At 39.6% G+C, this 72,089-nt stretch overlaps 1 long non-coding RNA gene across 1 annotated transcript; it reads left to right on the top strand.

Moving 5' to 3' along the window:
* Positions 1 to 26,452: 26,452 nt before the first annotated feature.
* LOC138760165 (uncharacterized) lies at positions 26,453 to 53,735 on the top strand. Its single transcript, XR_011355478.1, has 3 exons — positions 26,453 to 27,331; positions 50,286 to 50,362; positions 53,496 to 53,735. It is a non-coding gene; the product is annotated as an uncharacterized lncRNA (long non-coding RNA).
* The last annotated feature ends 18,354 nt before the right edge of the window (positions 53,736 to 72,089 follow it).

The raw sequence follows: 72,089 nt of genomic DNA, 5'->3' as shown, positions 1-72,089 counted from the left end.
CTATCATCATGATTTTGGAAGATCCTGAAGGACCAGAAAAGTTCTCATCACCACAGGCATCTCCAAAATGGATTTGGATCACCATTTTTTTTTACAATTTGCATCCTATTTGTTGGAAATGAGCCATTATTGTATGTTTCTTTGTGAAAGAGACATGGTGTACACAATATGTTTATATGGTAAAGAATCCTGGATTAGACATTGGGCTGGGAAGAGTAACCAGACTTAAATGGGAACAATGCACCAGTAAGAGAAGCCCTGAATAATGTGTGAATGTCAGACATCCCTGATAGAAATTCACCCCCAAATTTTTTAAAATCCAAGCATTGTATGATTTGTTCATCATCAATATTTAAATCACCAAAAAAATGTCCTGGTTTGTGTCCACTACCTTTTGCGGGGCTTTTCATTCGGGGGTATTGGTGTCCACCACATATCTGTAGAAATTTGACACGGTCTGTGATGTCATATCAAACCCCTGCAAATTCCTGAGGAAGTAGAAATGTTGACATACTTTCTTCATGAAGCCATTAGTGTGCTGGCTCCAGGGAAGATTCTCTGAGGTAGTGGGTCCCAAGAATTTAAATTTTCTCACCCTCTCCAACTCTGATCCCCTAATGATCACAGTATTGTACACATCTGGCTTTCTCTTCTTGAAGTCAAGCTCCTTGATATTAAGTGGAAGGTTGTTGTTGGTCCACCATTTGGCCAAGTTTTCAATCTCCATCCTATATGCTACCAGCAGTGAATTTGTAGGTGGTGTTGTAGATGGTGACTGAGCCATACAGTCATAGGTGTAAAGTGAGTAGAGCAGGGGACTAAGAATGCAGTCCTATGGTGCTTCGTTACTGATGAAGATTGTAGAGGAGATGTTCTTACCAATCCTCACTGATTCTGGTCTGGAGGTGAGGAAATCCATGATCCAATTATATAGTAGTGTGTTAACTTCCAGGTCTTGGAGTTTGCTGATCAGTTTTAAGGGACGATGGTGTTAAATGCCAAACTGTAGTCGATAAAGAACATCCTGATGAATGTATCTTTGCTGTCCAGGTGTTCCAGGGCTTTGTATAGAGCCAGTGAGATGGCATCCATCGTAGACCTGTTGCTATGATAGGTAAATTAGAGCAGAATCATGTCACCGCTCAGACAGGAGCTGATATGCTTCAACAACAAATTTCAAAACACTTCACTACTTTTGATGTGAGTGCCCCTGGTTAATAGTCATTTGGGCACTCTTCCTGGGTAACCAAGATTGACGCCTCTTTGAAACAAGTGAGTACCACACTCTGCCAGAGTGAGATGTTAAAGATATATGTGAATACATTGGTAAGTTGGTCAGCACAAAACTCACCGGGTACTCCATCTCTACTGCATGGTTTCCTCAGATTCACTCTCCTAAAGGCAGGTCGCACATCATCCTCTGATATGGATACAATCATCAATGGAAAGAGGGTTGCACAGTAGTGGTTATTTGTTGTTCTTGTGGTCCAATTCTGGAAGACTGAGAAATCCTTTGCAGTTTCCAATGTATGATTTCATTGACAGGTTTAAGAAAATATCTGATGTGTTCATGAGAAACTCATGAGAAAAGATGCATGAATACAATGGGAAGATAACATGGAAGGTAGCATTTGTGTATGTGTGTGTGTGTGTGTGTGTGTGTGTGTGTGTGTGTGTGTGTGTGTGTGTGTGTGTGTGTGTGTGTGTGTGTGTGTGTGTGTGTGGTGCATTTATCTACACACACACACACACACACACACACACACACACACACACACACACACACACACACACACACACACACACACACACACACACGATATGCACACCAGCATATATCAAGTGAATTGAATAATAATTGGTCCTACATAGTACATTCAATGGATTCCAATGTGTGAAGTGCAGCGCAATAGATTATGATTGACCTTAACTCTGGTTGCTACATGTAGATCCATGGCCTACTACATTGGCCATAGTTTACTGCCTTGTAATTGATGGAGTCGGTCATCTCTGCCACCTGCAAAACTATGTCCTCTTTGGTCTGTGTAAAGACTCGTGCCAAGTGTTTGCTACACACCATCATGCTTCTTGTTCTTGTATGGGTGGCATCCCAGTGCATAGTTTGGTGCCTTGCCCTTTACTCCCAGGCTGATCAAAGTCCTCAATTCATGGTTGATCTTTCCAGCCATCAAACTTGCTCTTGCTCGATGTTTGATCTTGCCATGTTCCTCTTGTACTTGATATCCCACTCTGTAGGAGAAAGAATACTGAAGGAAATAACTAAAAAGGAGGGATGTAGATTTTGATTATGTGATAGTTTTGCTATTATCTGATTCCACCTGCATTGAATTCGCCCATCGTTATTGAATGAAGATCTACCGGGACCAATGCCTGAAGAGGGCGCACAAAATCAGTGAACCGGTGCGGACTCGAAAGGCCAACATGGCCTGTTTCCGCTCCGTAAATGGTTAGATGGTTATATGGTTAACAGGGAACCAAAGGCAGGACCAAAAGTTGAGTCATAGAATACAACACCAAGTTTCAGGAACATCATTAATAGCATGCAACCTACATTCTGTAAGAGGAATTGGAACTTATTGTTGAGTAGGTTAAAATCATTTCTGTTACAACAATGATCTACATTGTTGTAACAGAAACTTCGACTCATTGTTAACTAACTTAAACTTTTAGATAATTTGAGCATCCTATTCTAATTAATCTTTATCTTCCCAATAATTAGACTTTTGTAACTCCTATTCTGTAATCAAAACAGTAAAACTAAATTAAACATGTTTCAGTAATTATGCCCATTGAGAGAATAAAACTTGTTCCAAAATTATGCTCAAGAATTCACCTCTGTCTGGGATGGCACAGTTGGTATAGTGGTTAGTCCAATGCCTTTACAGTGCCAGAGATGGGACAGTAAAACTAAATTAAACATGTTTCAGTAATTATGCCCATTGAGAGAATAAAACTTGTTCCAAAATTATGCTCAAGAATTCACCTCTGTCTGGGATGGCACAGTTGGTATAGTGGTTAGTCCAATGCCTTTACAGTGCCAGAGATGGGACTGTCACCATGTGACTACATGGGTTTTCCCAAAGGGCTCCAGTTTCCTCCCACTCTTCAAATCTTACTAGGAGTGTTGATTAATAGCGTATAAATTGGGCAGTACGGATCCGTAAGCCAAAGTGGCCTGTTACCATGCTGGATGTCTAAATTTAAAATTTAAACAACTACTGACGACTGGCACACTCAGCAATGAAGTATTCTGAGATGCTGTTGTTGAAGCATATCAGCTCCTGTCTGAGTGATGACATGGATCCATTCAAATTTGCCTTCCACACCAACTGGTGCAGATACCATCTCACTTACTCTTACCTGAAACACCTGGACGGCAAAGATGCATACATCAAGATGCTCTTTATTGACTACAATTCAGCATTCAACATCATAATTTCCTCAAAACTAATCAGTGATTGGATCCTCATCTCCAGACTGCAATCAGTGCAAGTTGGCAAAAACATCTCCTCCACAATTCCTAAAAGTACCAGAGCACCACAGGGCTACATACTTAGCCCACTGCTCTCCTCACTTTACACCTATGATTGAGTGGCTAGGCAACAACAACATATTCATTTGCTGAAGATACCATCATATGGACTTTATAAAAGAGGACGAGGAGTCAGCACAGCGGAGGGAGATTGAAACTTTGCTGAATGGTGTATTAGTAATAACCTCTCACTCAATATCACCAAGACCAAGGAGGTGATTGTAGACTTTAGGAAATTAAAGTCCAGAGGTAAACATTCCCTTGATCATCAAGGAATCAGAGGTAGAGAGGGTCAGAAACTTTAAATTTTTGGGGTTCACCATCTTGAAGGACCTTTCCTAGTCCCAACACTTTAATGTCATCATGAAGAAAGCATGACAAAACCTCTACTTCAGGAGTTTGTGGAGGTTTGCTATGTCATCAGAAACCTTGGCAAAAGTCAACCAATGTGTAGTGGAAAGTTTGCTGACTGGCTGCAACACATCCTGGTTTGTGGGCTCCAATACTAAGTGAAAAATCCTGCAGAAGGTAACGGACTCAGCCCAGTATATCACAGGCAAAATTCTTCCCATTATTGAGAGTATCTACATTGAACACTGCCATCAGAGAGCAGTAGCAATCATCAAGGATCCACACCACCCTGGACATGCTCTGTTCTTGCTGCTGCCATTAGGAAGGAAGTACAGGTGCCACAGGACTTGAATCACCAGGTTCAGGAATAGTTGCTACCCCTCAACTATCTGACTCCTGAAGAACAGACTCATTCAGAAATCCAGAGAGTAATTTTGCTCATTATTTATGACTGTATATTGATACATCTTGCATTTGCCCAGTTTGTTTAGAGCTCTTTCTTTCTTTGAGTACAGTTTACAGTTATTGCTAATTAGAAATTTTACCTGACCTCCAGAAAAAGAATTTCAGGCTTGTATGTAATGTCACATAGGTACTCTGACAATAAATTTGACCATTGAATTTTGATGTGCATCAGTTTTAATAAATCGTCTGTTGTTTCAAACACCAACTCAGTGTGGCATTTCTATTTGCTTCTACAATTGACAAGGTCAGCAGGATGCAATTGCAGCCCATCGCAACCGACTAAGAGGCTTCTGGTTGGATTGGTGTGTTTGGTACCACCCTGTTAGCTGAGGGGATAACCCTATAGTTTACTGAGACCATAAGATGTCGTAAAAAGAGATCTTGGATATTGAGGAATTTGGTGTTGCAAAACAAGGAGTGGTGTGTTTGGGTTTGGATGGGGCTCAGGTGGTTATGGGTTGCAATTGATTTTGGAAATCAATTTTCTAACCAACTTTATTTTGAGACATGGACTTAGGAAGTGGAATTGAAGACATGGTCATGGTGGGAACAAGGAAGCCAGAGGAATTGGAAGGATTCCTCGCACAGATATTAGCACACCATAACTGTAAGTTGATATTAAAAAAAGGTTATAATCCAGATGAAACAACCCATCAGCAAATTGCTTGGTGTAAGGGGCATGAGAAGAAAAATTATGAAAACGCTGTAATGGTGGTAAGAGCATTATTGCGCAATCATCACAGAACAGCGATCACCAAACGAACTCAGGAACCCCCGACTTCAAGGAGAATGGTCGGTAAATGCAAATCCAAGTGCACGCCCAGAAAGTTATATGAATTGGTATGATTTGGCTCTTGCAGCTGATGAGATTGGGACTTGCAATAAAGATTTTCCATCTCCACTCTCTAACAAGGCGACAAAATTAGCACCCCTCCGGGTTGTCTGGAAGACCATACGGATTAACACCACAGAATCCAGGGTGGAACAACTTTTACAGCAATCATAGAAATAAATATTGCTATATGATTACACAGGATGAAACTTAATGATGAGTATCTGATTTCTTTTGGCAAAATTTGAAGAATTAATGGAGGCTCGTCATTTCACTCCTGATGAGGTACACATCTTTTTAAAGGCTAAAATACACAGGCAAGTCTAGTCTGCATCCAGAAAGGACTTTACTGAGGCAGTTCAGGATGCAATTCGAGGTGGACAGACAAATTGGACCAAGATTACTTTAATCAAACAAGAGCTAAAGAAGAATGTTGAGGTTTATACTGAGTGAAAGAATAAGACACATGAGCAACATAGTGGCCTAAAAGAGCCTAAATGGGATGATGAAGTCTTGTTACAATTTCTGAAAGATGGGATGGTCCACAACTAACCCAAATAATAAAAAAAGGGGTTACCTGATTTTTAAATTAAAAAATATATATTTATAGTTTTAAAGCCACAAAAATAAAGCACATAATGAAAAATAATTCAATTCAATACAAATACATGTGGCACATAAAAAGAAAAGATAGGAAAACCTCCCGATATACCAACCCTCTCCCTCCTTCTATCCCCCTACAAGGAAAGAAAAGAAGAAAAAAGAGAGTAAGAAAGGGACAAGAGACCCTGAACAGGGGTACCTGTCACTTAAAAGTTTCTTATATACTGAGACCTTAAGGAGAAAGGGAATGTCAGAGCCTCAATTAAATATTAACACCCATATTTTGTAAATAAGGTCTCCATATCTTCCAAAATATATAATATTTGTCTCTTAAATTATAAGTAATTTTCTCAAGTGGTATACAACTCTGAGTTTTAGCATGCCATCTTTCTCTACCCAGATCCATATTAGACTTTCAAGTTATGGCAATTCATTTTTTTGCTATTGCTAAACCAATTTGAACAAACTTCTTCTGATACATATTCAATTTCAGTTTAGGTTTAATACCCTTAAGACAGGTAGGAGACAGAAAAAATGAAACCAGAGACCTATTAGTCTGACATCAGTGGTTGGAAAGGTATTAGAGTCAATCCTCAAGGACATGGTTATGAGATACCTGGATAGGTCCAAGTCAGCATAGTTTTTTGAAGGGTCCATCCAGCCTAACCAACCTATTAGAATTTTTTGAAGAAATCTCAGGTAGGATGGACAAAGGAGGTTGTGAATGTTGTATATTTGGATTTTCAGAAGGCTTTCAATAAGGTGCCACATGTGAGACTGCCTAATAAGGTGAGAGCCCATGGAAAACAGGGACAATATTAGTTTGATAGAAAATTGGCTGATAGGCAGGAAACAAAGAGTCTGACATCTGTGATGGGTAAGTTGATGGAAAGTGTTCTGAGGGATGGCATTTACAAATATTTGGAAGAACAGGGATTGATAGGTAGTAGTCAGCATGGTTTTGTCAGGGGTAGATCATGCTTAATAAACCTTATAGAGTTTTTCGAGGGGGTTACAAAAAAGATTGATGAAGGGAAGGCTGTGGATGTTGTCTATTTAGACTTTAGTAAAGCTTTTGACAAAGTTCCCCACAGGAGGTTAGGAAAAAAGGTGGAGGCATTAGGTATAAATAAGGAGGTAGTGAAATGGATTCAGCAATGGTTGGATGGGAGGTGTCAGAGAGTACTGGTAGAAAATTGTTTGTCAAATTGGAGGCTGGTGACTAGTGGAGTTCCTCAGGGATCAGTCCTGGGTCCACTATTGTTTGTTATATATATTAACAATCTGGAAGAAGGGATGGTGAATTGGATAAGTAAGTTTGCAGATGATACAAAGATTGGTGGTATTGTGGACAGTGAGGAAGATTACCGTAGTTTAAAAAGAGATATAGGAAAGCTAGAGGAGTGGACTGAGAAATGGCTGATGGAATTTAATACGGATAAGTGTGAAGTGTTGCATTTTGGAAAGGCAAATCTAAATAGGTCATATACATTGAATGGTAAACAATTGAGGAGTGCAGAGCAACAAAAGGATTTAGGAGTTATGGTAAATATTACCCTCAAAGTTGATACTCAGGTAAATAGATTGGTGAAGAAGGCATTTGGAATGTTGGCCTTCATAAATCGGACTATTGAATTCAAGAGTTGGGATGTTATGATGAAATTGTACAAAGCATTGGTGAGGCCAAGTTTGGAATACTGTGTGCAGTTTTGGTCACCAAATTATAGGAAGGATATAAACAAAATAGAGAGAGTGCAGAGAAGGTTCACGAGAATGTTGACAGGATGTCAGGGTTTGAGTTACAGAGAAAGGTGGAGCAGCCTGAGGCTTTTTTCTCTGGAGCGTAGAAGATTGAGGGGGGATTTAATGGAGGTGTTCGAGATTTTAAAAGGGACAGAGAGAGTCAATGTGGATAGGCTTTTTCAATTAAGAGTGGGGGATATTCAAACCAGAGGCCATGGTTTGAGATTGCAGGGGGAAAATTATAAGAGGAACATTAGGGGAAATTTCTTCACGCAAAGGGTGGTTGGGATGTGGAATAAGCATCCGGCAGAGGTGGTTGAAGCAAAGACGTTATTTACATTTAAGGAAAGACTGGATAATTACATGGAGGGGAGAGGATTGGAGGGGTATGGACCAGGTGCTGGTCAGTGGGACTAGGAGGATGGGGATTTGTTCCGGCATGGACTAGTAGGGCCAAACTGGCCTGTTCTGTGCTGTATATGGTTATATGGTTATATGGTTATATGGAAATAAAGGGATCCAGTTCAAGTTGGCTGCCTGTAACAAGTAGTGTTCCACAGGAGTCGGTCTTGGGGCCTCTTTCTTTCTTTGGCTTGGCTTCGCGGACGAAGATTTATGGAGGGGGTAAATGTCCACGTCAGCTGCAGGCTCGTTTGTGGCTGACAAGTCCGATGTGGGACAGGCAGACAAGGTTGCAGCGGTTGCAGGGGAAAATTGGTTGGCACTGTTTACAGTTTATATTAATGATTTGGATTGTCAATTGAATGGTTTCGTGGCCGTATTTTCAAATGACACCAAGATAGATGGCGGAGCAGGAAGTGTTGAAGAAACCGAAAAGTTGCAGAAGGATATAGACAGCTTAGGGGATTGTGCAATGCTCTGGTTAACTCCTGTAATAGTAAGAGAATGTTACTGAGTGTCTGCAGAAGGTTACTTGGATTGCAACAGAGCTGTGGGTGAGGTGAACATTTAGCTATGATTCCCAATTGGTGGAACTACCTTTTGGTAAGAGATGGTAACATTGAATTGATCGGTATCTTCCATTTGTGGTATGATTGCGTTATGAAATTTGAAGACCTAAATCACCTTGCAATTCTGTCCCTTGATATTCAGGACTTGACTCCTGGCACTTATCTGCGGGATCACCTGCTCCCAGTGAATCTTCACCTGCAGGTTCTCCCAGATTCTTCCAGACACTGATCATCTCACATTTTCTTCTTCTTCTATTAAGACATTAAAAAATGTTGGTGTCATGCTTTACTGTTTCTCCATCCTGTTAATTCCTTCCATAAAGTTCTTCCCCTTTACTAGATGTTTGTCCAGCTATAAGGAAAAAAAACTTTAACATGTGCTACCCACTTACAATACTGCCCCCTGCTGACACATGGAGCTTGTTAACAGTTTGACCAGTTTTGGGTGACTAGTAAAATGAGCAGATAACATAAGGTTTGCAATCGCAATCGACAGACACAGTTTGATAATGCAACACAAACCCCATTTTGAAGGCCATATACTAAATTCAGTCCCAAACATTCCTATTGGTTGTAAGGCTTCAAAAAATTACAACAAACTTCCTTCATGGGAATCTATTAAAATTTAGTTGTCATGGGTTTGGAATGAAATTGAGCAAGTAATGCATGGAACGCAACCATTCATTGATAAACAGTCTGCTGTTTAATTAGCTGTTGTTTCCTATTTTAGCTGAGTGCAACTGTACAATATCATACATCACAAAATGACTGCCATATACTATTAGTAATTTGTAATTTAATATGTATAAAATAACAGGTCTGTGATGTGTCAATCTTCTGAAACAATTTCCATGCTTTCAGAATATAAATACCCACATCATTCATGTCACAGATGACATTGTACTACTTATTTTCCTGCAAAGCTCTTGAGCCTTTATTAAAACTATGCTGTTTTGAGTTATTATATGCTGTAATCTAGATTTTCATATTTATTACAAAATAGATTTTTCTGTTAATTAAAAGTAAACTCAGTATTATATGGTACATTATCCCAGTAACAGCCCCATGTGGAGATCATGGACTGGAAAACTGATGGTTCAGATCTAAGCATTTAGTTTTAACCAGTATAATTTACATATCTTTGAGAGAAGTAATGTACAAATAAGCTGAACTCTACCAAATCAGAACCCTTACATGATTTACTTGGGCTGACGAGGCATAGACTGTGTATTTATTCCATCAGTCAGCTAATTTAATGAGATTTCATTCAGCCTCAATTTATGCAGGAGAGAGTAAGCTTATTATTAAGGAGAAGCATGTGGCAGTAAGAAAAATCTGTTTGTTTTTTTTATTCCATCACCTCAAGTAACAAAGCTGACCCCCATACACTGTAACTGAAATTTTACCATTTCTAATTTATCAAGGTAAACCATATCAGCATTTTTGCTGAGATTTGAAAATTGGAAACTTATTAAAATTTGTTCCAGAAAAGTATGCAACTTTGGAGTTGTAAAACAAAACAAATGCTGACAGGATTTCTGTGTTATTACTGCCAAAATAGATTTTTTTAAAATAATTCATGAAAAGTAATACCCCAATTTAGTTTTGTTCTTTAATGAAAAGGAGTTTGAAAGTGATGTGATATTTGAATTAAAGTTCAATGGCATTTTTTTTGTCTCTTTAGGCACTAGACATCAAGAAACATACATTTTAGAGAAATATTAAGCCAATTTTTGAAAATGACCACAAAGGATAAGAGAAAAATTAAACCGGTGGTACACTTTTATAGTTTGAAAACCCATTACTCAGAGAACACTGTTTATTAATATTAAAAAAAAGAATAATTATGTTGTCCTTCATAAATAAATAATCCATATTTCTGGACATTGCTACGATTTTTCAGCGTAAAAAGGGTTGTATTGTAAAAGTTTCAGAAAATGGTTTATTTGAAAACAATATGAACATCATTGATAGTAAAACCAATCAGTTGATGAATTACAATAAAGAATATATGTTTGGATAAATTATCGATCTATCCCTAGCTGTGCTACTGAACTGTAAGGTTTAGATTGCCCACATACATGTGGGCATGGATGTGGTCGCTTCTTTCTTTCTTGCCACGTGCCTTGGCTGAGGAAAGCCTTCTGGTCAATTTTAACCTTTTCTTCAGAAGAGTGACTTTTTGAAAAGCAATGGGATGATCAACGATTATGGGTTGGAGATCTATTTTGCTGAAACACCAACTAGATATAAGAAAACAAATATTATTCAGGCTGAATCTAAAACTTTGTCTCCTCAATATTCATGGTAAACTATGGCAAAGTATTGGAGACAAATACTAGCCCCATGTAGGAATAGAATGTGAGATACCTTGATGAAGGGGTGAAGCCCACATGTTGCTAAAGAATCTTTATCTTTGCTCTATGAAGTACATTGTTTAACCTGCTGAGTTTCTCCAGCATACAGTACAACCCCAATTATTCAAAATGGTCAGGACCGGGCCTATTTCAGATAAATGATATTTCTGGATATCTGGTTATTTATTAAAAACAGCCCAGTGGCAACAGCAAATCACTTGTAACAGTGTTTAAACAACCACAAGCAACAAGGGAAGGCTTTTTAAGCATGAAATAATGTTTAATTCTCACAAAAAAAAAACAAAATAAGATAAATCCAACACCAGAAACTTGAAATTCTACTCCAAGGTTTTTCCAAAATTTCAAAGTTCTTTGCAACCTGTGACATCAGTTTGGCTTTGAAAACATTTTCAATAATTGAGGATTTCTGATTGTTTCGGATATCCTCATTTATCCAAAATTTGTTTTTGGAGAAGAAACGACATCATTTCAAGGATAAATGAGGATTTCTGATTTTTCGGAAATTCTTAATTATCCAAAATACTTCCAGGTCCAAAAGATTTTCGGATAACTGAGGATTTTGGATAATCGGTGTTGAACCAACCTGAAGTGGAACAAATTTCAAAACATCAATAAATGGAGGAAATAGTTCATGTTAATGTTTTAGATCAGTTAAAAAAAAATAAGGCAATCCTACCCGTTCATTCTAATTTTATTTAACTATATTAATTCAATGGAACAATTCCTGGTTAAAAATCACAATTTCTCAGTGGCATTTGTAACTCAGCATTGTTTACTATAGGGGTGAACCAACATTTTAAATTACTCTTTAAGAATTGAAAAAAAATTAAAAATTTGATAATGTGATTGTTTTTGTTAACACTGAGACTGTCATAAATCTGAATGGTGTTGCCTTGTAATTGTAGATATACATTTAGAATTAGCATAACACACCTCAAAAAAAATACTGAAATTAAGTTCCTGCCAAACATTGAGAAAATAGCTTACAAGGCTGTTGCCTTTCAATGTATGTCTTTTCAGACCTAAAATAAGTGGCTTATATACAAATGAGAACAGTAATTTTCTATATCTTTGTGCAATTTCTCCAGTCAGAATTTCTCAGAACAAAGCTCACAGAAAATCTACAAATTAAACATTTATCGTGCCGATAGCTAAAATTAATTGAATACCTTTAAATAAAGAGTGAATGACTCAGTCAGAAACACTTTTTGGAGAATGAGGGACTTTGTTACTCCAGAGCTTCCAGTGAATTATAAAACTCACATTCATGTCCATATTCTTCATGATATACGCCTTTCAGCCCATGGTTTATGCTGGTCCTCGGTGTATTTCAATCACTCACATTACCTGATTCATTTCACTAAAACCTACTCTCACACTTGGTCATTGTTTAACATGAAACACGTTATTGTGTTAAACTTTTAATTTTTGAAGTATAATTTAGTTGTAACATAAGTCCAATTTCAGAAAGAGATATATGGCATAGTGACCTGTCAAAATATTTCTACAATTATGGAAGCATTTGTACTACAGGTGATGATAGGGAAGTCAAGCAAAAACAAATAGTCCATGTTATACCAGGTGTCTTCTAGTTAAAGTAGATTCTTCTGAATTCAGATTCAGATTTATTATCAGAGTTCATACATGACATCATGTATAACCCTAAGATTCTTTCTCTGTGGGTGAGACAGAATTACCATATTTGATAATGCAAAAAAAACTGTATTTAACATCCACATGTAAGCAAATGAAGAAATGTAAACAAACTGACTGTGCGATATACAGAGAAAAATAATCGATAGAAGTGCAAAAGTAAGAGCCCTTACATGAGTCCCTGTTTGACTTTGTCATTGAGGAGTCTGATAGTGGAGGGGATAGCAGTTGTTCCTGGTGGTCCAAGCCTTTGGCATCTTTCCTGATGGTAGCAGCGAGAACAGAGCATGTGTTGGGTAATGTAGATCCTCAATGATTGCTGCTGCTTTCTGACTGCAGTGTTACCTGTAGATGTTCTCAGTGGCCGAGAAGGTTTTGCTTATGATGTCTTGGGCTGTATCCAGTATCTTTGGCAGAGCTTTACGCTCAGGCGTATTGGTGCCCCCATGCCAGACCGCAATGCAGCCAGTCAGTACACTTTCAACCACTCATCTGAAGAAATTTGCCAGGGTTTCCAATGTCAGACCAAACCTTTTCAAACTCTTGAGGAATTCGCCATTGGGTTTATTATCAACTACTTTCTATTTATGCTCTTATCAATCTTCAGAAAGGTAAGAATTCCAAAGATGTTACAGAGGAGTCAAAAAGTCACATGAAGTATTCCAATTCTGTCCATTCTGCACAGGAAATAGTCTGCCGTGGCTGAGTCCATTACATAACTAATGATTTATCATGGATGCTTAACATCTCATCACTTGTCAGGAAGGCACAACAGTGACTGCACTTCCTGAGAAGATTGAAATAGGCGAGGCCACTAGCCACCATTATGTCGACCCTCTATAGGAGTTCTATCAACGGTATGCTGGTCGGCTGCATCACAGTGTGGTACGGTTACTACAGAGAAATGGATCAGAGGTCAATCCACTGGACCATAAGAGTGGCAATCACTGAAGTATCCCACCCCCCCTCACCCTACCCCTCTCCCCCCAACATTGAAGTGATCTACTGGGATCGTTGTCTGAAGAGGGTGCGCAAAATCGTTGAGGACCCCTTCCACCCGGCACACAGCACCTTTCAGCTGCTCCTGTCAGGGAAGAGATACAGGTGTATCAGAGCCAGCGCCACCAGGGTGAGGAACAGCTTCTTCCCATGAGCAGTGAGAATGGTGAATGACCAAAGGAACTGCTCACTCTAACCATCCGTGACTCTCCTATTTGTACAAAACAATATTTATGTATTTGTATAGATAAATAATACTTGTCCTACATATGTATTCTTTGTCTGCATGTGTGATATATCTGGTTGTGAGGCTACATGTTTTGCACTGAGAACCGGAGAATGCTGTTGTGATTGTATTTGTAAAATCAGATGACATAGTAATTAATAGCTTTGTCCCATTGTCCTAGTTTACAGCCTTGCTTTGTTAACGTATTTATTATATGCAACTGTGTGAACTTCATTTGTAATGTATTGAATGCTGGAATTAACATTTGCATATAAAATACTTCTCCCTCCCATTCAGTATGAATTGTGCATCAGAGACTGCTTATCAAACTGAATCAGAAGGTTGAGGGTTCGTGCTCTGTTCGGCACATTTGAGCATAAAATCTTTACTTACAGTTGTGAAGGAGGACTGTGCTGCTGGGGAAAAAAATCACGTGAAACATCAGACTGAGATTGAAATATGGAAGAGCCTGCATTTCCACATTGTCCTCATCAGTTGGTTCAGAACCCTTTATAGCAAGGGGGAGGGAAGTCAATTTCGATCCTAAGGTAATGGCAAAGAAGATCCTTGTTCAAGTTTATATTGTACTTGGTACATTGAGGAGAGTTCTTCCACAATAGTCTACTGTAAACTCTAATATACGAACAAAGTAGAAAACAAGAGCACAGTTACGGAATATACAGTAAAAAAGATGAGTCAGTACAAAGCAAGAACAGCATGAAAGCACTGATGTGGGCTTCATTCAGGAATCTGAAGACTGTGGGGAAGAAACCACCTTTAAGCTTGTTAGACTGTGATTTCACATTCGTGAAGCATCTCCCTGATGGAGAGAAGAGAATATGACTGGATCATGATCGCTCTTTTGGGATGGATGTTGGCTACCTTTCCATGACAGAGGGAGATGTAGATGGAATTCATGGAGGGAAGGGAAGTTTGTGTAATGTTCAGAGCTGAACTCATCTTCTTCTGCAGCGTCTTATGGTCTTGGACCAGCTCCCAAATAATGTGTCCACCTGCAGAGGTTTCTGAGAGAAGGGGGGCACTGAAAATGTAGAGTTGTTGGTGTTAAATATTAAAGTCAAAATAGTAAAGGTGAGAAAAATAATCTTCTCACAGAGGTTTGTGAGCCTTTTGAATTCTCTGCACTAGAGAGCCATAGAGGATATGTTATTGAATACATTCAAGGCTGAGTCCGACAGATTTTTGGATTGTATGGGAGTCAAGGGTTATGGGGAATCGGAAAGAAATGGAGCTGAGGCCAAGGTCAGTTAAATCTTCATCTTATTGAATGGTGGAGCGCAAATCAAGGGGCTCCGTGCCCTGATTCCTCTCTTATTTCTCATATTCCTGTTGCATAATCACGGAACAGATTTTGCTCATAGTTTTCATAATTATTGTTTAACTTACAAAATTGTTTAATGTAGAATATTTAACAGCACAGTATCTTGTGACCACCTAAAGGCATCCTGTGCGACACCTTCCTTTATCTGCAGTACAGCATGACTTCAACATTTTTTGCTTAACACAAGCCTATCCAAACAAGATATCTTATCCTAAAGCAAGGCTTAATGTGCACAGCATGCTCTAAAACTCTGTTCACAGTTCAAATGAGCCGGATTACAGACCATGACCACTGAGATCCATATATGGTACAGCTATTGTATAATTAATATGCAGAATAAAATACTCCCTGGAATGCTGCTAAAACGATTTAAATCAGGCACATAAAAAATGTAATCGGAAATTTAGCATGGTGGACATTGTAGTCACATTGTGCATGATTGCATTCAAGATCCAAGTGTGTTTTAAATGTCCTTTAAAATCGAGATTAGAACTCATATTTGCAGCATACATATTAATCTAAAATTCAACACCTTTCAGTGTGGGATCACAGTGGGAGAATGTTCTGGACATTGGAGGCCTCATTTTAGTCCCAGCGGGTAATTATACTTTGAAATAATATTCTTTAATTAAAAATTGTTTGCAATTGATTGATTTAAACATAAAATTTAAAAAAAAGATATTAGGATTTTTATAATTTGAATAAAGCTTGTTGCATTAAAGTAATACTGAATTTGATTCATAACACAGCATAAACACTGCAAATATAATTTCCCTCTGTGTAATATTTTCTTGGAGAGAAAGCTTCAATAAATCTAAATATTTAAGAAAATTATTTTTATTTTCTCTTTTTCTCCTAACCCTAATCCTTTAACAACTGAACTTGACAAATGTTAATATGGGCGAGTAAACAAAACATGGTATGTTAAGGGTATGAAATGCTTGGAGACAGAATAAGCATATTTACCAGAAATTATTCTTTCCACTGTTGTCTTGAAGCTATTTGTTCCTTTAAAATGCCAGTAATTAAAATGATTTATTAAGCCATTGATATAGATTAATTTTGGTGGATTATTTTCAATGTACAGCATATAAAATTATTTAAAAAGCTACAATCATAATATCTAATAATATGCATTCACACATCTCAGAATAAGTAATAACACTGAAAAAGAAAAAAAACATGCTGTGCAGTTATATTAAGCAGATGTTAGGTCATGTTTCACTTGTACCCTTCTACTCTAGCTTTAATGATCAACAAGCAAATACCTTCTAATGCGATTAATGGGTACATGAATACTTCAAAAATCCATAGAAGATGGAATTATTGACAGTGTAGAATTTTGTTTGAAGTACTCCTCAAAACAAAAAGCCCATTTTCAAAGTTTTCACAGTCTGAAATGATCTCAAATCTGTGATTTAAAAGTCTTGAGTTGCAGGAAAGAAAACTTTCCACCTGTACAAATGTAACCAGAAACAAGGAGCTCGAAGTTCATAAACTCATTTTATATGGTAATTTATAATTGCATTCAGAAACATCACTGACAGATTAACAGGACTACATATTATTGTTTTGTTAATGCTGTTATGGTATGGCCTGAGTGAAAAATGATGAAATGACTGTTCCTTTTGCTAAACTTATATGAAGCCATGAGACTTAATCATTTTAAAGCAAAGATTAATCATGAGAGAGCAATTTCATTGCCTTGTATGCTTTTACCTTAACCTTGTATTTTGCTTCCTCAGGGTACTTTTGTTAGTAAAACAGATTTAGCACTCCATTATGCAGCAAAAAACCTTTAAAATGCATGAAACAATGCTGATTGTCAGAACATGTCACATCATGACAAACTGCTTTTGTTATGTTTAACAGCTACAAATATTTAAAGAAGATAGAAAACAGATTTTAAACATGAATGTGCACTAATCAATCTAATTTGAAACTGCTGAATAATCCTATCTTGGAAATGGGAAATAATCATTCTTCACAAGAATAAATTTTTGTTTTCACAAGGGAGAAGTGTGGTGCATTTGTGCGATGAGGGCCATTGTCTGCTGAATTCTTCACTAGTGTTTGGTGTTGCACAGTCTGTCTTCTTAGATGACTTCATAACAAATAGATTTAAAAAAAATATAGAGCACTAATGTAATTATTTTCCTGAAATTCATGTGCTTTGAAAGAAATATTACGTGTTTAAAAGAAAAGCAGTGTAGAGAAAGTTGGAAACTCAAGTTTACGTAGACTGGATTTGAGTTTACAAAAATTCATTATCTGTAAAACAAATATAAGTTACTAGTGAGACAAAAAATAAACAGCACTGAGGAATTTTCATTGTTTGGCAATAAGGAAAGTTTCAAAGCCATATTATGTGCACTGTGTACTAATAAATCTACGATAAATCTGCTAAGTGATCCTATCTTGAAAATGGGAAATAATTGTTCTCTGTAACATATAAAAATAAATAAAATTTTGATCACGAGGGAGAAGGGTGCAACATTAGAGCTATCAGAGACATTTCTCTCTGGTGTTTGGTGCCACGAAGCAGTGGCATTGATATTGGCAATCTATTCAATGGTAATTTGGAACGCATTTGGCATTTGTAAACCATACCTTGATGAAAATTCTTTTCACAAAGCATTATTTGGATAATATTCTGAATTTATTTTGCTTCCCTTCTCCAATATCACAGGAAGCATTCGATGAATTGGGTTCAAGCCATTAGTGTCAGGCTGTAGATTGCCAAATGAAAAACAGAAGATAAAATTTATCACTTACATTCAGTCTCCACTGTATTTACAATCCTCTAACATTCCCCCCCACCCCCCCCCCCCTTTCCATTTGCCTATTAAAATCATCCCCATTGCATGAGTAATAGCTGGCCTACAAATAATCATGTCCATGATGTTGACACTCTTACTCAGTAGTAGCTCAGGCGTGATGTCATACTCTGAGCAGTCAAGGGGATGATGCCCAATCAAGCAAACCAACATTCTGCAATGCAGAACCTATGCTAGCCATGCAGTATTGACTGTAAATGCTCTGTTGAAAGTAATGAACTAAAAGTTGTAGAGCATCTGGACAGAAGCATTAATAGTGCATCAAAAGAAACCTGTTTGCCAGCTTTATGGAGGACGTCTAAGAATAATATTTTATCCTGAACAGTACTCAAGATATGAACAGACAATAAACTGCTGGAGGAATTCAGTGGGTCATCCATGGGTCGAAGAACTCAGTCAATGTTTCAGCTCAGGACCTTTCACTGAGAAGCAAGAAAGGAGTGTCTCTCTAAGGCTCAAGATATCTTGCACAATAGAAAAGACACGAAATACCAAATCTCACTCTTGTCTTTGAGCAACTACTTCAGGGGAGTGTGGCACTCATGAGAGACTGTCAAATGGTCACTGGACTCTGGACAAAGAGGAGCATAGGAGTGCAGAGACAATCCCGGTGGAATTATAGGCAAGAGAAACAGCGAGGAGATGATCTGTCAGCATTTGCCAGTTAGGAAGATCGCTGGAGTTCAAGAATATGATTAAAGAACCTGTTGGCAGCAAGGAGAAGTGTGGTGGAAATAATCATGAAGCAAGCCATTTAAAAGAGCAATTGGGCCTAGAAAAAGAGGATTACCATGGGCACCCAATAGACTCCATGTCTGGTTAGACCACATTCAAGTACAGTAACAACAGAACTGTACTAACATTTCAGTTAATGTCTATTTCATTATATTCTGCCCCTAGAGATTATGAGCCTTATATGCAATACAGTTCTATACAAATGAGGTCAAAATCATTGTGCTTATATTTTTAGAGACGCAGCAGGATAACAGGCCCTTCTGGCCAAGGAGCCCACACATTGCACCCTGCACATCCTCTCCTCACCCACGGGAAGCTTCCGCACCCTGCACGTCCTCTCCTCACCCACGGAAAGCTTCCGCACCCTGCACGTCCTCTCCTCACCCACGGAAAGCTTCTGCACCCTGCACGTCCTCTCCTCACCCACGGAAAGCTTCCGCACCCTGCACGTCCTCTCCTCACCCACGGAAAGCTTCCGCACCCTGCACGTCCTCTCCTCACCCACGGAAAGCTTCCGCACCCTGCACGTCCTCTCCTCACCCATGGAAAGCTTCCGCACCCTGCATGTCCTCTCCTCACTTGTGTGACTATTTGACTTACTAACCTCATGGTAGGAAGCAGGAGCATCTGGAGGAAATCCTTGAGGACTCAGAGAGAGAATATGCAAACTTCTTACGGACAGGGGTGGTGTTGTGGTAGCATTGCAGTAACTGCTACACTAATGTGCTAGCCTACATTAACTAGGCCCTCAACACTAACTGAGATGCCCTATGATAACCATGCTTCCCAATGCTAACCATGCCCCCAAAGCTAGCCATTCCTCCCAACTCTAACCATGCCCCCCATTGCTAACTATGCCTCCAAATGCTAACCATGCCACCCTATACTAACCATGACCCCCATCACAAACCATGCCTCCAAGGCTAACCGTGTCCCTAAAGCTAACCATGCCACCCTACACTAACCATGCCCCCAATGTTAAACATGCCTCCCAAGGCTAACTGTGCCACCCTACAATAACCATGCCCCCAATACTAATCGTGCCTCCAAATGTTCTGTGCCACCCTACACTAACCATGCCCCTAATGCTAACAGTGACCCGACGCTAACAATGCTATCCATGCTGGCTGTGCTGCCCTACGCTTCCCATGCATCTCAACACTAACCATGTTCTATGACGTTCAAGCCCACATCCAGACACCCTCATTTTCAGGGAGGGGTGGAACAAATACCTTTTAATTTACTTGTATGTAGATTTTTCACTCCAGTTTCTTTTAATATGGTCTAGTTGCCTACTTTGACTGACCATTATGTAATCATATAACACTGAAGAAGGGCAGTTTAGTTCTTCCAAGCATTGCTGTTTGAATTTTAATTTTAATTTTAATTTGGAGATGCAGAACAGTAAAATGCCTTTCTGGACCATGAGCCCACTCTGCCCAAATACACTCATGTGGCCAATGAACCTCTAACCACAGTAAGTCTTCGGAGGGTTGGAGGAAACCGGAGTCCCTTGAAGAAACCCGCGCAAACACAGGAAGAACATAAAAACTCCTTTCAGACAGCGCCAGATGCAAACCGGGACTGCACTGTAATAACATTGTGATAACCATTATCTTGCTGTGTAATGGTTGGCCTCAGTGTGGGTGGCATTACCACAGCAAAAACAGAATGAAACTAACTCATTTGCTATGAAACAACCTAGAGATATTGAGGGCATCAAAGCTATGTATAAATTCTTATGACAACAAAAACAACTCCTTGTAATCAGGAATTCCTCACGTTTTCTGACGAGCACAAGAGCATTGCATAATTGCAATGGTTTATGTCCGGATTTTGGAGTTGACAGTTAATGAATCGTGCTCAGCTCTCTAGAGCACATTACACTTATGCACAGAGTTGGATGAGTTAGGGCAAAGGGCAGGCTTCCATGCTGTAAAACACAATGACTATAATCTTCTGTGTCATTATATAATGGTCATAAGAAATCAATCCAACTTAATTCAAGAGTTGCTTTGCAAAATATGGTGAAGATTGGTGAATACTGATGGCCTTCTAAATGTTATTGCTGCATTTTCTGGACAAAATGTCTTTTCCAATACTGTTCATTATCAAGGGAGAAAAAATATAAAAGCAAATGATGTTTGCGTCTAACATGAAAAATAAAGGGGTGATTGCTTTGCATCTGAGTTATAAAGTTTGTTGCCTGCTCTTGGCTGAGCTTATTTTCTTCCAGCACAATAACGTGGCCCAGGATTCTCTTCCAACATCAGTGATCATCTGAAGTCATGGAGAGTGGAGTTTTTGTCGTCAAGCTCACTGGCCACGAAAGTTACTGCTGAAGATGAATATTGATAAATGTGTAATCTTGAACACAGTCAGCCAAAGATCTTACGTGAGAGCTGAAATGTCAGTTGGTGGGGAGGGGGGGTGGGGGGGGTCCACCTACAAGGTAGTGTCCATAAGTCCAGTTCAGGTGCGATTGGAACACAGGCAGCACAGCAACAGACCAGGTCCATAGAACCTTAGTACACTGCAGCACAGAAACAGACCCTTCGGCCCATCTTAACTCCACTGAAGATTGATGAAATGATTCGCCACTGAATTTTCTTCATTATTTTTAGATTTGACATTCAAATAGCTGTGTATAAATTTTTAAAAGAGATTTGGCATTCAATTTATGTACTCCAGGCAGTAACTTAGAAGCAAAGAACCAACTGCTGGAGAAACCCAGAAGGTCAATCAGCATCTATGAAGGCAAAAGGAATTGTTGACATTTCTGCCAAGGTCTCCAGCTGAAACATGAACAGTTTTGTTCTTCTCCCCCACCCCCTACCCTCACCATAGATGCTGCTCATCCACTAAGCTCCTCCATCAATTTGTGTTCTAGCACCTGCATTAATTTAGAACCTGCCATCTAAGTTGATGGTAACAGGATGCAAAGATTTATGCTGTAATTCCCGATTTGGGGTTATAGAACACTGAAACATGAGAGGAATCTGACCTGACTGAACACAACTCATGCAGCATTTCTCAACTTCCAAAGCAGAGAGTAACCACAAGAGAGGAGGAGATAAAGCTCACGGGATCCTGTAGTCAATTTGTCACAAAAAAACAAAGCACATGGACACTTCTTGGCAGCTTGCCTTTGGCCAGAGAATCAGACAGACAGGGAATATAAAAATAAATAAAATATTAAAATTAAATTGGAATTTTATATTCTCCCTGATTTTACTTCAAAGGGCCAAGCAGTACATTTAAGAGTACATCTAAGGCTTCCCCTTAGAAACAAGGGCCTAAAAAGAAGGGTTTAGAGCAGCATTTGTCAACCTGTTGTCCCAGGACCATTGTGGGTGTGTGGCTTTGTTAGAGGTGGTCTACAGTGATGTGGCAAAGGAAAATCAAGTTCAGGTTTGGAGCTGGGGAGGCTGCTGCGACCATTTTTAAAAATATAATTAATGTAACAAGCAAGTGGTGTGTAAAAAAAAATGAAAATTTAATGGCAAAAAATATCTCAAAATGTTTTTCCACCCAAACAAAATGAAAAGGAACACTTAAGGTAATTTTGGGGTGAAAAAAAACCCTGGTTTAGAGCATTCTGGAACATGGCTTGCTGAAAGAAGAAGATACTTCTTATCTAGTACTTCAGACAAGAATTCTCTCAGTGTTGACAGTTGGCTGACATCTTACCCATTGTGTAGCCCAGGGGCCAGATTTTCCAAAGGTCGCTACCCATAACGTGGGTGTTCGTGATTGGCAATGAGTAAAGACAAATATAGCAAGATTTTCAACATATTGTCAAAGATTGAAGTAAAACCTGAATGTTCCCTTGCAAATGGAAATCTCCTAGCCTTAAACTGGCTCATCATAATCTTGTTGTATTATAGCTAATGCACTTCAAACCAAGTCTACCTTCACTGGCATAAAATTAGCTTGACAAATATTATTGTAATATTTTGGAAATGCAAGTGGCCATTTTCTTATCCCAGATTTTCTCAGCACAACAGCATAAAATGAGCAATATTAATTTCCTGCTCCTCACACACCCCAGCCCAGTCACGAGATTTTATCCCTCTCATGAATCAGCAAGCTATTTTTTCCTTTTGTACTGATACCAAATTGGGTCACCCACTAAACATCATGAAATTGGTCAAAAAGATATTTACAAGCAGATTGTACTAACAGCTGCTACTGGGTGCCCATGGAAGACTGAGTGAATGGTGTGGAATGTGATTGAAATATCCATCGAGCAGGCTGCTATATCCTATGTAGTATCAAGCATTGTCTTAGTAATCTGAAACAATAGAAATGAAAAAGGCTGGAAACACAGGTCAGGCAGTATCGATGAAGTTAATGCTTCAGGTCAAAGGCCATCCGTCAGATCAGTTTGTCTTTCCACAGATGCTGACTGACCTGCTGAGTGTTTGCAGCATTTTCTGTCTCTATTTCTAGTTTCCAGTATCTGCTTCATTGCTAAACAATGGATTATCTTTGTGAGGGAAGCAATGCAGTTCTGGCCTGGATGAGGCTAAAAAGTCACGTGTTCTTCAGTGGTTGTGGAATTTTGACCACTGGAGTCAGTGAAATTGAGCGTTAAAGATCATAAGTGAACCATGGTTGAGTGGCCTTTGTCTGAGGATTGAGGAATAAAGCTAATTTTTCAGAATAAAGGTTCGTGCCATCTTTATTATTATGTATATATGTGCATATGTGTGTGCACTATATTCCAGAGAAATGCTCTTTTTGCCTGGTTGAATATGTACAGTGAGATGATAATAAGCTTGAACTTCATGATCACATGGAAGCAAATTGCAGATTGAAGATAACATCATCTACGTCTAAGGGACCCAAAGACCAGTGTTGTGAGCTGTTTATCCATTATCTCCAGCAGGACTTAATAGATAAATGCTCACTCTGTTGTACAAATACTGCTAGTTAATGATCACTACATCTTTTCAAAAATTTGTTCCAGTCCTGCAGCGCCAATCCATCTCCCACCAGAGCCTCAAAGGCTGCACACTCACTCCTGGCCCACGTCAGGTATCCGAGACTGCTCCACCAAGTGCACATGGGCAGTGGCCCATGCCAGCCTATCTTGGGTGACAATGTCAGTGGTGTAGACTCCAAGCCAATGGAGCAGTTTTTTCATATGTCTGAGTCCAGCCATGCAGTAAACAATATACCATGGTCCAACAACATCAATGCACACAGATAAGGTGGTGAGAAAGGAAAAGCCCCTCTAGTTCTGAGCTGCACGAAGAGACCAACACAGGACCATGTGGGGAGAAGGAGGTCGTAGGGCTGGTTGAGTGGATAGAATGGGTTGTGGTGAGCCCCACTTTTTCACTGAGCCTTCTCACTCCTGATGAGGAGACCCAAACTTTACAGTCTATTTCTCCATGTTAATGAGTCACACTTCAGGGATTCCCACAAGTCATTTACATCTTTTCAGGGAGGCTTGAAGTTTACCATGAAGTGCTTCTTCTCAGCTTCTTGTGATTTCTTGCCAGTGTTCAGAGCAGAATGCCTGTTGTGAGATTTAGTGCTGGGCACGTGAATGATGTGACCTACCAATGGGAACTGTCTGAATGTGATTGGAGCATGTGTGGGGAGTGTTAGCGATAAGACCATAAGATATAGGAGCAGAAGTAGGTCATTCAGCCCATTGAGTCCACTCCATTATTCCATCATGTGCTAATCCATTCTCCCACTCAGCCTTCTCCTCATAACCTTTAATATCCTGACTTTTTAGATACCTATCAATCTCTGCCTCAGGGTTGGTGCCAAGGGGACACATCCACAGGCATTGCCTCCCTAAATGAGGGGCTGTATCCCTCAAACAATGTGATGTGCCCCCACCTCATAAAGTCACAGTCATTGCTGGTCGTCAGACCCACCCCATTCCCTCCTGCACCAGTAATGTCTAGGTTGACGCACGCTAGCAACATTCCATCCACCCCCAGTTTCATCACTAGTGCGCAATCATGTGTCAGTAGTGTTCAATGATGCTATAAAAAGAGCATCCTCGTGCCCCATGTTGGAGGGAGTGAATGGCGTTAGCAACAGGTAGTTCCTGGCCAGCACCCCTCCTCCCTCCCGTATATAGGTAGGTCTGTGCTAGCCTCCCCCCTCCCATCAACAAGTAGGTTCCTGCTAGCACCCCACTCCTGTCAACAGTCAGTTTCTGCTAGCCACACCCCTCCCCTCACTGAACCAGCCCTCCTCAAAATTGCTAATACCCTCTCTAACATAAGTTCGAGTACACTCAATGACCTGACCTCCACAGCCAGTTCCGAAGGTTCACTACTCTCTGGCTAAAGAAATTCCTCCACTTCCCTATTTTAAATATGTGCCCTCTTATCCTTGATTCTTCTACAATGGGAAACAACTTAGCTACATCAACTCTGTCCAGGCCTTTCAACATTCAAAATGATTCTCTGAAGTCCCCCTCATTCTTCTGAACACCTAGGAGTACAGAATCATGGCCGGAGACATGGGAGGGTATTCGTGGACCATACCCCTCAAATGAGTTATTGTGCCCACGCACCCACCCATAGGCCAAGCCTTTGGCACAAAACTTTGCGGCTTATTTATGAATTTATATTTATCATATTAAAAGGGAAAACTTTTTTGCTAAGTGAAATGAAATGAAATAAAAACAAAAATAAGAAAATAAAAAAACAAACGTGTGTGACGTCAGAAAGGAAGTTACGTTGGTAATGCCTGGAACACGCATGCGCACGTGATGTCATAATGAAAGTTGCGTCGGGACTGTGAGCAGTGTGCGTGCCATGTTTAAACCTGAATAAAGTGTGGTTACCATTCTTCATTGTGAATCGATTCTTAAAGACACATACAGAATAGAAATCGATAGAAGAAAACGGCTACACTTATCTGCTTCTTCAAGGCCTCCTCCAGCTCCACCAACTGAAGAGGGAGCAAATGTGTTTGCGCCCAGCATGGCCATCTCTGAAAAGCAAGAGCCTCCTTCTGCGAGCAGCCAAGGTGCACCTGCCAAAGTAAACGCTAGATGTGGAAGACAACCCATAGCCATAGATGACCTCAGGAATGACCAGCCCAGCAAATTATCCTACAACAGTACCCTGCCTGCATTTTCAGTGGTAGGAAGCGTTCATTTGTCTCTACTTGGTATCACAACTGAGAGTGGCTTGAATACGGTATCAAGACCGATGCAGCATTTTGTTTTTGCTGTTGGCTGTTTAGCACCACTAGGAGGTGTCGGACACTGGATGCTTTTGTGAGTGTGAGCTTTCGTAACTGTAAAAATATTGTGGAGAGATATCGGGGATTTCTTAAACATGAATCTTCAAAGGAGCATATCTCTTGCTATACATTCTGGAAGGAGCGGGAGAGGAATGTCAGTACTGGAAAGGAAGTTTCAACACTTGCCAGTGCAGACCAACTTCGAAAGAGCCGATACTGTTTTCACTCTTATCGATGTTCTAGGATTTTTGGGAAAAAAAAACAGTTGCCTTTACAAGGGAAGATAGAGGCTTTGATAACGTGTCGGAGTGGGGGAGTGGACTTTTCCTCTCCTTACTGGACTATACGCTTAAAAAGGACCCTGAGTTGACTGAGGTTGTGAAAACAATCCTTAGCAACACCACATACACCTGTCACATGCAAAGTGAACTCATGGTACACTCTGCAGGATTGTCATTCGATTGTCATTCAATTTATCAATGAGTCATATGAGGTCACAGAGCACCTGCTAATCATGGCAACAGCTGGCAAAAGTAACGCACAGACATTAGCAGACATCATTTTGGCAGAATTAAATGAAGTTGGACTAAGCCAGGTATTTGATGGGGCTGCTCTGATGTCTGGGAAGCATGGTGGCATCTAGAAGTTACTGCAAGGGAAACTAGGTTGTGGGATACCTTGTGTATACTTTCTTAACCACCAGCTACACTTAGTGGTAGTACACCACTGCAGAGAAAGCTGCAGTGGATTTCTTTCATGTGTGTGATGCCCTCTACAAATTCTTCAAGATATCCACAACTACTGTGTACTATAAGGGCATGCATCTTAAATGGACGGGACATCTTGCCACTGTGTCAGTCATTCTAAAATCCTTCGATGACATAACATTTCTTTTGACTAGTGGGATTGACTCTGTGCTGGTCTATGGTGCAGAGATAGGAATGGAGGCTGTGGACCTGCTGTGCGAGATTACTGAGCCCAATTTCTCATCCATTGCCAAGTTAGTGCATACAATTTTTGCCCTGTTAGGATCCACCAAACAAGCTTTTATAGAAAGAGGACACTGACTTGATGACAGGTTTAAATATCGTGCCTAGTCCAACAGCTTGTGTACGGAAACTCCATTGTGCCGAGGAATTTAATAAGGTATGGGACATGGCCACGGCTGCCAGCCCATCACTAAGATCCAAAGTGAACATTATTATGGATGATTGCTTTCCAACATGCCTTAACATTTGGCACCTCCACTCTGAGAAACGGATTTTAGGATCACAGACGCACAATGTTCCACAAAAGAAAGGCCCAGTTGTTTCAGCTAGTGTTTGAGAGGGACTTAACCCAAAAATGCACAACTGAGTGGAAGGACACCATTCTTAGGAGGTTCAGCACCAACACTCGCCGCCTGCAACTCTTCTAAAGGTAAGCCATTCATTTAATTCGCTTTATGATGCCAGACTTGGCTTTTCATGATTATTACACAAAATGTTGAATGATTTTTTTTGGTCTCTCTGCATTGATTCGGTAAGAGTGGAGTATATAGTGATGTTCACAGTGGTGTGTGTGTGTGTGTGTGTGTGTGTGTGTGTGTGTGTGTGTGTGTGTGTGTGTGTGTGTGTGTGTGTGTGTGTGTGTGTGTGTGTGTGTGTGTGTGTGTGTGTGTGTGTGTGTGTGTGTGTGTGTGTGTGTGTGTGTGTGTGTGTGTGGATAGAAATGGAGAGTTTCCAGTCAGTTGAACCCACAACTGAGAGCTCAGACCAAGAGGAGGAAGCCCCTCAAACAACAGAAGGGGGAGTAAAGCCATGATGCCACAGTGGTGGTAATGGTGTAAGTAGAAATGAATGTAACAATGTACCATGAAGGAAATGTATGGATACAGACTTTGAATGGTTTTCCTTTTGTACTTAATTTATTGTGAACAGGGTTTATGTTTGGTTAAAAAAATTCAATGCTGGATGAGCTCAGCAAGTCAAGCAACATCGTATTGTATTGGCATCTGCAGTTTTTTGTGTTTCACTGAGGTTCAACATTCATCTTATTTCTACCATAGAGAAGATGATAAATACATCTGAAGCACAAAATGGTTGCTTTCGCAACTAGCTTTATTCCCGTGGACACCGGCTAGAACACTTGAGTGCAGGAGTATGGTTTGAACCCAAACTTGTAGGTCTTTAAGCTGCAGGTCTAAATGCAGAAACTAGTAAAGAATTTGCATAGGATTGGTCAAATGCACAAAATGTCGATCCGGCATGTGGTTATACATATTGATCCCTGCTTATACATGGCCAACCATTGTGCCTTCCCCCTTCCCAAACACAAATGGAAAACGGTGCATGAAACTGCCACATGAATGGCAGTTGTGCCCCCCTCCACAGTTACACTAATGCCCCCCAATTAGATTTGTTCTGACGCCGACTCTGACTACAGTCCAAGAGCTATCAAAAATTCCTCATATGCTCATCCCTTCATTCCAGAAATCAATATTTTAGATCTTCTCTGAACCCTGTCCAATGTCAGCACATCTTTTCTTAAATAAGGAGCCCAAAACTGTATCCCATACTCCAAGCGAGGCTGCACCAATGCCTTACAAAGCCTCATGTCCCTCCTCTTACATCCTGTTCTTCTTGATATGAATCCTAACATCACATTCTCCTTCTTCACCACCAACTCAACCTAGAGGTTAAATTTTAATATATTCTGAAAGAGGACTCAAAAATCCCTTTGCACTCCCAAATTCTGAATTTTCTCCCAATCCAAATAGTCGGCCATTTTATTCCTTCTACAAGTGCCTGACCATACATTTTCCAAAATTGCATTTCATCGCCACTTCTTTGCGCGGAATGCCACACTGACCACCGGCTGGTTCGCTGCAAGCTCAACCTTCACTTCAAGCCAAAGCCCAGGAACAATAAAGCCCCCAGAAAGAGGTTCAATGTTGGAAAACTGCAGTCAGACGAAGCGAGAGGAAACTTCCAGGCAAACCTCAAAGCAAAGCTCGACGTTGCAACCCGCCTCACGGACCCGTCCCCTGAAACCCTCTGGGATCAGTTGAAGACTACCATACTGCAATCCACTGAAGAGGTACTGGGCTTCTCCTCCAGGAAAAACAAGGACTGGTTTGACGAAAACAGCCAGGAAATCCAGGAGCTGCTGGCAAAGAAGCGAGCTGCCCACCAGGCTCACCTTACAAAGCCGTCCTGTCCAGAGAAAAAACAAGCCTTCCGTCGCGCATGCAGCCATCTTCAGCGCAAACTCCGGGAGATCCAAAATGAGTGGTGGACTAGCCTCGCCAAACGAACACAGCTCAGCGCGGACATTGGCGACTTCAGGGGTTTCTACGAGGCTCTAAAGGCTGTGTACGGCCCCTCACCCCAAGTCCAAAGCCCGCTGCGCAGCTCAGACGGCAAAGTCCTCCTCAGCGACAAGATCTCCATCCTCAACCGATGGTCAGAACACTTCCAATCTCTTTTCAGTACCAACCGCTCAGTCCAAGATTCCGCCCTGCTCCAGCTCCCTCAACAGCCCCTAAGGCTAGAGCTGGATGAGGTTCCCACCCTGGATGAGACATATAAGGCAATCGAACAACTGAAAAGTGGCAAAGCAGCAGGTATGGATGGAATCCCCCCAGAAGTCTGGAAGGCTGGCGGCAAAACTCTGCATGCCAAACTGCATGAGTTTTTCAAGCTTTGTTGGGACCAAGGTAAACTGCCTCAGGATCTTCGTGATGCCACCATCATCACCCTGTACAAAAACAAAGGCGAGAAATCAGACTGCTCAAACTACAGGGGAATCACGTTGCTCTCCATTGCAGGCAAAATCTTCGCTAGGATTCTACTAAATAGAATAATACCTAGTGTCGCCGAGAATATTCTCCCAGAATCACAGTGCGGCTTTCGCGCTAACAGAGGAACCACTGACATGGTCTTTGCCCTCAGACAGCTCCAAGAAAAGTGCAGAGAACAAAACAAAGGACTCTACATCACCTTTGTTGACCTCACCAAAGCCTTTGACACCGTGAGCAGGAAAGGGCTTTGGCAAATACTAGAGCGCATCGGATGTCCCCCAAAGTTCCTCAACATGATTATCCAACTGCACGAAAACCAACAAGGTCGGGTCAGATACAGCAATGAGCTCTCTGAACCCTTCTCCATTAACAATGGCGTGAAGCAAGGCTGTGTTCTCGCACCAACCCTCTTTTCAATCTTCTTCAGCATGATGCTGAACCAAGCCATGAAAGACCCCAACAATGAAGACGCTGTTTACATCCGGTACCGCACGGATGGCAGTCTCTTCAATCTGAGGCGCCTGCAAGCTCACACCAAGACACAAGAGAAACTTGTCCGTGAACTACTCTTTGCAGATGATGCCGCTTTAGTTGCCCATTCAGAGCCAGCTCTTCAGCGCTTGACGTCCTGCTTTGCGGAAACTGCCAAAATGTTTGGCCTGGAAGTCAGCCTGAAGAAAACTGAGGTCCTCCATCAGCCAGCTCCCCACCATGACTACCAGCCCCCCCACATCTCCATCGGGCACACAAAACTCAAAACGGTCAACCAGTTTACCTATCTCGGCTGCACCATTTCATCAGATGCAAGGATCGACAATGAGATAGACAACAGACTCGCCAAGGCAAATAGCGCCTTTGGAAGACTACACAAAAGAGTCTGGAAAAACAACCAACTGAAAAACCTCACAAAGATAAGCGTATACAGAGCCGTTGTCATACCCACACTCCTGTTCGGCTCCGAATCATGGGTCCTCTACCGGCACCACCTACGGCTCCTAGAACGCTTCCACCAGCGTTGTCTCCGCTCCATCCTCAACATCCATTGGAGCGCTCACACCCCTAACGTCGAGGTACTCGAGATGGCAGAGGTCGACAGCATCGAGTCCACGCTGCTGAAGATCCAGCTGCGCTGGATGGGTCACGTCTCCAGAATGGAGGACCATCGCCTTCCCAAGATCGTATTATATGGCGAGCTCTCCACTGGCCACCGTGACAGAGGTGCACCAAAGAAAAGGTACAAGGACTGCCTAAAGAAATCTCTTGGTGCCTGCCACATTGACCACCGCCAGTGGGCTGATAACGCCTCAAACTGTGCATCTTGGCGCCTCACAGTTTGGCGGGCAGCAGCCTCCTTTGAAGAAGACCGCAGAGCCCACCTCACTGACAAAAGGCAAAGGAGGAAAAACCCAACACCCAACCCCAACCAACCAATTTTCCCTTGCAACCGCTGCAATCGTGTCTGCCTGTCCCGCATCGGACTGGTCAGCCACAAACGAGCCTGCAGCTGACGTGGACTTTTTACCCCCTCCATAAATCTTCGTCCGCGAAGTCAAGCCAAAGAAGACAAGTGCCTGACCATACATTTTCCAAAATTGCATTTCATCGCCACTTCTTTGCCCATTCTCCTAAGTCTCTCTGTGGTCTCTTTATTTCCTCCACCCTACCTGCCCTTCCACTTACCATTGAGTTATCTGCAAATGTAGCCACAAAGCCACGTATTCTGCTTTCCAAATCATTAACGTAAAACGTGAAATGGTATGGCTCCAGTACTGACCCCTGAGGTATGCCGCTGGTAATCTGTAGCGTGTTTCTTTGCTGTAATTTTTCTATGGTTCAAACCAGAATAGGGATACCTTTATTCCCGCTTTCTGTTACCTGCTGACCCGCCATATTGCTATACCCATGCTACCATCTTCCTGTGATTCCATGGGCTCTCATTTCATCAACACTCTCATGTGCAGCACCTTGTCAAAGATTCCAAATATACAGCATCCATTGCATCTCCTTCGTCCAGCCTGCATGTAGTTTCCTCAAAACATTGTCAGGCAAAATTTTCCCTTAAAAAAACAATGTTGACTTTGGCCTATCTTGTCATGCACATCCAGGTTCTCTGTAACTTCCTTGACAATTGACCCTAACAACTTCCTAACCACTGATGCGAGGCTAACAGATCTATAATTTCCTTTCTGCTGCCTTCCTCTCTTTTTAAACGGCAGAGTGACCTTTGCAATTTTCCTGTTCTCTGGAACCCGTTGATTCTTGGAAGAACCTGGGAGAGGCTGTTGCCGCTGGTTTACTCAACATCCCAATAGATTTGGAGGGCCATTCTTGCCTTACTTTGGTGCTTTGTGGTGCCTCCATATTAGACCATATTTCTGAAGTAGGGCAAGAGGTCTCTGCTACCTGTGAGTTCTTGATCAGCAAACATTCTTTTCTTCAGGTGGCCTGTGTCTCTGCTGGGACACATGAAGGAGTCATGAATGTCACCATCAATGTTTGATTTTGGTAAGCAGTGGTTCCCTTAATATTGGAACCATCCACTTTATCCAGGCTCTCTATTTATGTTTTAAGAAGGAGGTGGTGGTTATGCATTGTGAGCAAATCAATCAAAATCTTTGTTTCATGGTTGTTTAGTATAAAGCCCATTTTCGCTTGACCTCAGTAAACAGGGACAATTGTGACACCTAATGCCTTCTTCTTGGCCTCCTGATTTCCTTCTTAATGTTTTCTTGCATTTTTTAAAATATTCGTCAAGTAAGTACCTCATTTGTTCCTTTATACCTATAGCTGCGATCCACGTCCTTCTTAAGTAGTCACTATCTCCATCCGGGAGTCTTGATCACATCCACAGAACCTCCTGTCTATTCCCCTAACAATGGAATCCCCTATTACTAGAGCTCGCCTCTTCTCCCTTGTTCCCTTCTGAACCAAAGGGCCGGACACAATTACTAGTCCAATTTATTATTTGCAAATAGAGAATTGGTACTAATCGATCCAGTTTGTAGGTTTCCTGTCTATGAAACTGAATATTCAACATGGCCGATTCAATATTTTCAGCTCTGCTCTGATGTTTGAACAAAATGTTCAATGCAGGTATTTCAGCTGGTGCCATGAGATAAAAGCCAGTAACAGGAATTCTTCTGCCTATCCCCTGGGATACTGAGACCAATTGCAGCACTCTCATCTACCAATCTGGCTACGAACAATTAACTCAGACCAGACCGGGAAGCAAGCTCAGCTCTCCTTTCACCTATCCTGTACAGCAACTTCTGAAATAACAAGTTCAAGTGTTTAGGGAGATGTCCTTTGTTAATATACATACAACAGTTTTTTAAAAATTAGTCGGTGGTTAACCTTCATCCTGAAAATCTACACAATCACTGTCATGTGCGTTCACAATTTATTCATTGCTAGATACTCCAATTCAAAGTGTCCTTGGTAACAATTTCAAGAAGATTGTTGAAAACAAGTCGTTCTATTCCGCCCTGTTTCTGGAAAGAAGCCCAAAGATGGATTTCAAACTTCAACAGACTATTATATTCTGTATTGTAGCTCAGTAATTGGCAGGCAACTGTTTTTAAGAAAAACTTTATGAATGACTGAATTCTCTAAATCGAGCAAGGTGATAAGTTTTTAATGCTAGATCACAGCTACTGCAGTGAAGAGGTAAACAGCTGCAATGCATGCTTTATTATAGTTTGGATTTTCTTGGAATACCAAAAGAAAAGTCAGTCCTAAATAATGACATACTTGAATACACAAAACCAGTTTATTTCCTTAACACATTATTCCAATCTGCTGCTTATATCAAAATGAGTAGTGAAATCTCTGCAATGTCAGCTACATAAATTCAATGAACAGGCACATTTATTAAGGTTTTGAAAGATATTACTGAATGTTGTTATTTATTTTCAGGTAGTTGATTATTCTCAGACAAGGAAATAGGTAAAATATTTATGAAAAGCAACATTTTATTATTCTTCATATTGTGTAAAATGTACAGATGTTAAAATGTACCATTTCTGTTAAATGGTTCAGCATATTTATGTACTTTATTGAAAACTGACTCTGAATTTATATTTTTAAGTAAGAGAAACTTAATAATTTATTAAAATATAATAGATATTCTGATGACTTCTGACAGCTAAAAATAGCTGTGGATGTTATTAACTATATCTTGGGGCGGTATGGTTAGCGTAGCGGTTAGCTCAACGCAGTTGGAATCGGAGTTCAAATCCCGCACTCTCTGTAAGGTGCTTGTACGTTCTCCCCCTGTCTGCATGGGTTTTCCCCAGGGGCTCCGGATTCCTCCCACTGTTCCAAGCATACCAGGGGTGTAGGTTAATTGGGTGTAAATTGGCTGGCACGGGTTCAAAATGGCCTGCTGTATGTCTAAAAAAAAATTTTAAAATGCAATGATAATGGAGTTAAAGATTTCTTTAGATTAATTTCAACCACTAAATTCAAGAAGATGGACTCCTCTGATACACTGACAAGAGGTACACAACAGTCAAACACAACAAACGCTCCTGCTGTCTACCTTTTAGAGAGGAACTGGGTAAAGAGTGAATCATTGTTTACTTACCAATGGCCGAGCTTAATGCTTAAACTTGAAATGTGAAATGTATTCCTATCACCTTCTTGTTTTTTTTTCAAGCAACCTCAGCTCCCCAAATAGAAAGAATCTGATCTAGAATGCCCAGCCATCAAAAAATATAAATACACAAAACATAGGTGGTACTAAAATTTCAACACTTCCCTAAGATCATTGGGTTCAAGAACATCCTATGGGACCTATAACAAGAGGCAGACTTCTGTATTCTGCTTCCCCAGAACATGGGCAGGAGATATTCTTTCCTGAAATGGCATCATTTGTTGGATCAGTGCAGAGAAATGAAGGGGCGAGCTTCTGAAGAGGGATTGAGTAACTTGGGACTCATTGGAGTTTAGAATGATAAGGGTGAGGGGCATCTTAGAGTAACATAAAATTTTGAGAAGACTAGATAAGAAAGAAGCAGAGAGGTTGTTTCGACTGACATGCGAGACGAGAACCGGGCTTAAGATTTCATGGAGGGAGACATGGGTGGTTTAAATAGATATGAGAAGGAACTGCTTCTCCCGGAATGTAGTAAATCTGTGGCATTCTCTGTCCAAGGCAGCAGGAGCGGCTGCCTCATTGAATGTACTTAAGACACATTTAGATGGATTTTTGAAGAATAGGGGAATTTTCTGGGGAACAGGCAGGGAAGTGGAGCTGTCCGCGGCCAGGTCGGCCATGATTTATTGAATTGCGGAGCATACTCGATGGACCGATGGCCTACACTTGCATCCATTTTTTTTTTTGTTTTATATAACGTCATACGTAATATTGTTCTTAGGATTTAGTTGCACTTATAGAGTCTAAAAGAGACCAAAAGTTGATGTACCTTGTGACCCAATAATTTTTATGAACTAAAATCTGATAGAAACTAAACTTGAGCAGAGCCAATAATATCAAACAATAAAGGTTTTGTATTGAGAAAAGGATATCTTTAGAGAGGGATATTCTCCAATTCATTGAAGCATGGCAAGGACCATAGAAGCTCTGTTTCCTCCCCAACACAGCAAACTACTTAGACCTTTACCCAAGTCGATAATTCATTTTTCTCCCTCACCTTCCATTTAATTCCCGTTTGAAGGGGATGATTTCATATTGTGAATTCCAGATCAAAACTAATAACTTCCCGAATACCTTTATTAATTTATTGCATCCCAATATTTTTTCTAATCATTTTAAATTTGCATCTTGTGATTTCTACCCATTCACTGGAAGGAATTTATTTAGCTAACACCTCTGGTGATTTGAACACATCTCCCCCATTTCTCTCTCTCTCTTCCACCACCCCACCCCCCACCCCCCACCATCTCCCTCTCCCCAAAGAGAAACACTCCACCCTCCAGTCCAATCTTGGTCATTCATTCCTAGGACCATTCTGTTAAATCCTCTTTGCATATTCCCTATTGATATCTTTTTTATTATGTGGGGGCCAGAATTCAATGCATTACAGCAAATTTCCTTTAATTGACAACATATTTATAAATCATAGGTCCCAAACACTTATTTAATTGCTATTTCAGCTGCCATTCATCTTACACTGACTTGACAGAAGCAAACAAATCGGGCAGCTCAACACTGAGCATCCACAAAGTGCTGTTGGCCATCAATAGCAACAAATGTTTACTACCACATTGTGTAAGCTTCTGCAGCCTTGCCTCACTCTACCATTACCAGCTAGCTGGACAATCAGTGGGAATACAGAAGGACCTGAGGAAATGTGAATCAGATCAGCTCACTCAGCCGCTCAAGCTGGTCCCACATTCAAGATCAGGACTGGTCTGCCACAACCCTCACTTCCTTCGTTGGGGTAGTTTCCCATTGTCCTCAACTCCCTGATCTTTGCAAGATTTCTCCAATGCTAACAATGAGTCTCCATAGACCTCTGGGAGAGATAAGTCCTACGATTCACCACACTGTCTGGGAAGGCAGAGCATCAAACATTGCTAGAAATGAGATGGCAACCTGACAAAACTCTAGCACATGAGCATGTGATCCCTAAACAGTAAAATGAGCTTGCAATTGACAGAACGTGGAACACTATAGCACAGTACAGACCCTTCAGCCCTCAATGTTGTGCTGACCCATATATTCCTTTTAAAAAGGACTAAACTCTCCCTACCCCGTAAACCACGGGTCAGACAAAATATTATGATAACTGGAGTACTCAAATCAGTGTAACATCCTTTCGTCATAGAGTTGTGCATTTCATGGGTGAAAGCTGCTTTAGAAATCAACATGAGTGCCTTGCATCTAGGTGCAGTGTGCTGTGACCCATTAAATGTTAATCATCTCAGGAAGATATCTAATTGTCATAATTACAGTTCATATGAACTACAGTATGATTGCAGTTTTTCTTGGGGTAACTGCTTATTTAGTATTTCACTGAACTGAATATGTTTCCTTGCAACCGTGTCTGCCTGTCCCGCGTCGGACTTGTCAGCCACAAATGAGCCTGCAGCTGACGTGGACATTACCCCTACATAAATCTTTGTCCGCGAAGCCAAGCCAAAGAGAAAGATTACAGACAATACATTGAAATGGTTTGATGGTACCCAAATAACATATACAAACTGGGGTGCAGAAGAGCCGAATGCAAATCATCTCTCAGTTGAATTCTGTGCTGCTATGAGATCTACAGATGGTGCATGGTTTCTGACTGATTGTGAAGAAAGTCTTGGAACAGTTTGTCAAACAGGTAAATACTAAAACATTTCGTAGAATATAGAACACTACAGCTCAGCACAGGCCCTTCAGCCCTCAATGTTGTGCCGACCATATATTCCTTAAAAAAGTACTAAACCCTCCCTACGCTGTAACTTTCAATTTCTTTTCATTCATGTGCCTATCTAAGAGTCTTTTAAATGCCCCCTAATGTTTGCGCCTTCATCGCCATTCCTTTCAAGGCATTTCAGGTAACTCTCTGTTTAAAAAAATCCTTATCCCTGATGTCTCCCCTAAACTTCTGTCCCTTCACTTTATACATATGTCCTCCAGTTTTTGCTGGGAAAAAGACACTGCTGTCCACTCTTTCTATGTCTCTCATAATCTTGTGGACCACTTTTGTCTCCTCTCATCCTTCTACGATCCAAAGTGAAAAGTTCCAGCTCTGCTAACCTTGCCTCATAAGACTTAATTTTCAATCCAGGCAATATCCTGGTAAATCTTCTCTGCACCCTCTCCATAGCTTCCACATCCTTCCTATAATGTGTGACCAGAACTGAACAAAATACCCTAAGTGAGGTCTCACCAGAGATTTGTAGAGATGTAACATGACCTCTCAACTCTTGAACTCAATCCCACTATTAATGAAGCCCAACATCCCATAGGCCTTTTTAACTGTCCTATGAACCTATGTGGCAACATTGAGGGATGTATGGATTTGGATCACAAGGTCCCTCTGTTCATCCACACTCCTAAGTAACTGACCATTTACCCTATACTCAGCCTTCTGGTTTGTCCTTCCAAAATTCATCACCTCACACTTATACAGATTGAACTCCATCTGCCACTTTTCCGCCCAACTCTGCATCCTGTCTATATCCTTTGATTATATACGACAACCTTCAGTTCCATCCACAACTCCTCCAACCTTCATATCCTCCACAAACATACTGACCCATCCTTCCGCCTCTTCATCTAGGATTTTTTATAAAGATCACAAAGAGTAGGGGTCCTATTGCTCTAATTTTAAAAAAAGATAAAGATCCATCTGACTGCATCTTATAGACCTATATCACTTTTGAATGTTGACTCTAAAATTCTTTCTAAAATTTTAGCTAATAGATTAGAAAATATTCCTCCTCAGATTATTTCAAAAGGTCAACCTGGATTTATTAAACAGCAATACTCACATTTTAATGTTCAAAGACTAATAAATATCATCTATTCTGCTTCATCTAAGATTTCATAATGTGTAGTATCACTAGATACGGAGAAAGCTTTTGATAGAAGTGAATGGAGACACTTGTTTGAAATTTTGGGAAGGTTCACTTTTGGTTCTGGATTTAATTCCTGGATTAAGTTACTTTATTTTAAACCAACTGCATTAGTTATTACTAATAATCATAAATCTTTCCCTCTCAAATTGTTTGGAGGTACTAGACAAGGCTATCCCCTCAGCCCTCTATTTTTTAATCTGTTGTTAGAACCCCTTGCAATTGTGCTCTGTAATTCAAATGAGATTCCAGATATTAGTCGAGGGGATGAAGTACATAAAGTCTCCTTATATGTTGATGATCTTTTAGTCTATATTTCAGATCCTGCTAATTCTATCCCTGCAATGCTCCCTTTACTATCAGATTTTGGGAGATTTTCTGGATATAAACTAAATTTTCATAAAAGTGAATTATTACCAATAAACTCACATGATGCTATTTATGATAATATGCCATTTAAGATTGTTAAAAAGTATTTTACTTATTTAGGTATTAAAATCACTAGTGAAATTTAAAGATTTGTTTAAATTAAAATTTTCACCTTTATTAGATTTTGTGAAACAATCTTTTACTAGATGGTCCCTATTGACTTTGCTTTTGGTTGGTCGTATAAATGATGATAATATTACCTAAATGTTTATACTTATTTCAAGCTGTCCAAATTTTTATTCTAAAATCTTATTTTGATAATGTTGATTCTAAGATTCTATTTTATATTTGGAATGATAAAGGGGCCAGATTGAATAAGCCTCACCAAAGAAGGATAGTGATATGGCCTTAACAAATTTGAGATTTTACTATTAGCCAATTAATATTCACTATTTATTTTTTGATTTATTAATTTGATAAATTTGATCATCCGCTCTGAGTAGATTTGGAATTGCCCAGAATAATTCCTTAGCTTCCTTTTTTGGACAAGCATTACCTTTTAGACTAAGATCATAAGCATATTTCAAAACCAATTATTAGATATTCATTACATATTTGGTTTCATGGTTTTTTAGACTAAAAAAAATTGCCTTGGCTAATATTGTATATCTTAATTATTTTTTAACACCATCTACTCTTGACTGCACCATCCTTATTTGGAGGATTAAAGGAATGATCTCTTTTGTAGATTTATTCACTGATGGTGATTTGATGTCTTTTGAACAACTTTGTACCAAATATAATTTACTATACACACATTTTTTTAGATATCTACCGATTAGAAATTTCCTGAATTCAGTAATATCTAATATTACAACAACCAGATTTACTTGACACTTTGTTCAGGTTAAACCCCTTTCAGAAGGGGTACTATTTATACTCTTACATTAAATTTGAGATCAGTCCCCATGGATAAGATTCAACAAACATGGGAATTGGAACTTCAATTAACATTATCTCCTGAAACATGGGGAAGAATTACTAGACTAGTTCATTCTTTTCCATTTTGTGCACATCATTCTTTAATACAGTTTAAAATAGTTCATAGAGCTTATATGTCTAAAGATAAACTAACTCACATCTTTCCTAATACAAGCTCAATTTGTGATAGATTAAATACTGATCTGGCTTCATTGACTCATATGTTTTGATCATGTCCCGTGTTAGAAAAATTTTGGAAAGATATTTTAAAAACTCTATCAATGACAGTGGTTATTCATTTAGAACCTAACCCCTTAAATGCTCTTTTCAGAATTACAGATGTAGGTTATTTACCTAGTTCTGCAAATCAAGTTATAGCTTTTTCTACACTATTAGCTGGAAGAGCCATTTTACTTAAATGGAAAGACTCTGATTCTCCTACATTATTTCAATGGGTTTCTCATGTTATGTCTTTCTTAAATCTAGAAAAAAAATCAGAAGTCGTACTTTAGATACAACTACTAAATTTGAACAAACATGGAAACCATTTATTGATTACTTTCATGGGATATAACTGGTGTTATTCTATAAATTAACTCTTCCTTTCCAGACTTAATGTAGTTCTTGCCATTTTGGGTATCTGTAGGTGTGAACTGGAGCTATGTTTTAAACTGTTCAACAGATCCACGGGATAGGCCACTCAGCTTTTTTTTTAAATTTAGTTGATTACTTGGGTTTTAATATATATTATTATAATTATTTCTTTATCTCTGTTTTCTTTGTTAGAAGAATTATTTCTAATATGTCACATTTTCATTCTTTGGAATTTATATATGATACTTATACTATGTAGACTTGGACATACCATTTTAATTGTGTTATTTCTATTCTCCTTATGCTGTGTATATTATGAAAAGTTAATTTAAAAGATTGAAAAAAGAAGGAGCAGGGGTCCAAGAACCTCCAGACAGAATACTTTCCTTCTACTACTACTCTCTGCCTTCTACATGCAAGCTCATTTTTATCCAAGATCCCATGGAAACAACGCCTTATGACTTTCTGAATGAGTCTCTCATGAGGGACCTTGATGTGGTCCATATAGATTTTAGTAAGACATTTAACATCTACCACCTTACCTCCTCAATTTCTTTTGGTACCTCCTCAAAAAACACAATTCGGTTCATGAGGCATGACTGTCCTTTGACAAAGCCAATCTGACTATCCTTGAGTACATTGTACTTCTCCAAATGCTCAGAGATCCTATCATTAAAAATATTCTCCAATAGTTTACACACCACTCTCATAAGACTCACCGTTCTATAATTCCCAGGATTCTCCCTATTATCTTTTTTAAATAAGGGGACTACATTTACCATTCTCCCATTGTCCAGCACCTCCCCTGCGGCCAAAGAGGATTGAAAGTTCATAGCCACTGCCCCAACTATCTCTTCCCTCATTTCCCACAACAACCTGGTCCATATCGCATCCAGCCCTGGGACTTGCCAATCTTAATGTCTTTAAGAAGATCCAACAATTCTTGTTCCTTAATCTCACAGGCCTGCTTTATTTCGACTTCACCCTGATCAAGGTCCTTATCTCCTGTGAATACTGAACCAAAGTAGTCATTTAGAACCTCCCCAACCTCCTCTGCCTCCAGGCACATTTTCCTCCTTCATCCTTTAGTGGCCCCACCTTCATTCTCATCATCCTTCAGAGGTGAATAATCTCAAAATCAGTAGATCAGTTCAAAACTGCATTCTTGTCATTTAAGCTCATCACTTGTGGTGGGCAATTGCAAGTTAGCAGTAGGAAGAAGCTCAAAAACCTCCTATCGGGCCACTGAGAGGTGTTTTAATTCCAAAGTGAAGCTACCATATCCATGTTCAGCTCTAAGTGCCACGCGGCTCCTGGGAACCCAAGTAGTACAGAAGTTAGAAGAACACAAGAATGCCAGATGCTGGAATCCTCAACAAACAATGAGAAGCTGAAGTGACACAACAGGTCAGGCAGGCAGCATCCACGGATAGAAATGGTCAGTTAGCATCTCAGGGCGGGGCACTTTTTTGTGAAAAAGTGTCCATCCAGTTTCTGTAAAATGTAACCTTCTTCATGCAACCAAAGTATATTGTCGACCTTCTCTGTGTTTAATTTCATTCATTCATTCCAACACTCATTTCAGATGTTCTGGCCCTGTTACTACCTTCCTCGTTGTTCAGCACACTTGCCTGTTGCAAGCTTAGAAAGAGAACGTTGTACACTTGAATCCATGTCATTAATATATATTAAAGAAAGCATTGATTTTACTGCCATCTCTTAGGGAACACCACTCCACATCTTCCTCTAGCTTGAAAAGCAAACATTTATCACAACTTATGGCCCTGTCCTGAAGCCAATTTCATCCCTATGCTGCCATTTCCCTTTTTATTACATGGACTTCAATTTTACTGATGTTTATCAGGTGACACTTTATCAAATCTTCATGCTGCCACCAAGCAGATGACAGTCAGCAATCCTCCTTGTTACCTCATCAGCAATATAAATTGTTAATTAAACACATTTTCCCTTTAACACATCTGCGCTAATATTTTTGTTAATCTATTCTTACCACAATAATTATTGGTTTTGTCTAATTAGCTTCCCACTTGACTAGCATTGGGTTTAGCTTTATACTCTTTTCTGAATAAGGCTGCGATATTTGCAACAGTCTTCTGGCACCACCTGTGTGTCTAGTGGAAGTGCAAGATATAGCCAAGCTAGAGGTAATACGGTCCATGCTGAGGAACCAACCCCAGGCATTCCTGGTCCACTTCCAGCAGTTTGGTGTTAACCTAAGCCTTGAACTCAATATTATATATTACTGCCAAAATTAATTCTATTTTTGCCATCTTGTGTGAAGTAACCAATATATTATGTTAAATTACAAGCATTTTGCACCCTGTATTCCTATCAATAGAAACCAGCTTGAGGTTACCAAAATTAAATTGGTCACCATAATAATGAAGTCCAGTGGCACCCAAAGTAAAAAAAAATCTCCTTCCATTTACAATTATTTTATCACTCCCTTTCAAAGTTTACATTCACTCCTTATATCACCAGTATATTTCATACATGATCAATTGTCTGTGTATATTTTGCAAGCTAACTGCTTCGTAGCACTGAGGAGGATCTGAACTTTATCTCTGGTGGCTGATATCCCAAGTTAATGACAATGGCTTATCCTGGTTTGTCTTATTTAATCCCACCCCAAGCCATTATCTTAAATGTTTATTAGCTATTACCTACCCTTAGTTAAACTAGAAAAGAAGTTTATTTTCTATAATCACCCTTTGCTCTCTTTTCCCTGCCATCACCCTTTTGAGTTCTCAGCTGAATGCCATCACAAAAGTAAAGCACTAAATTCTGCAGAAACCATGACTGAAGTAAAAATGTTGTTGTTGAAGCTCGGCAGGTCAAACAGCAGAGTTTATATAGCAAAGATAAAAAATAAATAACTGACATTTTGGCCTTGAGCCCTTCTCCAACCAACTTTCCTCCAAGTCACACATCATTCCAAAATATAACCATTCCTTCATCATTGCCTAGAGCAGAAACAAAATCCTGTGCTTAAGGACAATAAGGGAGAACCTTCAGTGTACAAGTGGCATTGGTTCAAAAGGCATCTTGTTGGTTTATTTTATGTGGAAAGGGATGGCAATAAAAGTAACGTTATCTGTGGTTCCCAGGTGGACTAAATTTAAAACAAGATCTCTTCCAAACTTTGACATTCTCCCTAAAGGAAGGCCATCAAACTGGGTCCAGCATTTTGGTTAAAACTGAACTGTTCATCCGCATTACTTATTTCCTACTGAAAATATGTACAGTATTTTTTTTTAATCCTTATTGAATTAGATCATTTATTTTCACATGTACCAAGATATAGTAAAGAGCGTGTTATCCAGGAAAGTAAATTCATACAGTGGGCAATGAATAATAACAAAGAGATAAATAATTAAATAAGATTATAGTGTAGGGGTAAAGATACAAAGTTAAATAGAGAAAGTTAAACATAGTTTTTATTTATGTTACTTCTACTTTTAAATTTTTACTTCTGTCGTGGTATAGAGAAAAATGCAGTTAAAAACAGTACAATGCATTGAAGAGTCTGATAACAGCAAGAAAGAAACTGTCTTTATCTCTGGAGGTTCATTTTTCAAGCACATACCTTTTGCCCAACAGAAGGGGGAGGAGCGTGTTACCAGGGTGGGATAGGTCTTTTAATAACAGCTTTCCAAAACGCACACAGCTTGCCTGACCAGTGTACTGAGTCTCAACTTTTTGTTTTATTTAGGATCTTACCATTCCATGCTCATGTCCATATTTATGCTTCACTCCCAGATGAATTGCCTCATTTATTTCACATTCTCTATAATCTAACATCTACCTGCCAAACCTACTATCCTATGACCTTAATTACAGATGAGTATAGTTCTTATTTATGTGCTCCGTTTTATGCCTTGTGATAAGATAGCTTTGCTACCCTTTCTGCCATGATATCTACAATTTTCTTTTCGCCTGCCCAAGAGCAAAAAATTCTAAATTTGGTGTTAACTTTTTTCACTTTCCCAAATTGGATCATACAAAACACCACATGGACCTTGTTATTGGTAGAAGTGAAACCAATTGTTTGGAAGGCTCTTGAATTTGACCAATATCTCTTGCCATCACCTGACATTTGCACCGGCCCCTGGAACACTGCCTCTTTCTGCTCGTTTTGGGCTGTCAAGAGGGAGGTAGCATTTCATGGCGCTGCACTCTGATAAGATTTGCTGTAGGTTTCAACACTCCAATATTCATCTGAGATTATCAAAGTGGGTGTTGGATCTCAGAGGAAATCACTGCAAAAGCAGGCTGTAGAGCACTTGGAGACATCGGGTAACCACAACTCTAATCCTTTTTGATCCACAACACTGAACAATCATTCCCTTTCAAATATTCAGCTTTCAACTGAACCATATGTTCAACTGTATCCCATGACTCCCCCTTCCGGCAGCATAGCCCTCGTGCACCTGTGCACGCACACACGTATGCATGCGCAAACACGTGCACGTAGGCACTTATATACCAACATAGGCATACACCCATGCATACACACAGAAATGCTCACATACCCATGTGAGTACGCGCGCGCGCACACACGCACACACGCATACACATTCACACACACGCGCACTAATGCACATACACAGACTCGTATTTCCCTCATTTTCAAATATTATGAAATCTTAAACTTCACTCATTTTTAAGTTCATTGAAGAGAATTAAATTGTTTTAACCATTTTACTGCATCTTGAGAAACATCCTCCATATAGTTGTCCACGAATCCTCAGCTACCCTGGAATTGTTTTGTTGTGCCCTTTTTGGAAAATACAATTCCCTCCAAGGGCTATAAAATAATGGAACAAATTTCTTTCCAAATTTTCAGAACATGAGCGCAATCCAGGACTTAAACTTTTTCCTATCAGTCATGTACTCTTCAATGCTTCAGTGCTCTATCTAAATGGAATACCTTTCCCCTTATTGTCTCCATTATATATCTTTTGGGACAACAATTGCCTCCAGAGTCTCAATGCTATTACTAAAAAGAGCACCAGTGCCCACATTATATTATTGCTATATTTAAATAGACAACTATTTCCCACTTTGGCTCAGAGTAGACTACCTATGACTATAATCATGAGGTCAACATCTTTCTGAACTGCTATGATCTGCATACCTTCTTGCAGGATCTAATGGAACTAATATGCCCCACAAAAATGCTGTGTATAATGTTTCTGAATGTATGAGGGAAGGAAAGTCATCGATGAAGCAGCTAAAGATCTGTATGTCTACGATAATGCCTTATCGAACTCCTGCAGTGCTCTCATGGGGTTGATAGACTCTCTACGACCACAATTATCTTTGTTTGTGCAAGCTATGGCTCTGACCTTTGAAACATTTCCCACTGACTTCAATTTTACCATGTTGGTCAAATGATGTTTTTTATGTCATGAGCACTCACTCTTAACTCTGGAAATCTGTGCTTGGATCATGGCTTTGACGAGGCATACCTAAATGGACAACAATAATCCACAATGTCTCGGTAATGTACCTAACAAGATTTTGATTGCTCACAATGTCTCTGTTCTTTCTAATTGAACTAACACATTATCTCAACACTGTGTCTAATTGAAATACCACTATCCATAATATCTCAGTGCATTTGTTTAACTGCACAACCATTACCATAACTCTAATGTTACCAGAATAACACAATAGTAAATTATGTAATTTTTTTTCAGGTTGTTTTTATTTTTCAAATAAAATTTATAAAATCTGCTAACTTATGAGTAATGTTGTGGTGACAGCTCAAGTCTACTGATGAGGTTGCAAAACCTAAGGGCTGTAGAAAAAATATTTTATCGCCACCCACATTATAATTAGCTTTTTTATCATTGAAATAATAAAGAAAGAAAAAACATTTTACGTTTATTTCTCTGACCATTTTATTCTATTTTCCTACTATAATGAGACGAGGCCATTATTTTGACAATCAAACATTTGAGTAACAAAAAAAAAGTAACCTCATAGTTGGTTTGCAATTAATTAGAGAGAAAATTAACTCCATTGTTACAGGCCGGCTTCAGGAGCCTGGATCCATTATGCTTTCATCCATAAGAACAGAGCTTAAATCTATCTTAGACAAATGAAAAGTTTCCTTCCGTGGCTCCTGCAATCCATAAATGAAAGGTTCATGTGGTTTTAAGCCACCTTTCGTGGGGCAAGGTCTGAAATTACAGAACCATTCGCTTGATCTTGAAGCAAGATTAAAATTCTCCTGAAAGAATGCTTGGAGTTAAAAACAAATTTAGCACAGTAATGAAGTAGAATTAGTAAAAAAATAAGTTTTTGGTATTACTTAATAAGATTAAACTACTATTATCAGGTTGATCACCCCTATCTGTAAAATGATGGTGCGCATTAATTTGATTAAAGTGAACATTTTATCTAAATTGCTGTATCTCTTTCAAACATCTCTAATTTTTATTCCCAAATCTTTTTTTTTCAGTTTTTTTTTGGTTATTTCTACTTACATGTGGCAGGGGAAGAAACAACATATAAACAAAGCCCATCTTCAAAAGGCTACAAGGAATGGAGGATTATCACTTCCATATTTTAGATTTTACTATTGGGCAATTAACATACATAATTTACTTTTAATATTATATTTAGATAAGTCAGTAAATCACCCCTCTTGTAGAAAAGAAAGAGAAGTTCTCCAATTTTAGATTCCTTTTTACCATTTTCCTTCTCTAACTTGACACATAATCCATTAATGAGAAATAGATTGAGAATATGGGCTCAATTTAGGAAATTCTTTGGGCTTAATGGTTTTTCCTTGGCTAGTCCTATTATAGGTAACCATCTTTTTCACCAACCTTGCTGGATGCAGGTTTCAAGGAATCGTATAGGTTAGGCATCCAAAGTTTTAATTATCTCTTTATTCAAGTTAACGTTGAACAATTATCAGCCAAATTTAATCAGCTGTCTTTTTTATAGATATTTTCAAATTAGACATTTTGTTCAGTCTAAGCCAGTGGTTCTCAACCTTTTTCTTTTCACTCACATGCCACTTTAAGTATTCCCTATGCCTTAGGTGCTCTGGAATCAGTAAGGGTTTGCTTAAGGTGGTATGTGAGTGGAAAGAAAAAGTTTGAAAACCACTGTTTTAATCGTACCTAATTGACTCGCTATGTGCACGGTTTGATAACTCCAAAGGAGTCAATTACAATTTTTCTCAAGCAAAATATTTCAGCAACAATTCGGTCTAGAGCAGTGATTCTCAACCTTCCCTTCCCACTCACATACCACCTTAACCAATCCCTTACTAATCACAGAGCACCAATGCCATAAAGATTACTTAAAGTGGTATGTGATTGGAAATAAAAAGGTTGAGAGCCACTGATCTAAGCTTTCTGATTTCCACAAATTTCAAATACTAATATTCTTGATCTATTTTTTAACGTACGGTTTTATTTTCATGGTGGATTAATATAATAATAATTTATTGGATTTAAAATGTCTCCATGGCTGGGATCAAGAGCAATTGAGAATGACATTTGAACATAACATTTTCAAATGAAGATTGGTACTCTACTCTCAATCTGATTAATGATTCCTCATTTTGTGCAAGACACTGCTTATTACAATTTAAGATGGTCCACAGAACTCGTGTCCAAACTTAAATTATCCCACTTTTATGTTGATATTGATCCACTATGTGAGAAATGTAAAATTTTTGAAGCTTCTCTAACCCAAATGTTCCGGGAGTGGCCAAATTTAGAGAGATTCTGGAAAGACATTTTCCAAACTTTATCAATGATTCTTAAGATTAATTTGGAACGTTGCCCATTAATTGCTCTGTTTGACTTTTCTGAAGTCCCAGATAAACCTATTTCTGCATCTCAGCAAAAAGTTTTTGCTTTTACCACGTTGATAGCCAGACAAGCAATCTTACTGAAATGGAAAGATGATTCATCCACACTGGTTATATGACAAATGCCTATTTAAGTTTGGAGAAAATTAGATATAATATTAAAGATAGAAAGTTTCAATTTATAAAGTTGTGGCATCCATTCTTAGAATTTTAGTATAAATGGAATTAAGAATTATCATGTGCTCTAGAGATTCCCTGTCCAATGTCCAGGGTCACCATTGGATCCACATTTTCATTTTTATTTATTATATAAGGTAACTTTGATTAGAGGGAGGGTGTAGATTAGATGTAGTTTTTTAGGGTTTTTTTCATTTTTTGGTTTTTTAAACTTTATTTTTTTATCAAACGGGCTTAACATAGTTTTACAGAATAATTCGAACGATCGGTTCTTATGTTAAGAAATTCATGATTTTGTTTCATTTTCTTTTCTTTTATTTTTGTGTCCTTACGTGTATGCAAACGATTTGTTATGCACTTTCTCATCTAAAACCTTGTATGTGAGCTTATGTGTTAAACTCAATAAAAATATTTTAAAAAGAAAAGGAATAAGAATAATTAAATTTACAAATTAGGATTGAGGAGCAAGTGGAATAAAATACAGTGGAATCTTCTTCCACCCTCACCCATTGCACATGACCGGGGAATATCTCATGCTAACAGCAGTTAAAATTACTTTTCACCTCCTTCATAAAAGTTCCTTAGCATTTTTATTTCAATTAGTGAAAAATTTTTGAAATTTATTATTGGAAGGAAGTACGGAGTAATCCCTTGACCTCACTCGGGAATTTTCAATGCATTTACCTTAATTGACTCACAAGTGCAACTACAAAGAACAATAGCTGCATGTGTTAAATGCCATTTCAGTGTTAAACATTAGTTAAAACATATCTACTTTTTCTTAATAATTTGTAGTAAAATGATTGAGAACCTCATACATACGACTGGATACCATTCCATAAAAGTGAACATAGAAACACATAGTATCATTAAATCTGTACTGTTCAGGCAGAATCTAGAAAAATTGAATTCAAACAAATATTGGACTTTACTATAGTATGAGAAAAATGAACTGAAGAGTATAAAGTATTGTTGTGAAGGGAAATCTTGTTTTCATTGAGTAGTATAAATGTGTTTTGCTGAACTGTAGCTGTTAAAGCTAATTGATTTATTGGTTCTGTGAGCAATGGTCTATTGTCTTTATACACAAGGGATGCAGCTGCTGTTCAGAAAAAGACTAAATTCTGTCATACTGTCATGACAACTAAACTGATCTTCATTCACGTAGGGGTTCCCATGACTAATACTGCTTTCTTCTGGGGAGCAATAGAACATAATTGCACTCAGGAGTTCAGGGACTATACACTTTGCATGGTTTTTAGAATCCTCGGCTTGCCAGGAAGATTGTCGCTTGCAGCCTGCAAGCTTTTAAGAATCAAATTGCACTTCGAAAAGATGGAATATTAAATATATGCTGAATAAAAGCAAAGAAGCCCCATGTCTGAGAGAGAGAATTTGTTTAAAATATTAAAATTATATTTTGTAATGGAATTTTTCTCTCTCACTAAAGAAATAGTTTTGAAATATGAAGGCAAGGATGTTCCTTGAACTCAGCTTAAGGCTACCTGACAGAATGAAAAATATAAAAATGAGTTTTCTCTTATTTTATGATGTTTTCACGATTCACCTCATATCTCCTTCATTGACAAATTTACCACCTGATAACCATTTCATTCTTTGTACAAAGAGTTACGTAGGCAAAAGATAAAGGAAGTGTCTTCTCCTTTCTAATAACTTGAGTTTACTTTGCCAAATACACAAGTAAGTTTTTGGGGGATCTCTACAAAAGCCCACGGAATTTCAATTTAACCACCAGAAACTTTCTCCCACTCATCATGTTAATGATTTTCTAATTGTTTCCCAAAACAATTTATTTTTTATTATTTAAATTGAGCTGTTAAGGTACTTAATTTCACAAGGAATGCACTGCTATTTTCAAACATGTTGACAAATTTTAAACAGGTCTCAGAATTTCCCCTTGCTGGCAGGTAAGTGTAATATTTTAAATATCAAACCTATTGTATATTTAATAGTGCAGCAATATAGTTTATTTTACAAAATAGATAAAAGAATTTCATAAATTGTGCACAAGACCATATTATGTAGCATTAACCATATGTATTTACCAATATCTTTATTAGAATGCAATCAAAGGTTTTGAATGCATTGCCAAGTTCCCAAAACTGCAGCAATCAAGGGCATCCTTTCCACAGCAAAGGTAAGCTTTTATATAATTTTCACACTATTAAAATATTTAGATTCAAAACTGACTAGGTCACAGAAGGCAGAGGGACATAGTAAAGGCAATGTATTTTACCTGGTGGTTGGTGACCAGAGATGTTCCACAGGGATCTGTTCTGAGACCCCTGTTCCTTGTGATTTTTAAAAATGACTTGGATTAAGAAGTGGAGGGGTGGGTGGGTTAGTTAGTTAGTTTACAGATGACACAAAAGATAGGAGGTATTATAGACAATATAGAAGGTTGTTGTAGTTCACTACAAGATGTAAAAAAAGAAGCAGAGTTGGGCAGGGAAGTGGTGGAATTCAATCTGGAAATGTGTGAAGTGATATACTTTGGAAGATCAAACTTGAAGATGAAGTGTACGGTTAATGGCAGGATTATTAACAATGTCGATGAACAATGTAGAGTCCATAGATACCTCAAGATTGTTGCACAAGTTGATAGTGTGGTTAATAAGACTTTTGGTCTGCTGGCCTTCATCAGTCAGAGGATTGAATTCAAGAGCTAATGATGTATCTCTATCCAATTCTGGTCATACCGCACTAAGAATACGTTTTCAGTTCTGGTCCCCTCATTTTAGGAATGATGTGCAGAGGAGACTTACCAGAATGTTTCCTGGATTTGGAGGAAATGATTTACGAATTTTTCTCTCTGGAGCAAGGGTAGATGGGAGACATCGATAGAGGTGTATAGGTTTATGAAGGTCAGAGGTAGCGTGGGAATAGCCAGCACCTTTTTCCCAGGTGGCGATGGTGCCAACCCAAGGATATCCATTTAAGATGAGTGGAGGAAAGGTTATGGGAGATGTCAAAGGTAGGCTTTTTAGAACAGAGAATGGTGATGGAGGCTAGTGCAATACTGACATCTAAAAGGACACATAAACATAAGAAAAATGGAGGGTTATGGTCTGTGAGTGAGGGAAGGTTTAGATTATTTGTGGTGTGTAGGTTTATGTAGGTCTGCACAACTGTCTTGTCCTGTACTACATGTTTTATTCTCTCTGTATAGCACAGTTTGTTTACATTCATTATCTCTTTATTTGTTTACATGTATACATTGTGTACAGTTTTTTTGCTCTACCAATAAGTGATAATTCTGCCTCGCCCACAGAAAAAGAATCTCAAGGTTAAAAGTGATGTTGTTTATGTACTCTGAAATCTATTCTTTGTTCTAAGATCTATATTCTGCAAGTTAGATGAAACACAGAGAGAAAGAACAGTTTAACCATGATGACCAAATGTGCACAGTCTGTCATCCTGCATTCCATCCCTTTGGAGCTCCAATTGGAGAATAATTATTGATGTCCAGCAAAATTACTCATGACCTGCTATTTGTTAATATAATAAATGCCTCATACCACCCACAGACTAACCAGCAGCTAAAAGCTAGCTTTAGTCTTGCCTGTTAGAAATCAGTACACTTGAGCTTTAAAAACTTAGTTGGCAATTTACATATGCATGGAGTCTGGTATTTATACTCACCATATGATGCATCCCTCAAGAGCTTTCTTATTGTTTCTGTCCTTGGGTCTCAGCTTAGAGACTGTAAATCTAGCAGGTGATTAATTTTTACCCTTGAGAAACCAGCAATTAGTACTTGCAACTGGTGAAAAAAAATGCCATTGTGAAATGTTGTTGACTGTGTTTGGTATTACTGATCTTAATATTGGCTTAAATACTTGCATAAGGGATTATATAAAACTAATAATAACATTTCTGCCCCTCTGTGGAAAATTTACTTTATTTTAAATTGCATATTATCAATGTCCATCAAATGTGCTAAATGTAGATGGTAAATGACATGTCCTTTCTCATACAAGTGATAGTGGGTAAGTTCTGACAGTGTACAATATGTTTTATGTGTCAAAGCATTAATCAATTCATTGAGAAAATCTGTGTGGAGCTTTACCTGTACTGTAGCCAGTCTTATCTGTGAGAGCTGAAATTATTGCATTCCCAGATGTTCTTCTGCATTAATGAAGTGTTCTGCAGTAGGTGCTGGAAGAGGTATGATAAGAGCTTTATGTCTTTGTAGGGAGCATAATATTGAGATCAAAGGTACTGAAGTGTAGCAGTTATTACTGTTGTGTTACTAGAAAATCTGATGAACCAGATGCAGTTTAGTACAATCTTGCCCAATATTTATAACATATTTTCTGCATTAAAATTAAATGATTGATCTCTGGTCATCTTAGATACAAGCATCCGTTTATAAATTTTATGCAAAACAATGCTGAACATTAAAAAATATTTTTGCATATCAACTTTAAATTATATTTACAAAAAAGATTTCAAAATTGCAGCCATTGGAAGTTTAATTCCTTTTAATGTTTATCTTTATTTTCCTGGATAGCTATTGCTACTGGGAAGTATAATGTATGCCCATTATACTCAATATTCACTAATTACATCATCAGATGCTCATCTTATAACTATCAGTTGCAGTGCATTTCTACACAACTAAATCCCTGGTTCTAATTACTATTTTAGTCTCTTTTTCCTCGTGGCATGTTGGTGATAGATCATTATTTTTCCAGCAATTTGTTCACATTTATATGCAATATAATTGGATCTGATTAATTATTATGATTAATGACTGCATAGTTTCCTTGTAAGGCTATTAATACTGATGGTATCGAATGGAAGACATGGACAAATTAAATGCAGTGGAGTCCTGTTGCTTGAGCTCATTGCTTAGGTCCGGCCAAGCCTTCTGCTGCTTTGCCTTAGATTGGAAAAGTGCAATGTCTAATTCTGATTCCTGTCAATCTGGCGCTGCAGCGCAATAGTAAATGCTGTTATCAGGGACCTCACATGGAGGATTCATTAATTACAATCCAACAATTATTAATTTTAATGTTTCCTGCAAACACTTGTAAATAACTGTAGCAGGCCAGCAGGAATCCTTCAGTTCTTTGAATTGAGAACACCATAATAAATGGATTTAAATACGGATTTATATTACAAAGTAAAGAATTTTAAAGCTTTGAAACAATGGTGTTTTTTTTTCGTATGCTATTATGTTTTCTGGGAATAAAAATGCATTTGATTTTATTATCTGTAATGAAAAATGGGCAATCACCAAATACCATTCCATGATGCCATTTCAGATTAAGAAGTAGCTAAAGAGAGGATGAAGAGGCCAAAAGTTCAACAACTGCAATAAAAGTATTAATTTAAAGACAGAAGATTGCCCTCACCTGCATGATCTACTCATGACAGTGACTACCTTGTCACAAAATCTCAAGCAGTCCCCAACTGGCTGTATTTTATCTATCTTAATTAACTATCACATCCTGGACTCATGTATGAAAATGATCCTAAGACTGCGTAAAAGCAATTTATATTTTCACATTATGTTTTTCATGCGATATACTTAATGCAAGTGTATATTGAATGTGAATTCATAAATAATTCTGACTGATATTTGATGAAATAGAACTTTTGTTTTTCAGACTATCAATATCTGTTGTTTATATGAAATAGTTTTTTTATACCAAATCCTTTCACTTCCAGGGTGGAAGGAAATAGGAAATGGTCAAAGTGAGAGACGCTGGTTGTTCATTAAGTTTCATCTCACATGTAGCTTCACACACCCGCACACACACACACACACACACACACACACACACACACACACACACACACACACACGCACACACACACACACACACACACACACACACACACACACACACTCTATTTTTCTGAGAACTATTTTGAAAAGATTGTTCCCTCTTATAGTCATCTTCATTTGTACTTTCATTCCAGAATGCATGTTGGCTCTGGTTGTTTAAGAAATATCAAACAGATAGTATTCTTTCTATTACCTCAATCTCCCCTCTCCTATGACTGGCTTTCCTTAACCTGAAACATGCACGAAAGCTTGATTTTTCAGAAGCTGTATTTTGGCGGATGATGCATTTCCATGTCCAAACACTAACAAACCGACCAGTTGTGATTTTGACCACAGTTCTTTCAGTCTTTGACAAAGTTAAAGGTACACTTAGATGTTGCTGAACAGAATCCCCGTTCCACAAGCTGAGACATGTTACAATTTGCATTCTCTCCCTGAAATAAGTAGGCATTGCCGTGACTTCGGAGAAAACAAGATTGTGGCAATCCCACTTCTGCAAAAGTGCTAATCTTTTCAAATTCCATAAACATGATCTTAATTTAACCTTTCAATTATTGTTGCTTAACATTTATGAAAACTTCTTGAGTAATTGTAAACTTGTAGATTTTGTCTGGAAACTCATAAAGCCGTCAGCTAGAGTTAAAACCCAATACATATGCAGTTCATAAATTTGTTTCTCTGCTGGCTTCATTTCACACTTCCAGCTTTTCCGTTGTTTTTAGCAACTGTCAATGCAAACTCATTTGATGTCATCAGCCTGTTCATGGAACTCTACATGGGTAAGGTGTATCTGGTACGGGTGAATTAGTATAATTAGTGTCTATCATCATAAGATAGTTAAAAATATATATCAATAAGTAAATTATTGGAAGAGTCTTTACCCATAACTTGGTTAGAATGTGTAAATTGCCACGACATAAGCAGATGAGACATTTAGCATGAATGGCATCAGAAGGGAAAGGATTTTTCTGCATAAACTGCAAAAGAATGAGCAGGATCTGCGAGCTATACTGATGGAGTCAGATTAAGCAGATTCCTGTAGGCCAGTGGTTTTCAAACTGTCCCCCGAAACTCCCATTCCACCTTAACCAATCCCTTTCTAATCCCGGAGCACCGATGGCATAGGGATTGCTTAAGGTGGAATGGGAGTTTCGGGGGGCAGTTTGAAAACCACTGATGTAGACCATAGGACTACATTGACCATTTGGACCAAGTGGTTTGTTTCTTTGTAAATATTTCAAAGTACAATTTAAACATAAAAGTTACAAACTAAATGTTACAGTTTTCAGTCATTATGAAAATGGATCAGTGATTTCTGTAGTTATAATTCAGCACCTAATGTGTTGCTATTTTTGTCATTGGGGATGACGAAAGATTGCAAGTTTGTCTCCTGAAAATAAAGTAGTGTAGGCTAGATTTACAATGAAGAGGGTGAGGTAAACCATGGAAACCAAATCTACATGAACAGAACTGTCCCAAATAAGAATCCTTTCCACATTAGAATCCAAGGTGCAGAAAAAGTGGGTTGAGTTTTTAAAAAAGTGGATGTTTAAAAAAAAATCCAAACCTGCTTTCAACCTCAGCAGTTACAGAAACAGCAGAATGAGGTCAGGGTGTAGCAGCAAAGATGTTTGACTGTTTAAATGTTGTACTTGATTTACTGCTTTAACCCTGGTAACTCCAAATAAAAATTGTACCATCGCACTGCCTACTTCTCAGATGGAGTAGGACTGCTGTACCTCCAGACCATGGTACCATCTCCTTGTCATATGTCAGACCCCACCCACCCCTGCACTTCCAACTTCCACTCCCTTAGTGATGTGCTATCAATAACTCAAAAGACTAGTGTTAAGGAACTATAGGCTTTTATTTACAATAAACTTGAAAGACATCTTGTGCTGTGACCCAGGCTTTCTGGGGAGGGGTTATGGTGTTGGACCATAGCAGGGTAAAGAGGGAGGAGCCACAGGTACAGTCACAGAGCAGGGCAGAGCCAGATTAATGAATCTACAGCTGTTCGCCACATTCACCCCTTGTTTTTTTATATATTTTGCCCAGCAGGTTGATGTGGGGCACATAGTCTTACAAAGGTCAGAGGGTAAGTCTGTCTGACAGCCTGGTCTTCCATTGTGACCGGCGGAGAGTCAGTTGCTCTGCTGTAGTGAGGGCCATTGTTTCATCCTGTGTCGACCTACTAGGGGCATGGTGACTTGACTAGAGTGACTGGGGTGTGGGGGGGGGGGGGTTGCTAGGGTGCCATAATATGTAGTGTGTGTCCATGGGAGGGGACGATGCTGTTTGGTGGGTATGCTCCTTGGGTGCCCCTGCATGCGCGAGTTCCCGGATGGAGACAGTTTCCTCACAGCCATCCGGGTAGGCCACATAAGTGTATTGGGGGTTTGCATGGAGGAACTTCACCCTTTTGACTAGTGGATTAGTTTTATGGTCCTTCACATGCTTCCATAACAGGACTGGCCCTGGGGGCATCAACCAGGATTGCAAGGAGCAGCTAGGGAAGGACCTCCTGCCATTGAAAGACAGGCAGTCCCCTTGACTTAAGGGCAAGGAGGATGGCCTTCCACATGGTGGTGTACACCCTCTCCACCTGGCCGTTTCCTCAAGGTTTATAACTAGTGGTCCTGCTGGTGGTGATACCTCTGGCTAGCAGGTATTGGCGCAGTTCATCATTCATGAATGAGGACCCCTGGTCACTGTGGACATATGACGGGTTCTCAAAGAGGGTGAACAAGTTGTGCAGTGCCCTGATTACATAGTGGTGGTCATGTCTGGGCAAGGGATGGCAAAGGGAAAATGTGAATACTCATCAATGACTGTGAGGAAATACTCATTGTGGTTGGTGGAGAGGAGGGGGGCCTTGAAATCCTACTCAGGCATTCAAACGACCATGTGGCTTTCACCAGGTGTGCCCTATCTAGTTGGTAGAAGTGTAGTTTTCACTCCACACAGACCCGGCAGTCCCTGGTCAAGTCTCTGACCTCCCCGATGGAGATTTGATAAAGTAGCTGATCGCCCCTCTTAAGTCTAACTTACTTTGCTCGAGTTGCCTCTGGCACACCTAGTCCAATCTGATGCCTGCGTCAAAGGCGTCCCAGATCATGTCCTCCATGTTTTTGGCAGCCGACACTGACTGGAAGTAGCACACTGCAAGTCCATGCAGTGTCCGGAGGAACTTGTTGCTTGATTCACCCGCTCACTGTTTGCAGGTAGCCAGCATGTGCCTGGAATATACTTCAATGACTTTCTCCCTGTACTGATTCTTGAGTATGTTCATTGCCTCCGTGTATTTTGAGGCATCGTTGATCATCAAGAACACTCGATGTCCGGCCAGGAAGAAGAGTAGATGCAGCTTGTTTGCCTCCATGGCCACCACTCCAGTGGAGTTCTGAAGAAAGACCTCAAAGCAATGTAGCCAAAGTTCAAAGCAGTCTGAGGCTTCTGGCCATTATCGGTTGATCTCCAGATTATGAGGCTTCAAGAATTGTTCCATCGTTGGAAAAAAAATTGTAAATAAAATTGATAACTCAAAAAACTAGAGTTACAGAACTTGCAGGCTTTTATTTACAATAAACTTGAAGATCATCCTGTGCTGTGGCTCAGGCTTTCTGGGGAGGAGTTATGGTGTTGGAACCTTTATAAAGGTCAAGAGGGAGGAACTACGGTACAGACACAGGCTGGGGCAAAGCCAGATTAATGAGCGTTAGACTCTGCCCAAACTGGGGGTCAGTTACTCATACCTCAGGACTAGATCCTATCCCCTCTGCAAACCAGATATAGTTTCCCCAATTGGGAGAGTTCTCTGTCAACATAAATCTGTTGTATTAAAAGACCTTCTGGGGCAGAGTTCAAAGTAAGCAGAGAAATCTGGACCTCGAAGTGACCAGATCAAATATGATCCCATGAACCCTCTCTGGTTACACAACATACTAATTCAATACCTGGATCTAATGATATTGTAGAAAGTGGGCATTTTCCCCTTTGCACCTTCCATTCAAATTCTCACCATGTGCCTTTGCATTTCCTCAGTGTGATGTGCTGCTTCCTTCATGTTTAGTTATTTTTGCATTGAGACTTCCCTCAAAAAATCCAGCTTTGATCTGACTGGTAAGGCTCTGAGCAAAAACAAGAGAAACAGTTTCACAGCCAGGGAAGCCACAACCTCTGGCCAAATCAATTATCAAAGTTATCAAATATGCATGAAGAGTGAGGCGCATTCTCTGCCACTACCGTTTATTTATACAATTATGCTAAATCATCTCAGAAAAAGTGGGATTACCAGCTTTTATTTAATTACCAAGTCCATCATGGCCACTGACATCCCATCCATTGAGGACATCTACATGAGAGGCTGCCTGAAAAAGCCAGCTAATACCTCCGAGGCACCCATCATCCTGGCTGTGATATTTTCTTGCTGTCGACACCAGGCAGAAGGAGTAGGTCTGAAATCCAGCTCTTGTAGGTTCAAGAACAGTTTTATTTTTCTCCCAGTAGCCATCAGACGCTTGCACCTTGTGATGATACGCTGCGGTACATCACTCGGCCCGCAGGCAGCCTAGAGACACAGCACCCAGACTAATGACATCCGACCACCAGGTGGGCCCAGAGGGCCCATGGTATAGAGCTGAGGTCCTGACCGTGTGCTCTCTCTTTCTCCCCCAGGATCACTGTAAGCCCGCTAGCAGCCAACTAGATATTTATGGAAGTGGAATAAAGCTGTGTTGCCCCAAACAATATTGTATCTGTGTTTTCCTTTGGTGCAGCCTGCCACACACCTCACCATACTACCTCATCTGTAACACCACCTCAAGGAAACCAAAATATCTGTCACTGCTTCTGACACAGCATATTTAGCCTTATTGGCCAACTGCAAATAATCTATTTATTTGTGATATTATTTAATTTCTCTTTCATTTACATTTTTTTTAGATAGGGATAGGGATGAGGTCCTGAAAAGGGAATCTAGGAAGTTAGGAAAGAAGTTAAAAAGCAGGACCTCAAAGGTGATCATCTCAGGATTGCTGAGCCACATACCAGAGAGGGAAGGAATAGAAAGCTGTGGTTGAAGAATTGGTGTAGGGGGCAGGGGTTCAGACTTGTGGATCATTGGGATCTCTTCTGGGCAAGGTCTGACCTGTACAAAAAGGACAGACTGCAGCTGAACTGGAAAGGGGCCAATATCCTGGCGAGCAAGTTTGTTAGAGTTGTTGGGGAGGGTTTAAATGAGTTTGGCAGTTGGGTGGGAACCACATTAGGGTTAGGGTTAGGGTTAGGGTTAGGGTTAGGGTTAGGGTTAGGGGGTTAGGGTTAGGGTTAGGGTTAGGGTTAGGGTTAGGGGGTTAGGGTTAGGGTTAGGGTTAGGGTTAGGGTTAGGGTGAGTGCAGAGAATAAAGCAGGTCAAAAGTATGATGCTGTGTTCTGAGTTTTTGAGGAAGGACAGGCAACAGGGGACAAAACATAAATGTAGCCAGTTAAAGTTTTGAAAGGTGTTTATTTTAACACTAGGAGTATTAGCAATAAAGGGGATGAACTTAGAGCATGGATCAGTATGTGGATATATGATGTTGTGGCCATTACAGAGATGGCTGGAGGAAGGGCAGGATTGGCTGATGCAGGTACCAGGGTTTACATGTTTTAAAAGGAATAGGATGGGAGGGAGTAACATTACTGGTCAAGAATAGTATCATGGCCATAGAAAGTTTGGATGCTGCAGAGGGAGTGTCCACTGTGTCAGTGTGAGTGGAAACCAGAAATAGGAAGGGAGCTAACACTGTGCTGGGAATGGTCTATAGGCCCGCAAGTAGTCCTTGGAACACCAAGGAGCAGGTAAGCAGGCAGATTTTGGAATGGTGCTGGAAATACAGACTTGTAGTTATGTGTGATTTTAATTTGCCTGATATTAACTGGAACTTCCTGACTGCAAGAGGGATAGATGGGGCTGAATTTGTCATGTGTGTTCAAGAAGGATTCCTGACACAGTAGGTGGATCAGTTGACGAGAAGAGAGGCCAGACTGGATCTAATTCTGGGTAATGAACCTGGGTCAGGTGGCAGGTCTCTCAGAGGGGGAGCATTTTGGTGAGAGTGACCACAACTCCATGAGCTTTAGCATCGCTATGGAGAAGGATAAAAGCAGATAAAATGGGAAATTGTTTAATTGGGGAAGGACTAATTATGATGGGATGAAGCAGGAACTAACAGTAGTAAATGGGAAACATGTTCAAGGGTGAAAGCACAGAACTAATGTGGAGAAAATTTAGGGTCCACTTGTGCTGGGTTCAGGATAGGTTTGTCCCACTGGGACAGGGAAAAGATGGTCGGAAAAGTGAACCGTGGTTGATGAAGCAGGTGAGGCAGCTGGTCAAGGGGAAGATGGAAGCAGACATTCCATATAGGAAACAGGAAGGGCTCATGAAAAGTATATGGTAACCAGGAAGGAGCTTAAGAAATTACTTAAAGGGGGCATGAGTAAGCCTTAGCAAGTAGGATTAAAAAGAATCCAAGTTATTCTATATGTACGTGAAGAACAGAAGGATGATGAGAATGAAGGAGCGGCCTGCTAATGGATAAAATAGACATCATGTGCTTGGAGGCGGAGGAGATTGGGGAGGTCATAAATTAATACTTTGAGGAGGTAACAAAAGAAATTGAGAGTAGGACAGTAGATGTGGACTACATGGATTTTAGTAAGACATTTTACATTCGAAAGGTGGAACTTTGGCTATGTGGATAAAACAAATTTGCTTGCAGGTAGAAATTAGAGAATAGTAGTGGAAGGAAAGTATTCTACCTGGAGTTCAGTGACTAGAGGAGTATTGCAAGGATCTATTCTGGGACCCCTTTATGATTTTTCTAAATGACCTGGATGAAGAGGCAGAAGGATAATTAGTAAGTTTGTAAATGATACAAAGGTTGGAAAAGTTGTGGATGGAGCTAAAGGTTGTTGAAGTTTACGAGAGGATATAGACAGGGTACAGAGTTTGGCAGAGAAGTGGAAGATGGAGTTTAATTCGGATAAATGTGAGGAGATGCATTTTGGAAGGATAAATCAGAAGGCTGAATACAGATTAATGGTCGGTTACAAGGGTATGGATGAACAGAGGTACCTTTGGGTTCAAATCCATACATCCCTCAAGGTCGCTGCACATATTGATAGGATAGTTAAGAAGGCCTATGGGATGCTGGACTTCATTAATGGGGGATTGACTTGAAGAGTAGTGAGTTCATGTTGAAACTGTACAAATCTCTGGTGAGACCACACTTAGAGTTCAGTTCTGGTCACCTCACTATAGGAAGGATGCCAAAGCTTTGGAGAGGGTGCAGAGGAGATTGACTAGGATGTTACCTGGATTGGAAAACCAGTCTTCTGAGGGAAGGTTAGCGGAGCTGGGACTTTTCTCTGGAGAGTAGAAGGATGAAAGGAGACATGATTATGAGAGGCATAGATAGAGTGAACCACCAGCACCCATTTCCCTAGGCAGGAATATCAAACTCCAGAGAATGTATGTACAAAGTGAAAGGAGGGAAGTTTAGGGGAGACATCAGTGGTAAGTTTTTTTTCTCACAGAGGTTTGTGGGTGCCTGGAATGCCTTGCTAGAGATGGTAGTGGAGCGTCAAACATTAGGAGTATTTAAGAGACTCTTAGACTGGCACATGGATGGAAGAAATATAGAGCATATAGGGGTAGGAAGAGTTTAGTACTTTTTTAAAGGAATATATGGATTGGCAGTAGTGTTCTATATTCTATGCTGTATGCATTGATAATACTTAAATAGTTATTGAAATGTTTTATGTACCTGGGAAACTGTAGGAGTGTCATTGTAACTGTACACTGTAATTATGTATATGACAATTAACTTCATTCATTAAATCGTGTGGGTGTACACTATATAATAAGAGTCTAAGATGAGTAGAGAAAAGAGAAAGGATTGTATTATTACACATCCCTAAATGGGACAGTTAAATAAGTTAAAATAAAGCTTAAGACATACCTGCTTTTATTGACTGAGGCATGGAATGAGGCATTGACTGAGCAGGGAGTTTACTCTTACATTTTGGTCACCACATTACAGAAAGATATCAATAAAGGTGCAGAGGAGAAATCCAAAGAGCTGTGGGATGATAATTATGAAAACAGGCTTTCTGTGCTGGGAATATTTACTTTTGAACCCAGAAAACTGACATAAGATTTGATGAGAGCAGGCCTTGACTGGGGAAATTGGAAAGTAGGTCAGAAGATATAGATTTGTGAATGAATTGAAATATTGGAGTTGATTTATGTTGACTCTGGATAGAGAGATTCTGGAAACACTGCCTGAAAAAGTGATGGAGCCTATTATGTTTAGAGGTGTCTGTGTAAAGATTCAGAGCTGGAAACTCAGAACAACCTAACCAGCTGAATTTTTGGCCTGCATGAATCCAGTGGGTCAAAATCCCAGCCCCTATGTTGAAAGTTTTTCTCATTCTACGATTAGAGCAGATGGATTTGCATTTCATAATTCTCAAAGTTCCTTAAACTGTAGAGGAGTGCCATTAAATCGAGTTGGTTCTCAGAAGATTCCCACCACCCCCATTCCCTCGTTGCTTATTCTGTAATCTATTCTCTTGCGCAGGTCTTTCAATTACCCTTGATTATTCTATCACCTACCTCTGCCAGGAGCTTTTATAGCAGCTAGTAATCAGCAAGTGTTTTGCTTTCGGGCATGAGAGAAAACAAAAGGATCTGAGGGACACCTGTGTGGCCATAGGGAAAAAATGCAAACACCACCCAAACCACGTTGAAGCTCAAAATCAAACCTGTGTTGCCAGAGGTGGAACTGCATCACCACTGTACCATCCATGTCTTTACTTTCATTTGTATGAAATGTCTATACTCTTCTTTGGCTTGGCTTCGCGGACGAAGATTTATGGAGGGGGTAAAAGTCCACGTCAGCTGCAGGCTCGTTTGTGGCTGACAAGTCCGATGCGGGACAGGCAGACACGGTTGCAGCGGCTGCAGGGGAAAATTGGTTGGTTGGGGTTGGGTGTTGGGTTTTTCCCCCTTTGCCTTTTGTCAGTGAGGTGGGCTCTGCGGTGGGGTGGGGTGGGCTATACTACCACTTTCAAAAAGGGTGTATGCTTGTAAATAAACTACAACACACGTAAAAACTGAGAATTTTATAGGACTGTGGATGTGGCATCAGATGAAATAAAGAGATAAAATTAATGCCTATTTGCTTCTTGAATGCAACAGATGAAGTCAAAATGGACATCAGACTCCCATTCAATAGATATTGTGAATGAGCAGAGATTAAGTAGCAGAAATGAAACAAGTAAATGGTCTAATGTCTCTGATAAAATAATAGAAAGAAAAAACATGGTCCTGCAATAAATTTACAACAATAATATTTACTCTTAAACACCAGTAAAGGTGACTTTGTTGCAGTGTTACAGCTAAACCTAGTGTTTAGTTGAAGAGGAATTGCAACACTAAGCTTTAAAAGGAAAAGCAATAATTAGATAACAGCAGGTCAGTTTAATGGAGCATTTCTCCATTTAAACTTGTTTCATTGAACATTTACCATCTGTCTCATATGCCATATATCTAAAGTGAGCATGGTAATGTCATATTGTATGCATGACAGCATTCACTAACGGTCAAATATTGTATGGAATATTTTTATGTTTTACTGAATCTGACTATTCTGCTTTGTACATGAAGATAAAACATTTCTGTTAATCAATTGTATTTGAAATTCAATTTCCTGAACATTCTATAATTTATATTTATGGTATTATTATTGGATTTGCCCTAAATGGCTTTGTGCAAACTGCAGATGAGAGGCCACATGAAATTTGTATTCCTCAGTCAATCTAACAGTGTAGCTAAGTGAATAAATTATTTCGTGCTGTGTGGTAATCAATTCAAACTGTATAGGATTCCATAAGATGACAGCAAGCTAAAGACAACAGGAAACAAGACGATCAACTAAAAACAAAGTGCATTTGCTAGAAAACCGAATTAAAAATTAGAAAATGTCAAAAGAAACAGGAGTGAGGCTGATTTATCTAGGGGCTATGTCAACAGAAGATGAATCTCCTCCAGCTACAGCCGGTAAGCCTTCCCCACCCTCTCCCAGCTAGCCCCACCTCTGCTTTATCATTCAGACTTGCTCATTGACACCTCATTAGTCTTCTCCTCCCCTCCCCATTCACTGCAGCTGAAAGCACATTTGATTTCCAACATTTCCTATTTCTGATGAAAGGTCATCAACCTGAAACATTGATTCGGTTTCTCTCTCCACAGATGCCACCTGACCTGCTAAATATTTCCAAACATTTTCTGCTTTTAGTTAAGATAATCAACCATGCAGGATCTAACTGAGAAGATTAATCTGACAAATAGTATTATTAAAATATTAGCCACATGTTGAAAGCCAGACCTAAAAATTCAAATCTTACATTAAATAGAAAATGCTTTGTATAATTTAATTGAGAGGGTTCTGTGGACAGTGAGCGCAATGAAAAAATGGCTTCATTAAATCTGTATTTTCTCCTGATAATTGAATCATAGATAAATGTTGAATGGGTAAAATAAGAACGCCTTGCCCAATGGATGAAATGCACAACTGATATAGAATTATTGAGCAGCATATTGAAATTGATGAGAGTTGATCTCTTCCAAGCCAACAGAGGTCAGGATGCTCTTTGAGACTAACAGAGTGTTATGATGTATCGCATGGTGCCCTTTTCAGTTGATGTGTCAGCAGGTATGTACACTCACCAGGTATGAAGAAAATAACTAAACGTCCTTACCAAATCTAACCACACTCTGGGATGGTCTTCAATGGTTGCTCCAAAGTTTGTGAAGTGGAGATAGACTCATGTATCAGGAAAGGCATTGAAAAGGGTTATCTTGTAATGCATCACCTGTGGTAATGATGCTGTCTCATTGCATGGTCTTGAAAAGCTATTTCCAGAATATTGTCCACTGTTATTTCCTGCTGTACCTGCATCCGTTCAGCCTCTAATTATTAGAGAATGAGTGGAAATGGCTTGGAATGTAGAACTCCAGCCAATTAACACTTCATCAGTCAATTAACAACAGCGAAGGATAGCTTCATTAACATTGTTATGAGCTGGCATTTACCTACCAATAACCCACTCATCAGTTGCTTCAATTGTGCCAGGATCACTTGCCGTCAGGCTTTCATAGGGCTTCGATCCAAAAGAGAGGGAAGAGCTTCATTCTAGACGAAAGGTAAAAATTACTTTGCTCTTAAGAGAAGAGATAGAGTGGAAAATTGTCTCTGTTGAAGCTGGTATTTAGTTTTGGAGCAAATTCTGAGAACTGAACTATTTCCTGGTTTTATAAACAATTGTTTTAATGTAAACTCTGCTATAAATAAAATTATCATGTAAGTGGTGAGATATATATGGGGCAGCAGCTTTTGCCCTAAGTATTTAATATTCGCAGTCATTCATCAATTAAAAAAAAAACGTGGCCAATGAACCCTATTTCCGTAAATGCAGACTGATTCAGTGATAACTTTGAGGAAAGAAATCTGCAGCACCTGCTAGGTACAGGATATATGTGACTCCAGTCCCACATCAATGCAGTTGTCTCCTTAGTAGCCTCAGACAAAGCCTAACAAGCTATTAAGTTGTATTAATGTGAAATTAATAATTCCACTAATTATCATCATTAGTAGAGAGGAGCAGGCTGTGAAATAGAGACTGCTCAGAATGACAAATGTTAATTGTTGCAAAATCTGCACAAAATGATGAAAAAGTATGAAGAAAATGCCAGATAGATCTGGGAAAATGACTAAGAAATTGAAAGATAGTTTTGCTCATTATCCCACTTGGTTTTGAAGCTGCTTTGGAAGAATGCTAAGAACAGGTTGCTCTGAACTATGATGGAACACAGAGAAAATAGTTACTTAAATAAGAGTGTCTTTCTATATTTATATTCATTACATTTTGGGACAATGGCACAATCCATTGTTCTGATACTGTGAATAAATCTCAGATTTTCAATAACCAGTCTATTCTGGAACATTCAAATCAATGGTTTATCTCTGTTTTCTTAAACAATGGAGCAATTTAAATCTACTTGTATGTATGTTGTTTATATAATTTCTGCTACAGAATATATCATACCCTGTCAGAGCAAGAGTGAAACTGATTAATATTAAAAACTTGCAAGAGTGACAAATAAATATTACAATTGGCAATCTCCATGCACTTCATTAGACTATTTAAGTGCAGTCTGCCTACAGGAGAACTACAGTTGTGAAATTTAGCAGATTTCCATTGGATTTTGACAAAAAAGGCATATCTTAAAATTAAAATGTTGAGCTTTATTTGTTTCACGCTCAAATATTAGCAATTCAATCTTTCATATATATATATATATATACTCCGGTAGATTAATTAGACAGGAGTTGATTCATTTTGTATAGCAATACCATGTTAAAGAAAGCTCTGTGTCCGTGTCATTCTCCAATTGGACACTGTAGAAAATGAATTTACAGTATCACAGAATCAGAGGATAGGCTATTGAAAATCGGAAAGAGAGTGTGGTGGAGTGGGCAGATTTGCTCTACATTTATACCCTCAGCTGGCATAGCACAGGGAATGGAGGAGTCCCTCATTATGTATGTGTCTCATGAGCTTTCTTTAATATTTTAATAAATAACATCAGCCCAACAAGAAGTTAATGAATAGTATCATTAATAATGAGCTAGAAGCTCGTAGTGATAGGACAGATATTAAATTGAACCACTGTGGTGCTCCCTCTGGAGACTTGGGATTTTTCCAGTAGCAAACAAGGCTACTGACTGAAGCAGCCATCGCTCTGTGCCAACAGCTTTTACAACAGGTTGGGAGTAATAAAAGAGGATTTTCTGCACGATCAAGTTAAGCCCTAGAAAATCTGCTGGTGTAGATCGGTGTGAAAAGTACTGCCAAATGTGATCCTTAATTAAACTTTAATCAAGATAACGCTGTTTGCAGTGGAATTGGGTGAAGAAAGAGGTGAAAGCAGATCCGCAATGGGAGTGTACCAAGTGCTTTCATGATACTAAATGTGAGTGTTCGAATGTAATTTACATAATATTTTATTATACTTTGTTTTTATTTTTTTTACACTGAAATTAAAAGACTTCAGCTCCACAGACACAAAGAATCATCCAAGATGAGCACAAGAACAATAAAATATCACCTCTTCAGCAGCAATAAATATTTTATTTGTAAAATGTATGTGGTGGAATTATTTCTCTTTATCCATTCTTTAAATAGGATAATTTTATATAAAATACAACTGTATTTCAGAAGTGATTTTTAAGAATTTTACAAGGTAATAAAGTATAACATTTCAAATGCATTGTTCGATGTAAGTATTTTCCATATTTATAAAGTAACAAAACAGCTGGTTCCCAACCAATTCCTGCTTGTGTTCTGTTCTCTCGTCCTTTCCCCAATGCCTCGGAACATGCCTGGTGCCTTGATAATAAAAACAGGATTAGCATGTATCAATAAAATGCGCCACCACCTGTCACTTAGAAATTAAATCTTCTGTCCAATCCTTCATATGCTAATGGTTTAATGATAAATAAATGTTTCCTACTCTTTAATTAGGTGACATGTTCAGGGAAGCAACTCTTCTGAAGCCTTGCCCAGCTATTTAAAGCACCACCAAGATAATGCAACTTCATTCCAGCCTTCTCGACACCTGAAACTCAATTAAATAGTGCTAATGTCTTACACAGCAGGATGGTAAATTATTGATGGCTACTTACTACTTTCCCCTCCCAAATTGAGCATGAGGTGGGTCACCATACTTAAAGAGCCACTTTATTTGCCCACTTTATAGAGGCAGATTCACCATAAATTGCTTGCTATTTGCTCTTCTGCCATGCAACTTGCTCCAGTTTTGTACATATCGAAAGTATGGCCGATAGGCATTCACACCTGGGTCCCATCTGTGCTTATCTTTTTTTCTGGCTTTTTGTGGCACAGCCCTTCTCCAACCTCGTCTATACAAGGTGCCTCCTCCACATGAGCAAGACGTAGTGGAGAGGAGTGCAGAAGAGGGTTGTGGAGAAACCCTGTGCTCTGTTCAAAATGGCCACTTGAACTTCTAGTTGCATGCCATTTCAACTCCCTTGCTCTTTCTCATGCCGATCTCCCAGTCCTTCACCTTCTCCTCTGCCATGGTGAGGCCAAACTCAAACAAGAAGAAAGCAGCACCTCATATTTGACCTAGACTACAGGTCGATGGAATGAATGTGGAATTTTAGATTTCAGGTCACCCAATTTCTCCATTTTCCTTTCCCATCCACCAGTCCTCCCAGACTCCCTCTCACTCTTTCCATTCTTACCCCTCCCTCTCATTACTTAGACATCAACCTGCCCTACCTGATTCTATCTCCCCACCATCCTGGGTTTCTTCTCCAACACCTTCCCATCCCCTCATCCATTGTTCTATCTGCCTATTATCACTCATTTATGACCTACCTGCATCTGTCTCTACTCTTCCCCTTCCTCCACCTGGCTTCACCTGCTCATGATACCCCCACTGCCCCCCTTCATCTGGTTCCACTATCAATTATGAGCATCTGTTTCATCCCTTCTCTCACTTTGCTGTACTGCCTATCTTCCCTCGACAATCTCAGCCCCAACGCACAGGCTCAACCTGAAAATTCTATCATCTCTTTGCCTCCACAGATGCTGCTTGGACAGCTGAGTTTAAACATAGAATCCCTCTCATCCTCACCTACCATCACACCAGCCTCCGCAAACAACACATTATCTGCCAGATTTTCCTGCACTTATCACAAGATCCCACCAGCAGACACATTTTTCCTTTTCCTCCCCTCTCAGCCTTCCACAACGACCGCTCCCTCCATGATTTCCTCGTGCATTCATCTCTCCCCACCCATCGCACCCCTGGAGCCTTCCCAAGAGGTGCAATATTTTCCCCCATATCTCCTCCATCACCAGGGTCCAGGACCCCAAACAGTCCCTCCATGGTAAGCAACTCTTCACTTGTACATCCAGAGGATTTCTTTACTGAATTCAGTGCTCTCTTTGTGGCATTCTCTACATTGGAGAGATCGCTTGCAGACTGGGAGATTGTTTCACTCAGCACCTCCGCTCCATTTGCAAGCACAGCAATCTCCCAGTGGCCAACCACTTCAATTCCGAGTCACACTCCCGTGCTCACATATCTGTCCATGGCTTTGGGAACTATCCCCCCCCCCCCCCCCCCACTGACCACATGCAGATTGGAGGAACAACATTTTATTTTCCGCTTGGGCACCCTCCACCCAGATGGCATTAACCTTGACCTTACTGCCTTCCACTAAACCTGCTTGCCCTTTCTTCCCCCTCCCCCTTTCCTGTTTTTCCAGTTCCTCCATCCACCCAATCATCCCTCATTGCTGCTGTCCCCTCCTATCACCTCCTGCCTTTGTCATCCTTCCCTTCCCCCCTCCCCACTCATTTGTTTAGATCCCTGCCAACATTTTCTCATTCTTTGATGAAGGGCCCAAGCCCGAAACATCGGTAATGTATCGTTACCTTTGCTACAAAAAGGACCTTCTTTGACCTGTTGAGCTTCTCCAGCATTTAGTGATTTTTACTTCAACCGCGCTGTCTCTACAGAATTTTATGATTTACTTCTTCCAGCAGTTTAGTTTTTGCCTCCTGATTCCAGTATCTCTTGTGCCTCCGTTTGCTCTACAATGGGACTGCGATCAGTGCAGGTCCTGATATTTTGATGCTGCCCTGAATATCACTGGAACTTTACCAGTGCAGCACACCCGATTCTCTCACAGATCCTCTCCCTCGACCTTTGTGGTTGGAGCCATTGAATGTATCCATGTTCAAAAATGCTCTTATACTCTAGACACACAAGAAAGTAACAAATGAGAAGTAAGATTTTTCTTTCCTTTAGATTTATAAAGCATAAAAGAAAACCCACTCTCTCAAATCATGGAAACTAAATTAAGTAAATAAATGTCTCCCAATTATTTGAATGAATCTGCAATGCTCAGACTAGATTTGACCAGGAAATGGTTCTGAGGCATGATGGGAGGTCTGTAGAAGATTATGCCTCAGTGTTGGACTCTATGAGTGGTTGACCAGAGCAGCAGGGAAGCAGTGAAGATGGCGGGGCAGAAGGTGCCACAATTCTCATTGAGGCCAGTGCTGGAAAAGTAATCTCCATGGAGACACCAATATTGGTGCAGAGGATCCATCCATTCATATACCTGTATATATTGGCAGCCCTTCCTCTGGCTTTGTTAGCACATTTACTTCAATACTGGCTAAACCATCAAAAGCTTTTGGTGAACTTGTGCAGTGCACAACACATCAAGTGAAAGTTGGCTTTCCACAATAATTAATGATGGAAACATTAAGCTGATGTTTAAGATTACACATCAGCCCCATACGCTGATGACACTAGTTTAAGATAACTCTTCAAATTCAGTTCTTCATTTGCTGTCTAGGTTCTAGCAGCACATTTTAGTTCACTAAAAAAACTGAGTCATACGCCAATGAAATGAATGAATGACTCAGAAAAGGTTCGAAAAGTTACTTTTAATGATTTAAAAGCAAGTTATACTGTGGGGCTTATTTTTGTGATACCCCCATTTTCATATGCTTTATTAGCCAGAATTTATGGTCATTGATTAGTTAAGCACACCTACACCTGCCCAGAAATGTAGAGCTCCACTTACACCACATAGGTCCCCAGTAAGACCCTGTACGATGGAAGGCCCTTCCGTTATGTAAAACCATCCTTTGGGGAAAAAAAAATCAGGAATGGTCATGTGGGACTCAACAAGCCAATCCGCAAATCTGCAGTTGGCTTAGAAATCCCCATTGAGGATCTTGCAATCTTGTCTACCCTTTCTGCCATTCAGAAATGTTGGAGCATTGATGTAGTTTCAAGCACAACTGACTGAAAGTTTTCCTTCATACTCAAAATGAAGGATCAACTACTTCTGTGGAAATGCGTGTCACCTTATCTCTTAATCAAAAACAATGGGGCAGGTCGATGTCTCCACCCACTGCACAAACCTACTCTGGATTTGGCCCTCTATATCTCAGAGGCATCCCTCACAGCAGAGTGGTGTGAATGATAATGAAGTCTCAGGTGGCTTATCTCAGGCCCTGCTTCCAGAGTCTCTCAAGGCTCTTTTGACAGTTCATTATTATGAAAAAGCCTTTGAGCTTGTCTTAAATAATTCTGATCAAATGGAACTAAGTAATTTTTTAAAAATTCTTTTTTGAAATTAAAACCTGCAGGCCGCCCTCCCCATTGTGATGTAGTGGGAACCTATTTGCAGTAAATCTGCCCCCGTGCTCAATACCTTTGTCCTCTACTGCAACTAGTTCCAGAGCATGGGGTCAGATCTCTGACTTCCAGGTTTCATCAGGCATAACCAGAAGTCAGAGATGAAATTAAGATATGGCAGCAGATGCTCCATGGAGAACCCTTGACTAAAACTAACTGCAATCTTGGTCTACCCTTTCTGCCATTCAGAAATGTTGGAGCATTGATGTAGTTTCAAGCACAACTGACTGAAAGTTTTCCATCATACTCAAAATGAAGGATCAACTACTTCTGTGGAAATGTGTGTCATCTTATCTCTTAATCAAAAGAAATTCACCAAGATAATAAACAAGTATTTATACACTTCACAATATAGCAAAGAGGACACAAAATCAAAATCACAGTCTGAATCCAGGACACTCTACAAGAAAATGCTGATAAATTCTGCCACGACCACTGCTGCAAAACAATGAATTTCATAACTTGCGCGTGACAATAAATTCTGATTCTAATTCAAGGTCCTGATATTTAATCCTGATTGAAAATGTCGGTAGTTTGCAGATGGAGTTGGAAGCAAAGGGTAGTTTATGGTCGTCAGACTGTTGTGGTTCTTGTGCATTAAGGCGTTAATCCCTATTTTGAAATATTTTGTCAACTTCAAAAAGTTCATTGAAACAAACTTAAAAGAGATTAGTTGGGAAATTATTAACTGTCCAAGTTGCCTGC

Source organism: Narcine bancroftii, chromosome 4 (genome assembly GCF_036971445.1).
Source record: "Narcine bancroftii isolate sNarBan1 chromosome 4, sNarBan1.hap1, whole genome shotgun sequence".
Lineage (NCBI taxonomy): Eukaryota > Metazoa > Chordata > Chondrichthyes > Torpediniformes > Narcinidae > Narcine > Narcine bancroftii.
This window is presented reverse-complemented; position numbering and strand designations above follow the sequence as displayed.